Source organism: Petromyzon marinus, chromosome 2 (genome assembly GCF_048934315.1).
Source record: "Petromyzon marinus isolate PM22_M1 ecotype Great Lakes invasive population chromosome 2, UKy_Petmar_22M1.pri1.0, whole genome shotgun sequence".
Taxonomy (NCBI): Eukaryota; Metazoa; Chordata; class Hyperoartia; order Petromyzontiformes; family Petromyzontidae; genus Petromyzon; species Petromyzon marinus.
The window spans coordinates 28,288,579-28,360,667 of NC_133668.1; the positions used below are offsets into that span (position 1 = coordinate 28,288,579).

Consider the following 72,089-nt stretch of genomic DNA (forward strand, 5'->3'; position numbering starts at 1 on the left):
GGAAAAAACCGCCACCCATTATTTCGCCATATGGCATTGTAATGCATAATGACTTATTGTTAGTAGCTCAGCTGATTGGAGAGTATATAGAGTTTATTAATAACATTGATGTAGTTTATATTTTAGTTTTATTAATTCCTTTACTATATGGTATTCATTATATAGTGTAGTGTATACCCATTTACTTTATGTTTATAGCTCAACATATTGAAGAACATATTGAGTACATTTATTATATTGATGAAGTTTCTAGTTAGTTTTTTTTTCACATCGGTTAATTGTATAATAGTTGGGTAGTTGCAGTCCTTTAGCATCCATATACTAAATGCCTCTGTTGAGATGGAAACTTTGACTTTAACATAGCTATTTCCGTGACCAGTCGCATGCTAATCCCTCACATTAACATCATGCTAATCTCCCAGTTACATGCTAATTTCTGACTTTAACACCCTGCTGATCCAACACTTTAACACAGCTATTTCAATGCTAAATTATCCTGTTTGATATGTAAACGCCTTTGTCAAGGCGCTTTACCTCTCCCACCTAGCCTAAAAGACGCTGCGAATCTTAGCAGCGTTCATTGAAGCACTCTGCTGATTGGAGAGCATATAGAGTTTATTGATAACATTGATGTAGTTTATACTTAGTTTTTTCACATCGGTTTATTGTATGATAGTTGGGTAGTTGCAGTCCTTTAGCGTCCATATACTAAACGCCTGTGTTGAGATGTAAACTTTGACTTTAACATAGCTATTTCCGTGACCAGTCACATGCTAATCCCTCACATTAACATCATGCTAATCTCCCAGTTACATGCTTATTTCTGACTTTAACACGCTGCTGATCCAACACTTTAACACAGCGATTGCAATGCTAAATTCTCCTGTTTGATATGTAAACTCCTTTGTCAAGGCGCTTTACCTCTCCCACCTAGCTTAAAAGACGCTGGGAATCTTAGCAGCAGTTATTGAAGCGCTGTCGTCCCGACAGTTCTGTTCCTTCACCTGAAGAAGGCTACTTGTGTTTTGGCAGAAACGTCGTGAGAATTTTATTTTTTATTATGTTTTATTTTTATTATTTTATTTCCATTCTACGTGACTTTACCAAAATAACCAAGAAGTTGCATAAAGTTGTTGCATGCTTGGGCTCCAGATGCCGAAATTACCTTTTAAAAAACGGCCAGTCTCATCAGATCTCAGAAGCTAAGCTTGCAGCGCCCAGCCCTGATGGTAACCCGGGGATACAAATTCATGTGGAGAAACAAATGTTCGCTTGTGACGACCAAGACTACGCCTGTCCTCCCAAGGACAGGCCTCACTGATTCCGAAGACTTTCATTTTCAGGAGGGTCCTGCCAAGTATTTTTGCAGTAGGGAGGCGATGTTGTGCTGTGCAGTGCCGGAGAGTAAGCTCATGCAGCCGGTCCACACTGTCCTCTCTCCTCGCGTCGGGACAGGACGGTCATAATAGCGATCAGAAACACCCTCCACGTCACAAAACCGTTCAATTTCTCAATCCGCAGGTCAGCTCAAATCTGTATTGTGGGCGTTCCCTTGTACTCTACTGTGTACGTGGGGCTCTGGATCCAATCCCCTGATCACCATTGCATTCACTTAAATAATAATAAATTATCCTGGCCACCCATAGAAAATTAGAGTGCACAATTATACGTGTGATTCATCACAGGCGAGCTCACACCGGCCACACTTGCAGCTTAGGGCCTCGCATTAAGAGAGGGGGGGGATCTCTAAATACGAAACAAGAAATGGACACGAGGTTTCGAGTTTTAACATAATTGCTTAATAAATAAAGATCGGTGAGAAAAAAAGACTCTCCAAAGCAGTTATTTTCATTCTGCTGACAAAAATATACAGGCATTCATAGAAGGGGCCTCTTAAACTTGACAATGGCATAGGGCCCCAGCAATGCCATCATCCGGATCTGCTGCCGAGTGTCATCCCAATGAAGTAATTTGCAGGTAACTTTAGCATTGGGATGCTTGGCCAATACCCAGTTACATTGTGATTGTGTGTTTTCTAGCTATGTGAGCAAACTGGATAACCCATACAGAACAAAGGGGAGAACGTAGAAAACTCCGCAAAGTGCCAGTCGGATAATTAACCAAGGCCCTTCTTGTTGCGAGGGTCAAAGATCACCGCTGCACCACCCTGCCACCTGAAACGATAATAGTTCGCTTATAATTTTTTCGTTATTTTAGTGTGTACATTTACACGCGATAATCACATCTCATCTCAAGCATTTGAAAAGGGCACCCTCAGTGGCAACTGTTCTCTGTGTGACACACGGTTGTTCAGCACCTAACCTGTAAGCAGGTCAAGTGCTGTTTGCTGCGAGCAATCCCAATTGAGTGATTCGGAGTGAAGTTTTTTTTTACATGCCAATTTTCGCCTGTGATGCTGACACACGATGGCCATACTTTATTTTAAATAATGTCTTGGGATCGTTTTTATTTTTTTACATTGAATTTTAGTGAGTAAATCACGAGCCCGTTACAGTGCACCACGGGACTGCACGTCATTCGAGTGGTGCATTCACAATGCAACCGGATCATTTATTAGGGGGGGCTGACGCGAAGGGGGGAGTGAGGCCCGCGGCCCCCCATAAACTGGTGGGGGGGAGAGGGGGGCATTGTGACAGGCGTAGAAGAGTTGTAGTTGTAATCTGCTCCACGTTTGTCTTGATAAAGGAGACCTGTGCAACCTGCTCGGTGTGTGACGTGCGTGCTCCTCGGTGTGTGACGTGCGTGCCGCTGGATGTGTGATGTGCGTGCTCCTTGGTGTGACGTGTGTGCCGCTCAGTGTGATGTGTGTGGGTGTAGGAGAGGCCCATTACCCTGGCGCATGGCAGTCGATGACAAGTTCTACCGCTTGATCTGCGATGGCTACTGCATCCAGCCACCCCCCTGCTGTCCACCGCAAGTGTAAGCCGCCCCCCCCCCATACCTCCCACGCCAGGTTTTATCCACTGCTGGACTGATGCGTTTCTATTGTTGATGCAGGTGGCTGACGGAGGAGAGTGCGAAGTGTTTGTTCTGGTAGATTCTTTGGTTTTAATTGTAGTGATTCAATTAATTGATTGAACAATTGCTTAAGAGTGAATTATGTGGATATGTGTTATTGGCAGTGAGTTGTGCTGGCTGGTTCAGTGTCGTTGACATTGCCATCATGAACCCTCTTAGTCTGGAATGTCCTACTTCCAGCCGTACGTGATGTTGCGACCCACAGACTTCTCACATACAGTGAGGGAAAAAAGTATTTGATCCCCTGCTGATTTTGTACGTTTGCCCACTGACGAAGAAATGATCAGTCTATAATTTTAATGGTAGGTTTATTTGAACAGTGAGAGACAGAATAAGAACAAAATCCAGAAAAACGCATGTAAAAAATGTTATAAATTGAGTTGCATTTTAATCAGGGAAATAAGTATTGATCCCTCTGCAAAACATGACTTAGTACTTGGTGGCAAAAGCCTTGTTGGCAATCACAGAGGTCAGACGTTTCTTGTAGTTGGACCACCAGGTTTGCACACATCTCAGGAGGGATTTTGTCCCACTCCTCTTTGCAGATCTTCTCCAAGTCATTAAGGTTTCGAGGCTGACGTTTGGCAACTCGAACCTTTAGCTCCCTCCACAGATTTTCTATGGGATTAAGGTCTGGAGATTGGCTAGGCCACTCCAGGACCTTAATGTGCTTCTTCTTGAGCCACTCCTTTGTTGCCTTGGCCGTGTGTTTTGGGTCATTGTCATGCTGGAATAGCCATCCACGACCCATTTTCAATGCCCTGGCTGAGGGAAGGAGGTTCTCACCCAAGATTTGATGGTACATGGCCCCGTCCATCGTCCTTTTGATGCGGTGAAGTTGTCCTGTCCCCTTGGCAGAAAAACACCCCCAAAACATAATGTTTCCACCTCCATGTTTGACGGTGGGGATGGTGTTCTTGGGGTCATAGGCAGCATTCCTCCTCCTCCTCCAAACACGGTGAGTTGAGTTGATGCCAAAGAGCTCCATTTTGGTCTCATCTGACCACAACACTTTCACCCAGTTGTCCTCTGAATCATTCGGATGTTCATTGGCAAACTTCAGGCGGGCATGTATATGAGCTTTCTTGAGCAGGGGACCTTGCGGGCGCTGCAGGATTTCAGTCCTTCACGGCGTAGTGTGTTACCAATTGTTTTCTTGGTGACTATGGTCCCAGCTGCCTTGAGATCATTGACAAGGTCCTCCCGTGTAGTTCTGGGCTGATTCCTCACCGTTCTCATGATCATTGCAACTCCACGAGGTGAGATCTTGCATGGAGCCCCAGGCCGAGGGAGATTGACAGTTCTTTTGTGTTTCTTCCATTTGCGAATAATCACACTAACTGTTGTCACCTTCGCACCAAGCTGCTTGGCAATGGTCTTGTAGCCCATTCCAGCCTTGTGTAGGTCTACAATCTTGTCCCTGACATCCTTGGAGAGCTCTTTGGTCTTGGCCATGGTGGAGAGTTTGGAATCTGATTGATTGATTGCTTCTGTGGACAGGTGTTTTTTTATACAGGTAACAAGCTGAGATTAAGAGCACTCCCTTTAAGAGTGTGCTCAAAATCTCAGCTCATTACCTGTATAAAATACATCTGGGAGCCAGAAATCTTTCTTATTGAGAGGGGGTCGAATACTTACTTCCCTCATTAAAATGCAAATCAATTTATAACATTTTTGACATGCGTTTTTCTGGATTTTGTTGTTATTCTGTCTCTCACTGTTCAAATAAACGTACCATTAAAATTATAGACTGATGATTTATTTGTCAGTGGGCAAACGTACAAATCAGCAAGGGATCAAATACTTTTTTCCCTCACTGTAGATCCCTGTCACACCCCACTGTAAACAGGAAATTGCTCTGACTCCCGGGCACGCAACTTTATCCGGGCCTGCCGACCATCGTGAAGGTCCTTAATCATTGTGAGCAGAGGGTAAGGAACTCTGAAAACACGAATAACAATCCAGAGCCCTGGCCTACTGATTGTATCATAGGCCTTGCCCAGGTCGGCGCTGCAACACTACACATGTAACGCATGGATTTGTTACACTGTTCAACTACACACACAGACACATTTTAAATAAAACAAGTCCCTTATTTGCAAAAAATAATCAGAGTACCAGTCATCAAATTGGCAATTGGCACTTGGTCCAAAGAATATGTGATACTGTAATAGAAATACATGAATAGCTAAATTCAGAATTTAGGTTAATAAGGCATAACCCAGTGCACAATATGACATTTATGAAAAGACAAAGTGCAGCATCCAACGTATAGAGGTGTCTTCACCATGAATATTATTCACAAGCTTGTTGGTTTACAGTCACGTTTTTTAAACTCATGTGATTCATGGCACGTGACCTTGCAGCACAGTTTTGAGCAATGCCTTTCCTTCTCCAAGAGGCACACATGTATCCTCTCTTTCCTCCAAGATTTTTTTAGCAACACACTCTAAGTCTTCTTTCTTTCACTTGCCATATGGATCGGCTCAATATAATTTGACAACTGCAAATCTTAAACTTTGCTTCAGAAATCTCCACTGTTTTTCCACTATACCGTCTCCACTGCTTAACCACTATACCTCTGAGTGGTTACTCAGCGTTTCAGCCAATCTCGTGCAAGGAACGACTTCTGTTGAGAGCAACCTCACATGCACGGGAGCACATGCTATCCAGCCAACATAAACATCAGGGTTGCCCCTGGCTCTCTGGCCCCTCTGGGCACTCTCTGGGCTCCGGGCACCCCGGCCCTCCTCTTCTCCTCTCCTCCCTTCATCTTCTCTAATGTAGCCCACCAATATACTAATTGTATGAATGGACCAGTGTATAAGAATTAATAGTGTATTTCTTATCCGATTCATGCTATCTCTTGTGAAACAATGGACATCTTATAAATTTAGGCAGACCTCCACAGCTTGGTCATCAATCCATCTTACTTTTTCGGAGATAACGGAAGTTTATTTATGTTTGGCCTGGAGTTTCAGACCTCGCAAACTTAATATGGCCTCCCCAACCAGCCAATACATTTAATGAAGTTCCAAAATTGTTTAAAACATCTTTCCAATGGTTCTTCATTAATTGTATTTCACGGTTACCGTCAGACCGCAGCTCTTTCGCTGATATTGCCTCTTAATACCTCTCACACCACGGTTAATGGTATGGGTTATAACATGGAGTATAACAACGCATTATGGCTGTCTCTCTCCCTCTTCCGTTCCCGAGCATGGATTGAGTCGTCCGTCTGAACGAAGCTCGTTCGTTGTCCGTGGTGCTGGTCGTTGATGGGAAGAAAAAACGCCATTTTTCGCAATATGGCATTGTGATATATAACGACTTATTGTTGGTGGCTCAGCTGATTGGAGAGTATATAGAGTTTATTGATAACATTGAGGTAGTTTATATTTGGGTTTTCATTGGTTTTACTATATGGTATTAATACTGGAAGGAACGAAGTTGTAAACTGAGTGTACCAGCCTGCAATAGACAAAATTCCAATGTTCCTACCAGCCCACCCTGCAGGGACCTGTTTATATAGTGTAGTGTATACCCAGTTGCTTTGTGATTAATAGCTCAGCTTATTGAAGAACATATCAAGTACAATAATTATACTGATGTAATATAGACTTCTTTTTTTTCTCACATTGGTTTACTGTATGATAGTTGGGTAGTTGGAGGCCCTTTAGCATCCATATACTAAATGCCTCTGTTGATATGTAAACTTTGACTTTAACACATATATTTTTTGTCACAAGCTAATCCCTAGCTATTTCAATGCTAAATTCTCCTGCTTTCTAGGTCATTCACACCTATCACCGAGTTTAAAAGACGCCACGAATCTCAGCAGCATTCATTGAAGCACTGTCGTCCCGACAGTTCTGTTCTTTCACCTGAAGAAGGCCGCTTGTGTTGTGGCCGAAACGTCGTGAGAATGTTATTGTCTTATTTTTATTTTATTATTTTATTCTCATTCTACGTGACTTTACCGATAGAACCAAATAAGATAAACAGACACTTTAAACACCTTCATTTGGAAGTGCACGCTGAAGTTTACTATTTGCAAAACATAAACCAGGATCAATCCACTGCTGGATGAAGCCCTCTCCATGCTGCGATTCCTTGCGTCCCTGTGATGTGGCAATCCATTCAGCTCCTGTAAGCGACCTATTTTTATTTGACCAGGTAAGGCCCACTGAGATATATAGCTCTTTTCCAGAAGCAGCCTGGCCACATATGGTTGCTCAACGTAGTGGCTTTTGTGAATATTTATAGCAGTAATTATCTTAACGCATGTTTTTAGATGTGGAGAAAAAAAACAGAGGACCTGGAGAAAAGGATACGTGACCATGGGGAGAACATGCACACTCCAAATACGGGAGACCCTTGAATATCACGAATTCATAGTTCGTGGTTTAGACCTATCGCCGGCAAGCTCTATGTATATCAATTTACCTATCATGGGGATTAGTTTTGGTCTTTAGCGGGTATACTGTACAAGGAGATACTGTATCATTGTGTGATATCGTTGTGGGGAGCGGGCGAGGGGATTATTTGTTTACTAGCCTTTTGCCCGTCCAAGGATGGGTGTATTGCAGTAAATCTATTGCAGTAAATCAGACCGCGAAGTGATATTCATTGCATCCATTTGTGTGCAATTTGTAAGGCCGCGGTGACAGACCTATTTCATTTAAAGGTTATAATCCCTTGTTCATCATGACGTCCTTTTTACTTCGATGTCTCAATAGCGTTAGAGAGATCGCGTGACGTGAGGGTTCTGCCTTTGTAGTGAGTTTCTAAGTTGACGCTGAGGAGGGGGGAGGAGGCACCTCGCCCCCCCCCCCCCATGTGGAGTGACGTCACCCGAAAGTTGCTGAGACAAGGTCTTATATAGGCCTGAGATGAGTGCATCAAGGTAGGTGGGTGGAGCTAGAGATGGTCCAACCACAGAGGCTGGGGCAGTGGCCTTTGTATTGTGAGATTAGCATGTCAATGGCTGTGGCAGTGGCCTTTGTATTGTGAGAGATTAGTCTATTCATGAGTATTAATGAGGGGGCCTGCTCGACGTGGAGTGACGTCACGCGCGGGACACAGACATTCTTGGCTCATTATAGTAGTAAATTTGGCATTCAGTACAGCACATTTCTATTGTGATGTGTCTATTTTTGGTTGCCGTGTATGTAAGCTCATTATTTAGGTCAAGCTTAAGTATTGAATATCACGCTTTTGGCTTTTGCTGCACTTTCCAAAAATGTAACCACCTCGATATCCAAGGTATTCCTTATAAAGGCATCAGAGTCGGGATCAAACCCTCGGCCTCCTCCATACCAGGTGAGGTAGTTAACATCTCCTAGCCACCGAGCTGATTCTTTCTCTGTGGCAATGATTGTCCATGCTTTGCACAAGCAAATACTGTAGAAGCTTAACTCGCTTTTTGTGTCTCCACATAAATCAGAATACGATGTTTAAATACATCAGCCTAATGGCTTTTCCCACCAACATTCCCCAGCACCACCAGGGATGCTGTTGGGAGATGCATCGACACCCCCTCCTGGGACTTCATATTCAATACCCGTTGAGAAATACAACTGAGATTCTTGCATTACGTGTAGTCATTACACTTTCGGTGTTTTGCTTTCACTGGTGTTTGTCACGCCAAAACAAAGGTCACATGTTGCTTTCGGGAGGTTATAGCTGGGAGGGAGAGGACAAGTTTGGCAGAAAAGAACCAGAGCTTTTTATGAAGTGATAGGCCATGTAACTTTTATACAGCGCTATGCAGCTGAAAAAAGGATATGCCATTGAACTAATTCAGAGTAAGACCTTCGCTCTGAAATTGGAGCTGGTCATGAACAACTGCCCAGATATGGGAATACCTCCACTCTTTCCACAACTACCTATCATGCGGAGTTGAGGGGGTGGAGTCCTTGAAGACATACAAAATATCAAGGCAGGTACTGCTTTGATTTATTTGGTAGGGCGAATGGTAACGCCCTACCTCTTATTGGCACGATCCAGGTTCACCATCAGACTCTCCCACTCCTCGAAGTAAACAGCCATTACAAGATCATCACCAACATCATCAGCACACAGATCATCCGTTGTTCTCTCCTTCCAGATTAAGAAAAACCGTGGGGCATGTTACACGTTAACATTATTGATACATTACGATTAGTAGATCAAAGTAGATTTTAATACAATCAGTCCTCGCTTAGAATGCCACCGTAGAACACTGATTCGTTACAGTGATAGGTGTGGGGCCAAATGTTCTGGACTGACTTCTACCACCAAGCCAGCTTCACAACATCTGCGCGTTTCTCCGGTTTCCTCCTACGTGCCGAACCCTGATGCTTGAAATTGTCCAAACATCTTAATGCAGCACGGAGCTAATAATGAGTCTCGAGACTCAATGTGGCTCTCCTGGGTACATAAAGGATATTTATAGATTTTATTATATTTATTCATATGATTCAGCCTAGCAGCTGCACTGCGATGTGCCAGCCTTGCCACTGTGTCATGGTGGTAGTGGTGGTAAAACCGATTCGGAATAATATGTTCAGTACACGTCGTGATTTTTGTATTTTAAAAGTGTAAATCAAACGAGTTGCAGTGACGTCATGGCCGAGTAAGCAGCAATGACCGCTCCAACCCCTACATTAGAACATTACCTTTTTCGACCCAACATAACCACTCGCTTTCCTGTTTGATAGTTTTCTTATTTTTCTACCTGGCCTCAGGCACTTTATAGGGGGCCTTGGGAAGCTGATTTTCTACTTTGGAGCTTCCTAGGACGATCCACAGCCTCCTTAGGTGTAGGGTCCTCAGTAAGCAACTCGAGCCTGACCTCATGGCTAGGCCAAGGGGACCTTCCGCCTGTATCTTTGTGCTCAATGGAAGACAGATCCCCTGGGAAAAAAGCCATAGCTTTGTCTCCCCCCCCCCCCCCCCGTTCAAGTTGACACCAGAGATCCCGGTGGGAGGAACGAGAGCTCTTACAAGCCCTTTTGTAAAAAAAAAAAACAAAGAGAATACTGCCCTTCTTCGGGTCCTCAACGAGATGTCGAGTAAGGTTTGCAGGAGGGTGAAGATTCAGGAGGCAGCCACATATGACCCTTCAGACTATGCTAGACGAGGAGAGCGGTGCAATGAAGACCTACGAAGCCCAGGCTGCTGGAACCTGAGGAGGCTTACATCAGACTGGACTCTAAGGGACGGGAGTGCCAAGTAAACCATACGGCCTCCCGGAGGGGGTCGAGGGCAACGCTCCTCAAGATGCTCTATCCTACATTCGGCTACATCTGCTCGAAGCTCCGGCATTCCTCTCTACAACTGGGCCATCACCACCTACACTAGTCGGCACTGCGCTGTGACCACGGCGTGCCTCCACGCGTGCCTGTCGACGGTCGTCCTCAAGACTGCCCGCATCGAACGCGAGCTCATCTCATTCGTATGGCAATGCTTGCTTCCCGCAGAGCAGACTCTTGTCCACAACCTCTCTCGCATAGATGTAGCGTAATAAATGCACATCCTATACCGTCGGTATACTTACCTGCAGTTGCGGGCACAAGCCCATAGGGGGTGCCACCCTGAGCTGGGGAAGGACAGAGAGAGCCAGGCCCCAGGTGAGGGGTTGGGGGGTTCTTCCAGAGCCCCCTGGAAGGTTCTAGAGAGGGGGCGGCACCGGGGGCGGAGAGCCCCCGAGAGGTGTATTAAAGGGGCACCTCTGGGACAGCTCGGGGCAGTGCTCCGAAGACGAAGAACAGAAGACCATCCTAGCTAGGACCCTGGTGTTGTATACGGCCCTTTTTCCACAATTAATATCCATAATAATATTTACGGATGCATACACCTAGATTTCTTTTTCCTTTCTTTCGTGACAAACAATATATTTTTTTTAATGAATCAAACCCGTAAGCCAGAAACACGAAAAACCAGGTGTCGGTCATAAACAGGCCATATAGAGATATAAAGAAATAATAAAACTCTCAAGGCGAGGATGTAACAGCTATCGGCGAAAATCTCCAGATGAACAAGAGTTTGATGGGCCCCTTAGGAAAGGTCCCTCCGAGGTCAGAACACCAAGAGAGCAGACACCAGACGCCAACAGGGTAAATCGTATACATATTCTTTTCCTTATTTTCCAGTAAAACAACAACAAAAAAATTAAAAGGCAACAACAAGAATAAGATAAAAGTAGCGAGCCTAACGCTCACTCCAATTAAGAACAGGCCACCAGACACATCAGTGAATTATTATCCAATGATTAATTCGCTATCAAATGATTTTCACCTTTAATACTTTTACTGTTAAAACAAAGCTTGGAGCAAGAATACCGAGTCACATCAAAGGTTATCGAGAAGGAATGAGACAACGAGCAAACTTGCGAAAGAATTTAAACAATATTCCAAGCAACCCCGACCACCTTTGTCTCTCTCACAGCGCGGAGAAGCAGGAATTACACCTTATCACAAGGGGCCATCTGGAAAAGCCAGCCGGGTTTGATGAGGAGACACACCCACCCCACACACGGCAACCAGGCAAAGAAAGTTTTAAAGAAATTGCAAAAGAATATTAATAATAACAACGTGCTAACCTTACACGACATTCCATTATAGAACCTTACAGAACCAAGGGATATGGATTCCAACAATCAAGAAATGGACCTCTTAAACTCAGGATGATAATTATTTTTCTTTTTAATAATTCCATCATAACAATTCGAACCTCGGTAAAACCGAGAGGTGTCGGGAGGACGTAGTTACAAACACGAGTCTTGGCGAACATGGGACCAAATGGTATTTGAGAAATATAAGTCGAAAGTATAAAGAGGTGCTCCCGACCACCTTTGTCTCTCCCGAAGAGCGCGAGAGAGGAATTTCACGCCAGGGCAACCAGATCGTTATCGCGGGGACCATCTGCCACACACGGAACTTAGTAATAGCCCCCACCCCACCCTGCACACGGGCAGTAAAAGAGCGAGCGAGCTTTAAGTTAAACTGTCACACATTTATAAACGCACAAAGTGACGAAAATTAATAAACTAAGTAAGAGCCAAGGTAACGGGGTGAATTAGGCTGGTAGAATGTGGAGTCGAAATGATATTTGCAAAGTATGGAGAAATGGGAAGATCCCGGCCACCTTTGTCTTTCTCTGCAGCACGTGATAAAATGCATACGCTCGGAAGAGCATCTTCACTTGGAAATAAATCAAATACTATGAATCACAAGCAGGATCATAACTGTGTATGATAAGATACCAACTGTGATGTGAAATGTTAAACTTAAAAAAAAAAATCTTAACCATTTCTTTGTGCGTCGGAACGCGAACGGAAAAGGTGGGGGGGGAACCCGCCCCTCTCTCTAGGTGGAGGGATCAGACAACCAGACGCCACCGAGATGAATCGAGGTGTCTGTTGTCTTGATGTTTATGGCTTGAGGAAAGACCCGAACAGGACCATGTCATAAATGACACACACACAAACATACACACTGACACACGAACCCCCCCCACCACCGACACACGAACCCCCCCCCACCGACATACGATCAGATCAAAGATAGCTCCACCTCGTGAGGGGGAGCCGAGAAGGGGAGAGATTTTTGGCATAAAAAGGAGCCGTTTCAGCATTGAAATCAACTCATCAGCCCTCGGAGGCAGCTCAACAGAAGAAGACTCATCTCAACTCAACTCAGCAGAAGAAAAACTTGACCTGTCGCTCGCGAGCGCAGCGTCAGATACTACAGCAGCGGAAAGAGCGCGCGCCGGCGTAGCTCATCCAGCAGTGGAGGAAACTGCTGTCAGCGAACCAGCACGGGCGCTTTCGCGCATCTTCAAGGAGAAAGAGCGCGGCCAGCAATGCCAAGCAAGAGCGTGCAGCAGCTCAGCCAGCAGTGGAGAGAAACTGCTGTCAGCGAACCAGCACGGGCGCGTTCGCGCATCTTCAAGGAGAAAGAGCGCGGCCAGCAACGCCAAGCAAGAGCGTGCAGCAGCTCAGCCAGCAGTGGAGAGAAACTGCTATCAGCGAACCAGCACGGGCGCGTTCGCGCATCTTCAAGGAGAGGGAGCGCGCGCCACCAGCGTGCCATCAGCACCAGCATCAGCACCAGCGCGTACCAACAGCGCGCCACCAGCGTGCCACCAGCACCAGCGCCACCACGAGCGAATCGTGAGCCTGCAATCTACAACCGCCGACGACGGAGCACCAGCGCGCCGCTGCGGGCGTGCTTCTAACGCCGTCTACCAGACGGTCATCTCAGCTACAACAACGCATCTACTCGTTCACCAACGTCCGTCGAGTCCGAACCAACTACTGAAAGAAGACTCAACTGATACGTATGATACACTGCCCCCCACTACACGACAAACCAGACGTCTGCTTGACGCAAAGAATCGATTCCGAACATTGGCCTACTCTTTCACCACTCATACCATTCAACACACACACACACGGGTCATTAACAAAGCCTAAAAACCTCAAGCCATTGAACCATCCGTGATTGTGGAAACATCGCAACGACCGAGTGAATAATCCATCGTTTTTAAGAGTGTTCATAATTTTTCTCTGTAATATTGTGCTGGGGCTGTACTTCTAACCGCATAAATTACCAACTGACCCATTAACAAGGATTAATTCTTGACTCCTCACCACGGAGCGCCGCTCGCGGGGATAGAGAGCTTGTTCAACCGGTTCCCTGTCAGGGGTCTGGCCACAATTAATTAAAAGATTGGCCCGAGATAAGGATATCAAAAGAAAACATCGCCACCCATTGAGTCGCGTTGAGAAGTTGATTAGAAATACTTGAGTCGTTCGTTAATATTTGTCTTTCTGCATAATCCTGCCGGTATCCACGAATGAAATAACGAATTCAAACGCATATTTGTGCCTCCAAGAATAATACTGGTTGGAGTGCCCTGTCAACGAGTAGCGTTGCATAATAATCAGTCATCCTATTGTTAACAACGTGACAATAATTGCATTAAGGGCCGCGCATGATCAATGACCGAATGCTGTGTTGTGTGACAATTCAAGTAACGAAGCATTGTGGCCATCGAGTGGTGTTGATAAGGCAATTCGAAGTATTTCAGTCGAACGCTTTAAATTCATAATCGTTATGAATCAATGAACGAACATCAACGTGGTACTGTGCTGACGATTTCAAGCATAATAACTTCGCATATCAGAATGTATTAAGGATTGGATACGAATCAAAGACCAAGTGCCGTGTTGTGTAATCATTCAAGAATACGAGTTTGCATATTATAAGGTTAAGGTTTTGATAGAATAGTTCGCATGTTTTTAATCTCTCTCTCAACAACCGATCGATTGCGTTACGCGTCGGGAATTAACCACAGGTGCCGCTATCGAGGTGAAACAACGTAATCGTGATGGTATCATGTTCACGCTGTGTTGAAATTCCAAGGTCGAGAGTTTTCATATTATCCAAAAATTAAAGTTAGCTAGAAAATAAAATTGATCAAAGCAGAAGGTTTGTGTGTGATTCTTCCTGAAATTCTGCGTAATATTGTTCTGCGTATGAGATCTGAATCCTGGGGACCTATCATAAGCACACTATCACCACACATAATCCATAACACGCATAATTCGTAATGTTCAATCGAGAGTAATCGTATCCTTATCGATAATACGGAATTAAAGAGCAGAGTCGAATCGACTCTCTCTCATTCACGATCACAACGCCTGCGTCACTGCATACGACTAATTGCGTCATTCCAATTCATAACACAATCCTAGTCACCGAGGCTCGACCTGATAATCCATAACGACCTGCATTATCCTAACCACGCCCACTCGCATAAATTAATACAATTATCTCTCGAATCAGCATAATTTATGCGCATAATTACACTAATTAACATAATTTCGGATAAATTATGCAAATCTCAAATTTCATTTGATTTTCATTATTTTCATCAATTTTCATAACACCTATATATACAACACTGGGACCCGACATCCTTATAAGGGTCGGGGCCGAGCGCGGACCAGTGGTCAGGACCCGCACCTTGGCTGGGTCGGGTCAGAGTAGCCTCCCTAGCTAGGACCCTGGGACCTCGAGCCCAACGTCCTTGTAAGGGCCGCGCCGAGCTCGGACCAGTGGTCAGGACCCGTACCTTGGCTGGGTCGGGTCAGTTAGCCTCCCCTAGGGCACAGATAGCCAGAGGGCTGAGAGCCAGGTTTGATCAGTGCGAGGGCACGCTAGCCCGGAGGCTGTACCTCCCTAGATAGTGGGAGTTAAGGGGAGTTCTGTTCATAGTTACCAATAAACTGCGTTGCCTCTAAAGACGTCTCCAGTCTCCGTGGAACCCACTACATATATGTATTTTTATATTTTGACCACTGTGTGATAAACACCTTGCCTGAGTGCGGCGACGCTGGATGCTTTTCCCTCTTCCTTTTCCTCATCCCTTACCAGAATGAACACGGTAACGCGGTCATGCACCTTGGGGGGGGGTCAGACATTTGTGACGATGTGTGACGAGGGGGAGGGGGGGGGGTTTGATAAATGTGACGTCACATCAAAATGCGCAACTTTAAGTATAGAATTGTTATAACACTAATTGTTATAACACTCCTACAACATCAGTGCAGCGCCACGCACTACAATGACAATAGTTGAAGCATGTTTTATTTTCAAAATGGAAATATGGTTTTGGGGGGGGGGGGCAGACCTGTGTGACGTCATATTTGAGGGGGGGGTCTGACTTTTTGTGACGCCGAGTGACGAGAGGTCAAAAATTGCGTGACGTCATTCATGGACGGCCCCTCAAGTGAATGGCAAAATTGGTTTCGATTTACGTTGTTTCACTTACCGTCGTGTTTTTCAATGTACTAAATCGAGAACTTCAGTGCTTGGGGGATTTTGGAGCTGGCTCACCGCCTGGGCTGCTGCTGCCTTCCCACTCGGCTGTGGTTGCTCGAACCTCCGAGTCGTTCATAGCTCGTGGCTTCTAATATCGGAAGGAAGCGGTGATCGTCTTTGTTCGATGGCCAAGAGCTGCTGCTGCGAGGATGACCGGAGTTTGCGTGATGATCGTTTATGCTCCTGGACACGAGATCAGCAAGGTGTGATGTTTCATTTGTGGGAGTTGCACCGCCTGTACGCGATCAACCGTCGACGCGCCCACCCGGGCCCCACGTTTGCCGTGAGGCACCATGAGGGCCTCCCCGACGGCCAGGGCCTCCGCACGGTCGGAGTGGGCAGAGGCCGGCGTTCGACTGGTGGTTTGAAAAGAACACGGACAAACATTCGAGCTCACGCTTTTGCTTTGGCAACAATTTTCGTTAATTGGGCTCCGAGCAGCTCAACAAGCCTGGAAGCCGGCGCATTTAATCACCTCCGAGATCGAAATGTGGCAAATCGCATGCTAATCAGGAGCAAGTTGGCCCAGGGATTGAGAATCAAATTTGCATGTGAAACGGCGGTGCAGGACTCGATTCGAAGGCAAGTGAATACTGCGCAGTGGTGCATTGCAAGTGGACATTATTATCATCCAACAGTGACCAGCATGGTGAAGTATGGTCAAACTAAACCTGACATCCAACATCACGTGGCGAGATGTTCATCCAGCAGTGGAAAACGTAACTTAAAGTAACCAAAATAACAGAAGATGCATGGAAAATAAATCGGTTTAATTTTGTATATAAACGCGTATAACTCATGTGTACCTGCTTGTAAATATACGATTCAGCTAAAAAATGTTAAACACATTTACACAAAGTCTCAAAGACATCAACTCGCTTAAATCTTTACCATTACTCCAGGAGCTCAGAATTATTGCCCAAGTACTGTATATACGTGAGCAAAGTTAAGACCATTTACGAAAAAATTGGAAAACGTGTCAATATTTTGTCAGAAATTATCTTTGCACGTCTAAAGGACAAGAGAAGCTGTAACGAAATGCGCATTTGTAAACGATTAAACCTTAAAATTTTCTGACACCGACATTTTTTCCAAAAACATTCCTTGTGTGATTGCACAGAGTCCGATGAGGGGTGGGGCAGCTGTGTAAAAAAACCTGAGGTGAAATTCTCCGTTAAACCGACGATTTAAACAGCAACACCTCGGAGAATTTTATACTCTGTTCTATGCAGCTGACCGCTGCCCCTTCATACAGTAAATGGCATCCTCACAAGAATAAGTAACCTAACATCCCTTGCAGGGAATCCTCTCGCGATAAAAAATCTTCCATTTGCCATCCATCACGAGACCCCTGCGGGTGTCACCGTGCACAATCATACTTCGAAGCTCTTGCTCGGATTCCCCTGAGCTTTGCCCTCCGAGTGGCCACCCTAATGGCCCACTGCGACAGGCCAAACCTGGCACAATTGTAGGTTTTTAACTATAATACACGTTTTATGTGTTAGATCGTTTAAATATATAAATGTGTTGTTAAACCCACCACCACCCGACAACCAATTAGTAAGGTTTGTCACGTAAACAGAACATGTCAATTCGTTACTAGTACAGTCCACCAGTGTGTTGGAGAGCAAAGCCACACCATTTACAATCTAAGTACAACATTTCGCCAGCACTAACTAGCTTCATCAGGCGACAGCCATCACTTGTGAGCACTTCTTTCGCGAATTGGGAGGGGAATCAATGAATGCATATGACTATGGGTATCCATTGCCGATTGGGTTATTTATATGTTAATCAACACACATTATGCATGCGCATTAAGGGACGAGGATTCTCCACGAATCTGGCTGTCGCCTGATGAAGCTGGTTGTAATTACTGGTGAAACATTGTACTCAGATTGTAAATGTTGTGGCTTTGCTCTCCAAGACACCGGTGTGATGTTACTAGTAACGAATTGGCATGTTCTGTTAATGTGACAAACCTTTCGAATTGGCTGTGTCGGGTGGTGGCGGGTTTACTGACACATTTAAATATTTATTACGCGATCTAACCCAAAAAACCAGTGTTATGGATATTGGTCGCGAAAGCCTACGTGTTAAACTGGTTTTCAACTGTTAGATCAGTGGTAGCCGATATGTGAATCGCGATCCATGGGTGGATGATCGCAAAAGATTTTGATTGTGGATCTCAGGACAAATAGGAATAAACACCTCTAATATAAAGCAATTCTTGTTATAGCAGATGGTAAAACAAAATCCCCGACTAAGAATTAATGGATTAATAATATATATTTTAAACCAATAGATCGCACTAGCACTTGGCATGTCTACAGTGTTCTATTAGTCGGTTAAATCCATCCGGGTAACTGTTGGTCATATATTGCTGGTAGATCACGGAACATGTTGAGATATACCAGAATGGATCACAGTGCTTTGTGGGTTGGACACTGCTGCGTTAGTCAATACACACCACCGATTCAGTAACCAATATTTTTGTGAAATCACCTTCATCACAAGGGGGTCAGTGTCTTGGCTGGCAAAGAAGTGGGGCATAAGATATCCTAAACCTTTCATACATCTTGACGCGTATACACCTTAATTGGCTGATTGTACTGGTTGGCAAGGTAAAAATTCTAAAAAAAAAAAAATGCGCTACCATTTGAACCGCTGCGCCAGGAGAACGAAGAACCGGTGAACTCTGGATTGCAAGTTCAGAGTGCAAACCGTCTGTTACTTCAGGGAAACATTTCTCATAACCGCCACTGCTTTTTTTTTCAATTGTTCACCTCTGCTTGCGAGCACAATGTACACTTAATTAACTCTGCAGATGTAAAACCCAGAGTGTGTGCCCACTCATGCACCTCCTCCGACATCTTGTTGACACCGCATCCACGATACACTAGTGCTGTCTGGGTTTCTTAGGCCAGGGAGAAGGCGAGCCCCATGGGGTGGACTCCGCAGGGTTGTAGCCTGGAATCTGTGATAGCGGACACACAAATGGCACAAACGTACAACAAAGATAGTCACCCAAATAAGCCTTTAACAGACTGTGCTGCTGTTAGGCGGCATGGCCCACGAGGGGGTAAGTGGCCAACACCTCTCCCCAGTGCTGATGTTTACACACTGCACCAGGTACTCATTTAAGAAAGAGTTGACCTTGGGTAGGCAAAACAGCAGTTCAGATAATCCTCATTGGTGTTGGCGGTGAGTGGGAATTGGGTTGCCGGGTTCATAGCGCAGCGTGCTAACCACTACACCAATGCCCTCACACACACATATGCGAGTATTTCCAACAAATGTGATACGTTATCATTACACTTATTAACACTGAAAAACTTCGCCAAGTCCGAAGACTTTTGAGGAACACGGGGAGAGAAGATGACAACTCCACACAGTAACACACTCTAGTTGGGAATCAAACCCAGTTTTCTTGCTGCAAGACACAAGGGTTTACCAATGTGCCACCCTGCCGCCCATGGCGATACGTAAACTACCTTAATACCAGTTTCAACGCATGCTTATTTTTAGATATGGGAGGAAACCAGAGAACCCGGAGGAAACCCATGCAGAACAGACTCATGGAGTTTTGTTAAGAAATCTGATATCTACCAAGGCTCCCACACCCTGACTTAGCTTGGTATCTTGAGAACTCGCATTCATCATTTAAATAGGTCACGTTTCAGATAATGGCCCTTCTTGTGCAATGAACTAGGGCCATAATAAAAATCTATTTTATACAGCACCTTGCATATCGAAATATCTCAAAAAAGCACTGGACATTAAAAAACTACTCAAGTATAGATACAAGCCAATAGAAATAAAGTAAAAGCCGATAATAACAATAATGACAGTGATACTGACACTTTACACAGCATGCAAAATGCAATAAAAGCTAATCATAATGATTCCTCTCACAGTAATAACCAATCAGAATCCAGGAAAAGCCAATTAATAACGATGTTTTCAAGCTGGATTTAAACACACGGACAGTCACAACTGATATAGGTAGGGATAGTGTCCCATAGTCTTTGGATATACAGTCTGTTCTATAATACGGTAGTTGCGTACCTCAAGAACACCGCGTTTTGGAAAAATCGTGTTATAATAAATAATATATTATATGGGGTAAAGCGCAGTCCGCAATAACGCGTGAGATGCGTAACACAGGCTGAACAAAGACTAAGGAACGTGGGTTGCATCTAGAAGCATCCAGCAGCATCCCGCCTTGTGTGATGCTACGCCGAGGCAGCCGTTACGACCGCTTATTCCTACTCGCGCGACGTAGTTCCATTCATTCAACCGAGTTATATCCAGTTTGGATCCGCGTTATAAAAAAAATGCGTTCCTTCATACATTCATCATCGCGTTATATCCAATTTGCCAGTTACAGGAGGTATAGGACAACAGACTGCAGCTCAAAATGCTAGCTATACATATATTTTTTCCATCCAAGACCGGAGTTTATATTTTATTCCTGTGTTATAAGGGTATTACGTTCAGGGGCTAAATGCCAATGTATGGGTCTGATAGCTACGGGAGAGCCTCAGGAGAGAGTTTGTGTCATCTTGCCACCCCCTCCATTCAAGGAGCGCAGACTACAATGGTGTAAAATGTAGTCCATAGTTTGGGTTGCATGGCCACAATCGTACAGGAGCTTGTTTTTAATGCACTGCTATGTATCTGTATGAGTCTCTATGAATCTCTAGGAATCATAATGGGTCTCTCTGTATCTCCTATGTATCTCTGTGTCTCTATGGGTTTACTATACGGTCCCACAGTTTGGGTTGCATGGCAACAAGCGCTATGCTGTGGCTTGTGCCATTAATTTTCGGCCCGCTGACGTTCCGATGCGGCGAGCGTTTGTTTTTTGTGCACTACTGCTGGCGCAGCAAGCAACAGCAGCATGGTCACAATACAAATCGGTGGTATTCCGAGGTTGCGCGTCGCGCCGCACGGTGAGTACCTCCGGGCGGACGAGGTGCATGCGGATCCGCTGGTGCTGCAGGTTGGACGAATCCAGCGACACGCGCACGCACACGCGGTCGAACATGTTCAGCGCGATGCCCTCCACGCACAGCGTGGGGCCCTACACAAAACACAAAGACATATCTCCAATGTAGCCTTAACAGACTGTTGGGGCAAGTGCTGTTGGCGAGGAGCACAGATGAAGGCCGGCACGGCACACAAGGGGGTGGGTTGCCAGCGCCATGCCCGGCCGCCTTTGTCTCCCCAGTGGCGATGTTTACACACCGCAGCAGGCATTCAATTGAGTTCCGAGTCAACCTAGGCGAGGCCCAGGACCGGTTCAGATAATCATCACTGGTGTTGACCGTGCGAAGGAATCGAACCCAAGTCGCCGGGATCGTAGCGCAGAGCGCTAACCGCTACACTACCGCTGACTGCTCTCTGCCAAGTGCCCTGCACACAAGCACGGATTGACGTAAACCCAACGTTATTATTCATACTATTACATGGGTCACTCAGAAAAGCCTCACTGATTCTCAAAACGTTTGCATTCAAGGTCACTGCTACGTCTTTGTAAAAGGAGGCGAACGATTGATATGTGCTCCCCAAATAAGTAATTTGCATGTAATTTGCCAACCTTGGACCATGATGCTGGCACACGAATAACGTTACAGGATCTTTTAACGTCCACTGTTAAAGCGGATAGCCTGTAAATATTTTACGCTTAATACACACCACAGTTTCGATTTAAAGATTTCGTGACTGCAAGGATTCATCTTCTTTGGTTCTTTCGGTAAAGTCACGTAGAATGAGAATAAAATAATAAATTGATAAAATAAAATAACACAATAATATTCTCACGACGTTTCGGCCACAACACAGTCTCGTCCCTTCACCTGATGAAGGCCGCTTGTGTTGTGGCCGAAACGTCGTGAGAATATTATTGTTCTATTTTATTTTATCAATTTATTATTTTATTCTCATTCTACGTGACTTTACCGAAAGAACCAAAGAAGACACACCACAGTATTAACCGGAGTGGCCACCGAGTTTGAAACACAAATCTCCACAACACACAGCGAATGCAATACCGCTTGGGCCACCTCACCGCGAGCTGAAAATCAGGCATGAGAAGCCGATGGCTGCAATGACCAAACCAACCGAGGGATCGTGATGTGCGGGCCAGCCAAGGAATTTTAAAGCCTTATTTGGCCATCATTAAGGAGTAGATGCAACCCCCCTTAGGTTATATGGAGTGCACAATTGCAGTTAAGAACATACCTAAAATATGGCTGCAAATGTTGACCCTTTTGAGCTTCTGGTCCAAATTAGGCTGTGTGCATTATCCACGCAGAGTGACAATGTAATGCGGCATGCAAGGCATGCTGGAAAGGACCGGATCCACTGATGACAAATGTGCTTTTTGCCATCTAGAGATCACTTTTTGCATCAACTACTATTTCCCTCATTTGTTTTTATTCTACAAGTACTTTTCTGCCCTTCGAGTTTCTCATTGTTTACAGAAAGCATTAGATTTTCTCTATAATTCTTCCGGATCTGAAGGATTTTACTGTATTTTTAATGTGATGTCCTCTCCGTGACAATACGGGCTCCGTCATGGCAGTTATTTCCAAAGCAAATTTAATTGTGACAGTTTTATATTTGAAACGCATTTACATCATTTAATTCAGTTTCAGTTTATTTTGGTATAGCCCTGTGAGCCATCCGGCTCTAATGTATCCACCGGTGTAACTTCCTCTGTAATAGTCCACACTGCCAAATGGCAAAAAAACGGAGCTTCGTATCTCACTGCGTTCTTCCACCTTAAACCAAGTGTCTGTGTGTCTGATAGAAACCTAATCGTAGAGAGATGGTCAGGGGGCTTGGGTCCCAGTGCATTAAGCCAGTCCTGGGTTTAAATGCAGAATTCAGCCGTTCAGGAAATGCCAATGTCTCCCGGTTAAGTGAACACATGCCCTACCTCCTCGTCGAAGGTAACGTTGAGCTTGAGATCTTTGGAGTCAAAGAAAACCGTCCCCTCCAAGCCGTACTTGGGAATGAGCACCACCACGGCGTTCTTGCGCACAAACAGCACGAAGCCCTCTTCGCTCACCACTCCCTTGCTCTTGAAGAACAACTGAGACCACAACAACAACAGCCGTTAATCACCGCTACGTGGCAAAGAGCAGACACACGCGCATCACTTACCAAGCCCATAATTATTTAACAAAATTTAAGGTAATTTTCCTGCATCCCCCCGCTAATTTATTCCAGTTGTGCTATTGGCATCATGTCATGGGGATTATTTTGAGTTCAATCGTGAAGGTACAATGTCAATTGTATTGACTATAATCCTCCATCACCTGACAGAGCCAATCAAATAAAGTTGTCACATCATGGGCAAATGTGCCAAGTGACTAGGTTTTTCAGCAAACACAGAAGAATGCTGAAAAGCAATGTCAAGTGTAGCCAACCAGTACAGCCACGGCACCACCACACGTAAGCGTGCGAATAGAAAACAATTGATTCTTACTACACGCACAATACGATGCCTGCTTTCGTGACCTTAAAAATGGTTTTCAAGAGACGAATGGACGCATTATCAGGTGCCTAAGCACACGCCGTGCAAGCTCCACGTGGCCCACACTTCCGCCTCCCACCTGCGTGTGGAAAGCTACAGACGAGCGTTGGGCGTACTGCGCCATCTTGTGGCGGTAGTTGAGGTTGTTGCAGAGCTGCTGCTGCTTCTGCTTGTCGGTGAGCGCCGGGTACGTGGGGTCGGCGCCCACGCACACGGCCAGCAGCCGGTGCACAATCACATCCGAGTATCTGTAACGGTACAGGGAGACAACAACAACAATATTCACATTTGTTGTAGCCTCTATTTAATATGAAGATTACATTTACAGTAGATACAGGCTGCGGTATGGCCACGAGATGCCAACGGAGCAGCGGTATTAATCCACCAAGCACCGCGATTCATTCTGGTGGATCTCAGCGGGTTTCACGATCCACCAGAAAGCTACGAAAACAATGACTCAGATAGATTTAACGCTGTGATAGAATACTGTACTCTGGACATACCACGTTCTAGCACCATCTGCTGGTGGAAATTATCTTTGTTAATCTTCTTTGGTTCTTTCGGTAAAGTCACGTAGAATGAGAATAAAATAATAAATTGATAAAATAAAATAACACAATAATATTCTCACGACGTTTCGGCCACAACACAAGTGACCTTCATCAGGTGAAGGAACAGAACTGTCGGGACGACAGCACTTCAATGACTGCTGCTAAGATTCGCAGTGTCGTTTAAACTAGGTGGGAGAGGTAAAGCGCCTTGACAAAGGAGTTTACATATCAAACAGGATAATTTAGCATTGAAATAGCTGCGTTAAAGTGTTGGATCAGCAGGGTGTTAAAGTCAGAAATTAGCATGTAACTGGGAGATTAGCATGATGTTAATGTGAGGGATTAGCATGTGACTGGTCACGGAAATAGCTATGTTAAAGTCAAATTTTCCATCTCAACAAAGGCATTTAGTATATGGACGCTAAAGGACTGCAACTACCCAACTATCATACAATAAACCGATGTGAAAAAAACTAAGTAGAAACTTCATCAATATAATAAATTTACTCAATATATTCTTCAATAAATTGAGCTATAAACATAAAGTAACTGGGTATACACTACACTATCTAATGAATACCATATAGTAAACTAATAAAAAAACTAAAATACAAACTACATCAATGTCATCAATAAACTCTATATACTCTCCATCAGCTGAGCTACTAACAATAAGGCATTATACATTACAATGCCCTATGGCGAAAAAAATGGGTGGCGGTTTTTTCCTTCTTTCCAACGTTAGCACCACGGAGAGCGACGAGCCTCGTTCAGACGGACGAGTCCATCCATGCTCGGAACGGAGGAGGGGGGAGAAACAGCCACGATGTGCTGCTCTGTCCTGTTGCGTTACAACCATGCCATAAACTAGACTACTATACATTGTAATGTTATACCTTCCAATCTAAACTACATTGTATAATATCGTATACACAGCCCAATGTAAGCTCTAACATTATGCATTATATTGATATGTCTCCAAATAAACTTTTTTCTACATTACACAACTATACACCGTAATATACACTACCATAGACAAACCCACCCTTGAATTATACAATGCGTTACTTTAGACTACCCTATACTTTAGATTGTAAAATATTAGACTTGTAATATTACACTATGTATTATTCTTCCAACCCTACTGTATACCACACAGCTGTATATTCACTATAAAATTACAATACTATATATTGCCTTATGAATTATGTTAAACATTACAATGTTATACTATTTATTATTATATAACATGCTATAAACCAGGGGTGTCCAAACTACGGCCCGCGGGCCAACTGCGGCCCGCCATCCATTTTTAATTGGCCCGTATCAAAGTTTAAAAATATAATGGACTATGGCCCACTGTATTGCATTTCTTAATTTAAACACTAGATAGCGCTATTGTCTTGAACAAGGCAGCGTCTCCACAAAGCAAGCAATCGTAGAAAACATTTGCTCAGGGTCACCAGAAATGCCGGAACCGAAGAGACGCAAGATTGCAAGCGAGTGCAGAAAATTTCAGACTCGGTGGAAAAATGAATTTTTTTTCATAGAAACCAAGGGGAAGTGTGTTTGTTTGATTTGTAATGAGAGTGTTGCCGTGATGAAAGAGTACAATGTACGACGGCATTATGAAACGAAACATCAGACCTTCACGTCCTACACTGGCGCCGAGCGGAGAGAGAAGGTAAAGCAAATGGCAAGCTAGCCTGCTAACGCAGCAGCAGGGGTTTTTTTTCCGTGCTAACAAAGCTCAAGAAAATGTAACAATAGCCAGCAATGAAGTAACTCAACTCATTGCCCTACACGGGAAACCTTTCTCAGACGGTGACTTCATCAAACAGTGCCTCACTAAAGTCGTGGGAATGTGCCTGGAGAAATTGCAGGATTTTAACGATGTTAGTGTTGTCCAGAAATAAGGTTGTGCGGCGAATTGAAGACTTGTCGGCTAACTTAAAACAGCAAGTGTCAGATAAAGCTTGTGCTTTCGATTTTTACTCGATTGCATGTGATGAGAGCACAGATGCCACGGACACTGCACGGCTGTTAATTTTTTTGCGGGGAGTTGATGAGAATTTTTGCATTATGGAGGAACTGCTTGATCTTCAGAGTCTAAAGGGGACAACAACTGGGAAGGACATGTTTGAAGCTGTGTCAGATTCAATTAACCAGGCTGGACTTAAATGGGACAAGCTGTGTGGAATTACAACGGATGGGGCTCCAGCAATGACAGGCGAGCGCAAAGGAATGGCTTCTATGGTGAGTGCCAAGGTGCAGGAGAGCGGAGGTGAGACTGTTAAAATGCACTGTATCATCTACCAAGAAGCCCTCTGTGCCAAGATAATCCAGCTTGGCGATGTGATGAACACAGTTGTGAAAAATGTCAAAAAAAATATGGCCCAAGGGCTTTACCACAGAGAATTGCAAGCGTTCCTCTCTGATGTCGATGCTGAATACGGGGACCTACTCTACCATTCTCAAGTGCGCTGGCTCAGTCGCGGCTCCGTGCTGCAGTGGTTTTATTCCCTGAGATCAAATATCGACAAGTTTTTGAAAGAAAAGGGCAGACCTCTCCATGAGATCAGTGACCCTTTATGGTTGGCAGGCCTGGCTTTTTTAGTTGATCTCACTGATCATCTCAACACCCCGAACAAGAGACTACAAGGCAAAGAGCAGCTGGTACCACAGCTGTATGTGCACATGAAAGCATTCCGTGCGAAGCTCCGTCTCTTCGAGTCACAACTGCGCAACTTCAATGTAGCGCACTTCCCCACGCTGACCGAAATCAATGCGCATTTCCAAATGCCAAGCTCTCTGCAAAAATGGGAGAATATGTGTCTGTGATCACATCTTTCATGACAGAATTCAGTCAGCGCTTCCAAGATTTTTCTGTCATTGAGAAGGAAATCACACTGTTTGCGGCTCCGTTTTCAATGGATGCAAAAGAAGTGGAGGAGAGTCTGCAATTAGAACTGATCGAAATTCAGTGTGATGATTCTCTGAAGAATCAGCATCAGCTTCTCTCCCTACATGACTTCTACCAGAGTTTGGAAAAGGCCAAGTTTCCTCTGACGAGACGCCATGCAAAACGAATGATGAGTCTGTTCGGCTCAACATACATATGTGAGCAGACATTCTCTCTGTTAACGCTGAACAAAAGCAGGCTGAGAACCAGAACGACCGACAGCCATCTCCGTGACGTCCTTCGCATCTCAACCACCAAACTTACTCCTGACCTGCCAGCTATCCTTCAGACCAAAGCGCAGCATCACTGCTCCCACTGAGCGTAACATTATTCCCATTACAGGTGAGTTAAAAATATACACACCGTTTTCATTTGTTAATAAGCCCAATTACTTCATAAATTCAGTCAATTAAAGTTGATGACAATTTTTTTAACAAACGTTAGTTGATGTGTTAACAAGCCCAATAATTTATTTGTGTAATAAGCTTGAAATATCCACATCCCCTATTTGTCTTCTTGTCTCTCCCTTCATATGGACAATGAAGGGGGATCAGCACCCTAAGAACCAATCTGAGGCTGTCACTGAGAGAATTACCTGCCAACCTTTTTGTAAAAAATAAAATTAAAATCTACTAATGAAGAGCTATGATGGAGGCTTTTTTTCTTCAAACATGTTCAATAATCAAACGTAATTTACCTGCATTTGATTGATTTTGACAATATTAGTGCATGAGAAGTGAGGCAGTATACCTCACGTCTAGTGAGTGGCCCAATCCTTCGTATATTTTTCTGTATGTGGCCCTCGGGAAACAAAAGTTTGGACACCCCTGCTATAAACCATACCATTGACCGTCGTGTGAAAGGTATTAAGAGGCAGTGGCAGCGAATGGGCTGCGATCTGAAAGTCACCATAAAATACAATCAATTAAGTACCAAAATGGTTTATAACATCTTTCCAATGGTTACTAAGCCAGAATCCATCTTCTCGGTTGAAATTGTTTCTGTTTGTATATGTGGATGGCCTCATGAACGAATCTCTCATGGTAGCCGGATGGCTTGCAGAGAACGTCCGTCTTGGAGAAGTCAATGTCATGTGAGCCCACTGAATTATAACAGTGATCTTCCACGGCTGAGGTGCTCGTCCTACCGTGTTTCAAGTCTGCTTTATGTTCACGGATGTGGTCCCAGATATGTCGTTTGGTTTCTCCAATGTAACTGCTACCACAGAGGCAACTTAGTTTGTAGACGCCTGGGTACTGTATGTCTGGAGCCACATCTTTTACAGACGGAACCAGATCACGGATTTTATGTACTGTGTTGAATCGGACTTGGATCTTGTGTTTATTCAGGATTTTGGAGATCTTTTTTGTGACCCCCGCAATGTAGGGTAAGGTGATGGTTTTGAATGGCTCCTCAAGAGGATCCTTCTTCATGGCTGGAGTGATGGCTTTGCGGATTGTGTAGTCGGAGTAACCATTAGCCTTGAGAGCTTGGTGTACGTGCTTAAGTTCACTGGCAATGTGTTCCTGGTCGGAAATGCATTGGGCTCTATGGTATAGAGTCTTGATGAGGGAGTTCTTCTGGCATGGATGGTGGTGGGAATCCGGTTTTAAGTAAGCATTCGTATGCGTAGCTTTCCTGTCGACAGAGTGGCTCATTGAACCATCAGGTCTCCTTTTAATTAGGACATCCAAAAAGGGTAGCTTGCCATCTTTTTCGACCTCCATGGTGAATCTGATGGCTGGGTGTATGGAATTGATGTGGTCGAGGAATTGGTTTGTGTTATGGTCGAAACGTCGTGAGAATTTTTATTGTTTTATATATATTTTATTATTTTGTTGTTTCCCTTCAACGTGACTTTACCGAAAGAACTAAGAATATGAATTACTGCAGTCACGAAAGCTTTAAAAGAAATTTCATTGGAAAGACGTTATAAGCAATTTCAGTTCTTAATTGATTGTATTTTATGGTGACATTCAGACTGCAGTCCATTCGCTGGCACTGCCTCTTCACACGACGGTCAATGGTATGGTTTATAGCATGTTATAATAATAAATAGTATAACATTGTAATGTTTAACATAATTCATAAGGCAATATATTGTATCGTAATTGTATTGTGAATATACAGCAGTGTGGTATACAGTAGGGTTGGTAGAATAATACATAGTGTAATATTACAAGTCTAACATTTTACAGTCTAAAGTATAGGGTAGTATAAAGTAACGCATTGTGTAATTCAAGGGTGGGTTTGTCTATGGTAGTGTATATTACGGTGTATAGTCGTGTAATGTATGAAAAAGTTTAGTTGAAGACATATAAATATACTGCATAATGTTCGATCTTACATTGGGCTGTGTATACGATATTATACAATGCAGTTTAGATTGGAAGGTATAACGTTACAATGTATAGTAGTCTAGTTTATGGCATGGTGGTAACGCAACACAGGACAGAGCAGCACATCGTGGCTGTTTCTCCCCCCTCCTCCGTTCCGAGCATGGATGGACTCGTCCGTCTGAACGAGGCTCGTCGCTCTCCGTGGTGCTAACGTTGGAAAGAAGGAAAAAACCGCCACCGATGTTTTCGCCATATGGCATTGTAATGTATAATGAGTTATTGTTAGTAGCTCAGCTGATTGGAGAGTATATAGAGTTTATTAATAACATTGATGTAGTTTATATTTTAGTTTTATTAATTCGTTTACTATATGGTATTCATTATATAGTGTAGTGTATACACAGTTACTTTATGTTTATAGCTCAACATATTGAAGAACATATTGAGTACATTTATTATATTGATGTAGTTTATACTTAGTTTTTTTTCACATCGGTTAATTGTATAATAGTTGGGTAGTTGCAGTCCTTTAGCGTCCATATACTAAATGCCTCTGTTGAGATGGAAACTTTAACATAGCTATTTCCGTGACCAGTCGCATGCTAATCCCTCACATTAACATCATGCTAATCTCCCAGTTACATGCTAATTTCTGACTTTAACACCCTGCTGATCCAACACTTTAACACAGCTATTTCAATGCTAAATTATCCTGTTTGATATGTAAACTCCTTTGTCAAGGCGCTTTACCTCTCCCACCTAGCCTAAAAGACGCTGCGAATCTTAGCAGCGTTCATTGAAGCGCTCTGCTGATTGGAGAGCATATAGAGTTTATTGATAACATTGATGTAGTTTATACTTAGTTTTTTTCACATCGGTTTATTGTATGATAGTTGGGTAGTTGCAGTCCTTTAGCGTCCATATACTAAACGCCTCTGTTGAGATGTAAACTTTGACTTTAACATAGCTATTTCCGTGACCAGTCACATGCTAATCCCTCACATTAACATCATGCTAATCTCCCAGTTACATGCTTATTTCTGACTTTAACACCCTGCTGATCCAACACTTTAACACAGCGATTTCAATGCTAAATTCTCCTGTTTGATATGTAAACTCCTTTGTCAAGGCACTTTACCTCTCCCACCTAGCTTAAAAGGCGCTGCGAATCTTAGCAGCAGTTATTGAAGCGCTGTCGTCCCGACAGTTCTGTTCCTTCACCTGAAGAAGGCTACTTGTGTTTTGGCAGAATTGTCGTGAGAATTTTATTTTTTATTATGTTTTATTATTTTATTTCCATTCTACGTGACTTTACCAAAATAACCAAGAAGTTGCATAAAGTTGTTGCATACTTGGGCTCCAGATGCCGAAATTACCTTTTAAAAAACGGCCAGTCTCATCAGATCTCAGAAGCTAAGCTTGCAGCGCCCAGCCCTGATGGTAACCCGGGGATACAAATTAATGTGGAGAAACAAATGTTCGCTTGTGACGACCAAGACTACGCCTGTCCTCCCAAGGACAGGCCTCACTGATTCCGAAGACTTTCATTTTCAGGAGGGTCCTGCCGAGTATTTTTGCAGTAGGGAGGCGATGTTGTGCTGTGCAGTGCCGGAGAGTAAGCTCATGCAGCCCGTCCACCCTGTCCCCTCTCCTCCCGTCGGGACGGGTCGGTCACAATAGCATTCAGAAACACCCTCCACATCACAAAACAGTTCAATTTCTCAATCCGCAGGTCAGCTCAAATCTGTATTGTGGGCGTTCCCTTGTACTCTACTGTGTACGAGGGGCTCTGGATCCAATCCCCTGATCTCCATTGCATTCACTTAAATAATAATAAATTCTCCTGGCCACCCATAGAAAATTAGAGTGCACAATTATACGTGTGATTCATCACAGGCGCGCTCACACCGGCCACGCTTCCAGCTTAGGGCCTCGCATTAAGAGAGGGGGGGGGATCTCTAAATACGAAACAAGAAATGGACATGAGGTTTCGAGTTTTAACATAATTGCTTAATAAATAAAGATCGGTGAGAAAAAAAAGACTCTCCAAAGCAGTTATTTTCATTCTGCTGACAAAAATATACAGGCATTCATAGAAGGGGCCTCTTAAGCTTGACAATGGCATAGGGCGCCAGCAATGCCATCATCCGGCTCTGCTGCCGAGTGTCATCCCAATGAAGTAATTTGCAGGTAACGTTAGCATTGGGATGCTTGGCCAATACCCAGTTACATTGTGATTGTGTGTTTTCTAGCTATGTGAGCAAACTGGATAATTAATTAACCAAGGCCCTTCTTGTTGCGAGGGTCAAAGATCACCGGTGCACCACCCTGCCACCTGAAACGATAATAGTTCGCTTATAATTTTTTGGTTATTTTAGTGTGCACATTTACACGCGATAATCACATCTCATCTCAAGCATTTGAAAAGGGCACCCTCAGTGGCAACTGTTCTCTGTGTGACACACGGTTATTCAGCACCTAACCTGTAAGGAGGTCAAGTGCTGTTTGCTGCGAGCAATCCCAATTGAGTGATTCGCAGTGAAGTTTTTTTTTTACATGACAATTGTCGCCTGTGATGCTGACACACGATGGCCATACTTTATTTTAAATAATGTCTTGGGCTCGTTTTTATTTTTTTACGTTGAATTTTATTGAGTAAATCACGAGCCCGTTACAGTGCGCCACGGGACTGCACGTCATTCAAGTGATGCATTCACAATGCAACCGGACCATTTATTAGGGGGGGCTGACGGGAAGGGGGGAGTGAGGCCTGCGCCCCCCCATAAACTGGGGGGGTGGGGGGGAGAGGGGGGCATTGTGACAGGCGTATTGTAGTAGGTGTAATCTGCTCCACGTTTGTCTTGATAAAGGAGCCCTGTGCAACCTGCTCGGTGTGTGACGTGCGTGCTCATCGGTGTGTGACGTGCGTGCTGCTCGGTGTGTGATGTGCGTGCTCCTTGGTGTGATGTGCGTGCTCCTTGGTGTGACGTGTGTACCGCTCGGTGTGTGATGTGTGTGGGTGTAGGAGAGGCCCCTTACCCTGGCCCATGGCAGTCGATGACAAGTTCTACCGCTTGATCTGCGATGGCTACTGCATGCAGCCACCCCCCTGCTGTCCACCGCAAGTGTAAGCCGCCCCCCCATACCTCCCACACCAGGTTTTATCCACTGCTGGACTGATGCGTTTCTATTGTGGATGCAGGTGGCTGACGGAGGAGAGTGCGAAGTGTTTGTTCTGGGATATTCTTTGATTTTAATTGTAGTGATTCAATTAATTGATTGAACAATTGCTTAAGGGTGAATTACGTGATGTGTTATTGGCAGTGAGTTGTGCTGGCTGGTTCAGTCTCGTTGACACGGCCATTATGAACCCTCTTAGTCTGGAATGTCCTACTTCCAGCCGTACGTGCTGTTGCGACCCACAGACTCCTCACATACAATGAGGGAAAAAAAGTATTCGATCCCCTGCTGATTTTGTACGTTTGCCCACTGACAAAGAAATGATCAGTCTATAATTTTAATGGTATGTTTATTTGAACAGTGAGAAACAGAATAACAACAAAAAAATCCAGAAAAATGCATGTCAAAAATGTTATGAATTGATTTGCATTATAATGAGGGAAATAAGTATTTGACCCCCTCTCAATCAGAAAGATTTCAGTGGGCAAACGTACAAAATCAGCAGGGGATCAAATACTTTTTTCCCTGCCAATGAACATCTGAATGATTCAGAGGACAACTGGGTGAAAGTGTTGTGGTCAGATGAGACCAAAATGGAGCTCTTTGGCATCAATTCAACTCGCCGTGTTTGGAGGAGGAGGAATGCTGCCTATGACCCCAAAAACACCATCCCCACCGTCAAGCATGGAGGTGGAAACATTATGCTTTGGGGGTGTTTTTCTGCTAAGGGGACAGGACAACTTCACCGCATCAAAGGGACGATGGACGGGGCCATGTACCGTCAAATCTTGGGTGAGAACCTCCTTTCCTCAGCCAGGGCATTGCAAATGGGTCGTGGATGGGTATTCCAGCATGACAATAACCAAAAACACACGGCCAAGGCAACAAAGGAGTGGCTCAAGCAGAAGCACATTAAGGTCCTGGAGTGGCCTAGCCAGTCTCCAGACCTTAATCCCATAGAAAATCTGTGGAGGGAGCTGAAGGTTCGAGTTGCCAAACGTCAGCCTCGAAACCTTAATGACTTGGAGAAGATCTGCAAAGAGGAGTGGGACAAAATCCCTCCTGAGATGTGTGCAAACCTGGTGGCCAACTACAAGAAACGTCTGACCTCTGTGATTGCCAACAAGGGTTTTGCCACCAAGTGCAGAGGGGTCAAATACTTATTTCCCTCATTAAATGCAAATAAATTTACAACATTTTTGACATGCGTTTTTCTGAATTTTTTTGTTGTTATTCTGTCTCTCACTGTTCAAATAAACCTACCACTAAAATTATAGACTGATCATTTCTTTGTCAGTGGGCAAACGTCCAAAATCAGCAGGGGATCAAATACTTTTTTCCCTCACTGTAGAGACCCACATACTTCTTCTCTCTCTACAAGATAAACATGACCAGTGTTTCTGCACTACGTATGGAGATGCAGTGGCATTTAGACGCCGCTGTGTGAATCCATACTGTAGATATTTTATGCCTTCATGACCCTCTACCTACTCACACCCCCCCTCACCCCCCTCGCCACCTGACCCCCTTCATCCCCCTCCGTGACGTCATTAACATCATCGGCACTCATTCAACCATTCTGAGAACGAACGCGCACTGGAAGAGGTGAAAGCGCAGTCCGAGCTTGTGCGCGATTCGCCTTCCTCGCACCCTTACCGCACCTTCCCCTCACCCCACAGCCGCAAGGTGATGCACCACTGCTGGAGCCACGCGCCGTTAGAGCGCCCCACGTTTGAGGCGATCCTCGCAGAGCTGAGACCGGCCTCTAACGATGACAAGATCGACAAAGGCGAAGAGGTCGGCTGGGAGCCGTCGTCCGTTCCGTCCGAGTACACCTCCCTCAGTTGCGAGGATCGCCCTCGTTACCCTGTCCACTCTAGGGGTGAATAGTTTATATTATTATTTCAAAGATTACCGTGCTACACTTGTTTATTCAGGGAAGTCTCACTCTTTTGCAGGAGGGTCCTGTCCAGCTTTCACAGAAGGGGGCGATGTTGCCACGGTGTGTAATCCCTGTTTAAGTAATTTGCAAGTAAAATCTCACTGTTAGTATTGGTTGTTCTTTTTTGAAAGCTGAGAACCCTGAGAAAACGCGTGCACAACAGGGGAAGAACATGCAAAGTCCACAAACTCTCACTTACACGCCAAGACTAAGATCCCCCCATGTAACAGACTGTTGGGTAAGTGCCGTTATGAGCACTTATGCAGGCCAGCACAGCATATGGGGTTTGTCTCTGCCAGTGCTGATGTTTTCACAATGCACCAAGTACTCATTTGAGGCCAAGGGTAGGTCCAGGAATGGTTCAGATAATTGCCACTGGTGTTGGCCATGAGCAGGAATTATACCAGGATTAATGGATTCATAGTACAGCTCGCTAACCCGCTGCACTAACGCTCCCCATAAACATCAGTAACATAAACAAACAACAGCTCGTACAAATACAAGAACAAATACAAGAACCCCCCCCCCCCCCCCCCATAAGGTACATCGTGTTGTTTTGATTTCACGACTCGGCGCGACTCGCGAATACTCAAAGCGAGATGCTCGTGGTTAGTAAACAGGTGTCCAGTAGTCAATCCGTGTTTACTAAAATCTCGTGGTTGGTAAATTAGTGGTTGGCAATGGATTCCTGTACATGTATGCCTCTACTTACGAAAGGGATGCGTTCTTCGAAAAACGCACGTAAAACAAAATATCGTAAATCGGAATGGCTTTTCCCATTAATTGAATACGAAAAACTTGCGATGTGTTTCAGACAGTCATTTCTACTATAAACCCAAAATAAACACCAACATTTCACAATGCAAAAAATAATAAAGAACAAATATTACAACGGTTGAATAATAATCAATTTAAAACAAAAATAATTAACATCTTCAAGGAACTCACCAAAAGATCTGCATGTTGGAATGACTGGAGAGGTGACGAGGCGTTACTTTTGCACTATGGGGATACCGTGACACTGTCGTGGATGGATGACAGCTTTTTACTTGATGATCTCATGGTGCGTGCCATGTGATATATTGTTTCCGCTGAAATCCTATTTCGTAAGTCGAAAAGTATCCTTAATTTGTCAATTTCGTTTTCACTAAATTTCGTGAATGGAACATTCATGAATCAAAACACAAAGATTTCCTGTACAACCAATATAGACTGTTGGGCCAAGTGCTGTCGTCAAGCACCTAATACAGAAAATAAAAAACACGTGCATTCATGCACAACCACGTACAAATACACGTCACAATTATAAGCACATGATTTCAACAGAAATTACAAATGTTATATATTGTGCTTTAATGATTACATTTTATATTAGTGTGTCTTAATATTACACAGTAAATATCTTCAAGGACGACTCTTACAGTCCCATCATCACCACCATCATCACCAAATGTATCATTATCATCATCCTAACCATCTGTATAATAAATCACCATCTGTATCATCACCACCAAAGCAAAGACTCCCTGTATAGCCCGAATAGACTGTTGGGGCAAGTGCTGTTAGCGAGTACCTGTGAAGGTCAGCATGGCACACGAGGGGTGGGTGGCCAACACCACGCCCGGCCGCCTTTGTCTCCCCAGTAGTGATGTTTACACCACACCAGGTACTCATTTGAGGCTGAGTCGACCTAGGGGAGGTCCATGACCGGTTCAGAGAGTCGTTACCAGCGTTGGGCATGAGCGAGAATTTAACTCGGGTCGCCGGGTTCGTAGTGCAGCGTGCTAAACGCTCCACTACCGCTACCCACCACCTGTATCACCATCATCTTCCAGAGTTAATACATTTCATGTCAATAGCTGGAAATGCTTGTATTTGTAATAAAAAAAATGCATAAGTAGTTGTCACTCACTCACCCACACTCAAACGGTCAGAAAGGACTGAAAGATGAAATATCTTCAGAACCCTACATCCTGAAACTAAACTAATTATTTCAATTTAACCAAGAAAGGCCCAATGAGCTATATCGCACACTCAGGAGTCCTGATTCCACTTCTGGGAGTCTCAAGTCCAACGCCATGGAATTGTATATGTTTAAACATGTGCGTGCATGTGTGATTGTGTGCACGTATGTGTGCATGCATGCCTTCATAAGCGCATGCGTGTATGCACGTGCGTGTGTATGCACGTGCGTGTGTAAAATAACTTTAGCCATGACATTTGGGATATGTTAGGTTTAGGGTTAAGAGCTTTGCGCACGTAAACAGGTGGGTGTGTTAACTCACCAGTGTGTAGCTCACCTCACCGGTGAGCTGGTGTGTACGCTATCTAATCTGTAAGCTTACGACTGTGTGTGTGCACACTAGTGTGTAAGCTCACTGATGTCTAAACCTGCTGGTGTGTGGCCTCACTAATGTGCAGCACATTTTGTGGAAGCTCACTAGTGTGCTTGCACACGAGTGTGCCGGTGAGTGTGATTGTGTGTGAGTGTGCGGTGAGTGTGTGTAAATTTGTGTGAGTGCGTGTGTGAGTGTGTGTGAGTGAATGAGTGCGGTGTGAGTGTGTGTGAGTGTGTGTGAATGCGGTGTGAGTGCGGTGTGTGTGAGTGTGCAGTCAGAGTGTTGGTAAGTGAGTGTGCGGTGAGTGTGTGTGAATGTGCAGTAAGTGTGCCGGTGAGTGCGTGGTGAGTGTGCAGTGAGGGTCCAGTGAGTGTGTGAATGTGCAGTCAGTGTGCCGGTAAGTGAGTGTGCGGTGAATGTGGTGTGTGTGAGTGTGCCGGTGAGTGTGTGGTGAGTATGTGGCTTGACGTGTCTCCGTATCAGTCTTACTCAGCCACCCCCTTACTTGCCCACGCGTAGATCCGTCCTGCCCACCAGACAGCTACATGCGATTCAAATGTCCACGTACACATGACATCACGTTGCGATGCGCATGTGTGACATACATGTGCCACGTGTTGCACACACTACGCACGTCCCATGCACAAAGGGCATGCCTTACAAGTGATGACCACGCGATGCAGGTGCTTGCCTTGTAGATGTCACGTACCCGTGACGCACGTGGCCCGTGCGCGTGACGCGCGTGCTCCGCGCTGCCGTGTGCTTTGACCAGGGCCGTCCATAGAGGGTGCGTGGGGCCCCCCCCGATGCCTTCAAACTAAACCGGAAGCATTACATGTGACACTGATGTCTACACGTGGGGCCTCCCCCGAAGCGCGGGGCCCGGGATAGTCGGTCCAATTTGCCGGACACTCGGGGACGACTCTTGATTTGGCATACGCGACGCGCACGTTGTGTGCGCTGTGCGTGGGGTGACTGGCCCGATGTGCGTGCCAGGCAGGGCAAGGGGGACTGCCATTGATTGTGTCGAGACCTTTTGTATGGGTGACGAGATGAACGCCAAAATTCAACGCAGGCCGCCACACAAGGGCTGCACATTTCAATGTTGAGCAGGCCCCTGTGTGTCCGTGTGTGTGGGTCCCTGTGTGTTGTTTCTGTGTGCGTTATGTGAGGGTAGCAGTGACGCAGTGGATAGTATGCTACGCTCCGAACCCCGCAAACATGCGAGTTGGAGTCCCGCTCATGGCCAACACGAATAACGATTATTTATCTGAACTGGTCCTGGGTCGATTCAACCTCAAATGAATACCTGGAGCGGTGTGTGTAATACGTCACCACTTGGGAGACAAAGGCGGCCGGGTTTGGTGTTGGCCACCTACCCCCTGGTATACCATGCCGACCTTCATTGGTGCTTGCGAACAGCACTTGCCACAACAGTCTGTTAAGGCTATATGGGGGATCTTCGTCTCTGTAGTGGGAAACTTGTAGGTGTGTGCATGTGTGGAGGGAAACCTGTACTGCTGTCGTACGTTGTGACCGGGCGAGGCCAATTTCCGTCCTCATGGTCGGCCACGGCGTCCTGGTCTTCGTACTGCTGCTTGTTTTTGGCTGTAATGACACCCAACATGGACAACCCCATCACCTGCGTTCAAACAAGTGTTACACAGTATGAACAACATGCGCAATAAAGCAACCACAAAGCAAATACACTTTTAAATATAAAAGCACTGGGGGTCTAGTACTGTAGTCACCAATCCGTGTGTATTATTTATTCATTTGTTGGTCATTCTGATGGCAGCACAAACAGAAGCTGCATCCATAACTTCTCAATCCGCACAGTCCCAGGCCAAGGTCCATTCCTGGAATTAATACAAATATTTACTTATTAGAGGGTGTTTTTGTTTGTTTGGGTTAGATCGCGTAAATCTTAGTCAAGTTTGTCACGTAAACAAAACATGCCAATTAGTGACTATTTCAGCACATCGGTGTGTTGGAGAGTAAACCCAAAACATTTACAATTCAAGTACCGTGACGTTTCGCCTGTAACTACAACAACAACCCGCCTCGTCAGGTGACAGCCAGAGTTGTGGTGAAATCCTTCCCCTGTTTCGGTCTTTAATAGACGTAGACGGGGGATAAATGTGACGTCGTCGCTTGTAAGCAGATCCGATACGAAGACGGGGGGGGGGGGTAATGTATTGATGTAAATTACAATGGATATCTGTTATTGATTGGGTTATTCGCAGTTAATCAACATCCATAATTGTTACTCCTGCTATTATGGATTGACTCAAACAGCTAGCGAAGGATGCTAGGTTTAGTAATATATGTTATATATGTCGCTATTGTTAACTTTCAATCACATTTCTTATGATCACTGTTGCATTGTTTTATAGCATTATTTTAGTAACTTCTAGAAAGGTTTAGTTTAGCCTGATTTTTACATAGTGGACACTGTGTGTGTGTGTGCTGCGAGCTGAGTGGTGGAGGTACCTGGCAACAGTCGAACCGAGCCCGCTCGGCCTCTTCATCCGTGGCGACCAGGGTACAATCCTTACTATATTCTTGGTTCTTTCAGGTAAAGTCACGTAGATAGAAAATAATAACAATAAAAATAAATTAAAATAAAAGAAAAAAACCCACGACGTTTCGATCGCAACACGTGATGAAGACCGCTTGTGTTGCCACCGAAACCTCGTGGGTTTTTTGCCTTCACTTAAAATGTTATTTTCTATCTACGTGACTTTACCGAAAGAACCAAAAATATGAATTCCTGCAAGTTACGAAAGTTTAAAGTAAAAATTTGACAGTCGTGTAACTAATCAGGCCTGGAGGATACAGTGGACCACGTGGTTTCCGGGGTTCGTTACCTTAACAAGTGACGTCACTTCCCTAGCAACGGTCGATCATTACAGACGGAGGTGGACGCGCGCTCTGTGTGCTTAAAGATCGCATTCGGGAGCACACTTCGACAACGTCGTCAGTGAACATCGATAACGCGGTTAAATTACTTGGTAAACCTCATTGACAAACATCCGTGAGGTTGAACACTTCATTAACACAGTTAACGAAATCTATTGACAAAACGTGACCATCCGTGACTTCTCGTTCTGCCTTCAAGGCGATGTCTTCCGTGAGTACATCCACACGCGCGCTGTATCAGGATAACATTAATCTGAAGAACATCTATATGTGAATGTGTGTCTGTTCGAAATGTTTAATGATGAGGACGGTAATGATGATGGTGGTGGTGGTTGTAAGCTGTGATATGATTAGAGTCTCACGTGCGCTGCTGTGATTTTGTTGCAGGGTGGAGAGATGAGCAAGCCGACGGGAAGTGAGTACTGTAATTCCACACACAGACATACACACAGACACATGCACCTGTATACAAAGACAGATCCCCGTATAGCCTTAACAGACTATTGAGTCAAGTGCTGTTAGCGAGTTAGCACCTATGATGGGGTGGGTGGTCAGCACCGCATCCGGATGCCTTTGTCTCCCCACATTTGATGTTTATACGTTGCACGAGGTACTATTTTAAGTTTGAGTAGATGTAGGGGACGCACACGACCGGTTTTATTTATTAGTCACTGATGGTTGTGAATGGGAATCGAACTCAGGTCGATCCCCACAGACACAACTGCTCCCAACCACTCATACAGACACTGCACATAGACACAAACAAAGACAGAAATCTTGTGTATAGCCTTGAAACACTGTAGGAGCAAGTGCTGTTAGTGAGCACCTATGACGGCCGGCACCGCACACGAGGGGTGGGTTGCCAGCACCACACTTATCCGTCTTTGTCTCCCAAGTGGCGATGTTTACACACCGTATCAGATACTTATTTGAGGCTGAGTGGACGTAGGGGAGGCCCCTAACCGACTCAGATAACAACAACAGCCCTCATTCGCCACTAAGTGATGGAGACGTCACCATGGCGCTTGTGCCAGGCCTGGTGCATTCCGAGGCCACTTGAAGTGTCGAAGGCTTGCCGACAGGAGATCAGGGGACAGACCCCAGTGCGATGGGTTGACTGACTGAGATGACTGGCAGACGCACCACCTTTGCATCCTACTGTGCCAACTTGCTGCGTTTTAGTCATCCAGTGCACCGTCTGTTGTTGTGAGCGTCGCTCCTCTCACCCTCCTTTTTTGCTTGAGGGCAACTGCCACCAACTTCCCATAAGCATCCTTCACGAGCTTCCTCCATAGAGGCAGATCTTGACACCAGTGGTACCAGTCTTTGGCAAGTCCACTTAGTTCCGTATCCTCCTGTACTGCATCAGTCCATCTCTTCTCCAGGCCGTGCCACGCCCATTTAGCCCCCTCTATCTGGAAAAACAGAGGCTGCTTGGGGATGCGGTGGCTGAGCAAGCAGGCTACATGACCCAGGCAATGCAGCCCTGCCCACCAGTGGAGCTCACTGTGAGCTGTTCACACATTCCAGCCTAGTTAAACCCAGGGTGGATCGTAGGCAGGCCAGTCTGAAAGTGTAAAGCTGGTTCAGATTTTTCATTTATTCTATCATTGGCCAAGAAGACCCAGCGTTTTGTGTCGAGTGACAGACCAGGTAGATACCCCAAAGTGTTACGAAGCTGATGAAAATATGCCACTTGACCGATTCGGAGTGAGACCTCTGCTGCCAAACCAGAATTTTTGCATAAGCACACTATCCAGGTACGTAAACTTCTCTCTACAATTACCCCATCACTCAAGAGTAGTTGAGGGGGCGGAGTATTAAATTACACAAAATACTCAGGCGGGTGCTTAGTTTTGGTGGGGCTGATGGTAAGGCACCACCTCTTTGTCACACGCTCCAGGCTTAGCAGCAGAACCTCCAACTATTTTTCAGTGTGAGCATCAACTTCCAAATGATAAGTGTACATAACATGGTTGACCAGTAGGGAGCCATCCCTTGACCTCACCCAGGCATCAATCAGCCTCCCATTGTATCTGTAGCAAATATTAAAAAATCCACCGGTACAGCCATAAAAAAACTTCTCGAACTATGTGGTGACATGGCAGGCGTTTAGAAACCCGCAGTGCCGGCAGATGTAAAGTCGTTACACACAGTGTCTTTCGAACAATACAACAGTCAGGTGCTTGATGCAGCTGGTGACTTTCCAGATGTGGTGGGGTATTGACGATGTGTAGAACGATGCAATTGTACTTCTTTCTCGAATGTCAGGTGTTGTCGGGCTTTGACGATGTGTAGCACGATGGATTTCCTTCAGTATCCAACGTATAGAGGTGTCTTCACCATGATAATTATTCACAGGCTTGTTGGTTTACAGTCACGTTTTTTCTAAACTCATGTGATTCATGGCACGTGACCTTGCAGCACAGTTTTGAGCAATGCCTTTCCTTCTCCAAGAGACACACATGTATCCTCTCTTTCTGTAAAACTCACTTTAAGTCTTCTTAATTTCACTTGCCATATGTATCGGCTCAATATAAAGTGACAAATGCAAATCTTAAACTTTGCTTTTAAAATCTCCACTGTTTTACCACTATACCGTCTCCACTGCTTAACCACTATACCTCTGAGTGGTTACTCAGCGTTTCAGCCATTCTCGTGCAAGGAATGACTTCTGTTGAGAGCAACCTCACATGCACGGGAGCACATGCTATCCAGCCAACATAAACATTAGGGTTGCCCCTGGCTCTCTGGCCCCTTTGGGCACCCTCCTCTTCTCCTCCCTTTATCTTTTCTAACGTAGCCCACTAATATACTAATTGTATGAATGGACCAGTGTATAAGAATTAATAGTGTATTTCTTATCCAATTCATGTTCTCTCTTGTGAAACAATGGACATCTTTTAAATTTAGCCAGACCTCCACAGCTTGCCCATAAATCCATCTTACTTTTTCTGAGATAACGGAAGTTTTTCTATGTTTGGCCTGGAGTTTCCAGACCTCGCAAACTTAATATGGCCTCCCCAACCAGCCCATAATCCTAATGAAGTTATTTGGAGGAGGAGGTGTCTCCGGCACATGAGTCAACCTCCAGACCTCCCTACAGTGTTATCATTGTTACATCGGTCTCAAGTTAAGTTAGATTCCTGTCAATGGTGCCAAGTTTCTTTACCAAAATAACATACAGGAAATACGCCTTTTGGCGTCCTCTGGTCTAACACCGTTTGAGACGAGGCTCAAAAGAAAGCTGTCCCTGGTGTGGACCAATCAGTTTCAAGGACAATGCATATATTATCAGAGTATGTTTTTTGTTTGCATTCTGACCACAAGCATCATGGTTAATGCAGACATGATTCCTTGTAAAAGGTTTCAGTTTGGTGTTTTAACATCTTAACACCTGTTTTGTTGCCAGTAAAAACGGGAAAAACCTATTATCGTACAGGAAATACTCAAATACCCATTAACGAATCAATTGTGGTGCTGCTCTCTCCTCCCCATGTGACTCCCCAGACCGTCGCTCGAAGGGGCAGCGAAAGAGGTTCCTCGTTGACACAAGACTAGAAGCTAAGCGCCAGATTCTGGAGCTTGAGATGATCCTGCTGGATCATTGTGCACAGCAGCAGGCCAAATATCAGCGGGAGCTGCTGCAATTCCAGAACAGCACCGAGCTGAAGAGCTTCATCATCCACCACCAGCAGCAGCAGCAGCAGCAAAAGGCAGAAGAGCAGCAGCAGGCAGGAGTCAGCACCAATAATGAGGATGTGAAGCAGACTATGCAGAATAGCAACAAGGTTGAGAACGAGATCGAAGAGATGGAGAAAGTGGGGGAGAGAAATGGTATGAAGAAAAAACGTGGGAGTAGGAAGAAACATAAGAACAAGAAGAAAGTTCTGGAGGAGACAGTGAAAGAAGAGGTGGCTGAGAGAGAGGGGAGTGAGGGAGAGCCCATGCAGGAAGTGGTGGAGGTTGGGACGATTGAGGTAGAGATGATTGAGGCAGTGGCTTTGGAGGATGTGATGAATGAGGTAGAGTTGAATAAGGTAGAGGTGTTAGAAGGAGATGGCAAGCGAGAATTAGCGAAGGAGGCAGAGGTAGCGGTGATTGAGGTAGAAGCAGTGGCCAAGCAGGAAGTGGTGAAATATATAGCGGCCAATGTCATAGAGGGGATTGAGAGAGATGCAAAACAGGTATTAGCAGAAGAGGTAGAGCCAAATGCGGTCGATCGGAATGAGGGAATGGCCAAACAGGAAGTGGCTAAGAAAGTTGATAATGTTGTGGAGACAAAGAAAGAGGGAGAGGATGGTCTTCAGAGGAAACGTAGGAATAGGAAGCTACGAAGGACTGATATGAAAGTGCGGGAAGTAGAAGAGATGAAGGAAAACGAGATTGAGGGAGAGGGGAATGATGGAGAGCCCAAGAAGGAAGTGGCGAGTGAGGTAGAGGTAGTGGTGATTGAGGTAGATGCAGTGGCCACACAGGAATTTGTGAAAGAGGTAGTGGCCATTGTCGTAGAAAGGATTGAGAGAGATGCCAAGGAGAACTTAGGGAAAGAGGTAGAGGAAAGTGAGGTAAATGGGAATGAGGGAATAGCCAAACAGGAAGTGGCTAAGAAAGTTGATAATGTTGTGGAGACAAAGAAAGAGGGAGAGGATGGTGTTCAGAGGAAACGTAGGAATAGGAAGAAACACAAGAACAAGAAGAAAGTTCTGGAGACAGTGAAAGAAGAGGTGGCTGAGAGAGAGGGGAGTGAGGGAGAGCCCATGCAGGAAGTGGTGGAGGTTGGGACGATTGAGGTAGAGATGATTGAGGCAGTGGCTTTGGAGGATGTGATGAATGAGGTAGAGTTGAATAAGGTAGAGGTGTTAGAAGGAGATGGCAAGCGGGAATTAGCGAATGAGGCAGAGGTAGCGGTGAATGAGGTAGAAGCAGTGGCCAAGCAGGAAGTGGTGAAAGATATAGCGGCCAATGTCATAGAGGGGATTGAGAGAGATGCAAAACAGGTATTAGCAGAAGAGGTAGAGCCAAATGAGGTCGATGGGAATGAGGGAATGGCCAAACAGGAAGTGGCGGAGAAAGTTGAGAATGTTTTGGAAACAAAGAAAGAGGGAGAGGATTGTGTTCAGAGGAAACATAGGAATAGGAAGCTACAAAGGATTGAGATGAAAGTTCGGGAAGTAGGAGAGATGAAGGTAAACGAGATTGAGAGAGAGCAGAATGATGTAGAGCTCAAGAAGGAAGTGGCGAGTGAGGTAGAGGCGAATGAGGTAGAGGTAGCGGTGATTGAGGTAGATGCAGTAGCCACACAGGAATTTGTGAAAGAGGTAGTGGCCAATGTCATAGAAGGGATTGAGAGAGATGCCAAGGAGGACTTAGGGAAAGAGGTAGAAGCAAATGAGGTAGATGGGAATGAGGGAATAGCCAAACAGGAAGTGGCTAAGAAAGTTGATAATGTTGTGGAGACAAAGAAAGAGGGAGAGGATGGTGTTCAGAGGAAACGTAGGAATAGGAAGCTACGAAGGACTGAGACGAAAGTGCGGGAAGTAGAAGAGATGAAGGAAAACGAGATTGAGGGAGAGGGGAATGATGGAGAGCCCAAGAAGGAAGTGGCGAGTGAGGTAGAGGTAGCGGTGATTGAGGTAGATGCAGTGGCCACACAGGAATTTGTGAAAGAGGTAGTGGCCAATGTCGTAGAAAGGATTGAGAGAGATGCCAAGGAGAACTTAGGGAAAGAGGTAGAGGCAAGTGAGGTAAATGGGAATGAGGGAATAGCCAAACAGGAAGTGGCTAAGAAAGTTGATAATGTTGTGGAGACAAAGATAGAGGGAGAGGATGGTGTTCAGAGGAAACGTAGGAATAGGAAGAAACACAAGAACAAGAAGAAAGTTCTGGAGACATTGAAAGAAGAGGTGGCTGAGAGAGAGGGGAGTGAGGGAGAGCCCATGCAGGAAGTGGTGGAGGTTGGGACGATTGAGGTAGAGATGATTGAGGCAGTGGCTTTGGAGGATGTGATGAATGAGGTAGAGTTGAATAAGGTAGAGGTGTTAGAAGGAGATGGCAAGTGGGAATTAGCGAATGAGGCAGAGGTAGCGGTGATTGAGGTAGAAGCAGTGGCCAAGCAGGAAGTGGTGAAAGATATAGCGGCCAATGTCATAGAGGGGATTGAGAGAGATGCAAAACAGGTATTAGCAGAAGAGGTAGAGCCAAATGAGGTCGATGGGAATGAGGGAATGGCCAAACAGGAAGTGGCGGAGAAAGTTGAGAATGTTTTGGAAACAAAGAAAGAGGGAGAGGATTGTGTTCAGAGGAAACATAGGAATAGGAAGCTACGAAGGATTGAGATGACAGTTCGGGAAGTAGGAGAGATGAAGGTAAACGAGATTGAGAGAGAGCAGAATGATGTGGAGCTCAAGAAGGAAGTGGCGAGTGAGGTAGAGGCAAAAGATGTAGAGGTAGCGGTGATTGAGGTAGATGCAGTAGCCACACAGGAATTTGTGAAAGAGGTAGTGGCCAATGTCGTAGAAGTGATTGAGAGAGATGCCAAGGAGAACTTAGGGAAAGAGGTAGAGTCAAGTGAGGTAAATGGGAATAAGGGAATAGCCAAACAGGAAGTGGCTAACAAAGTTGATAATGTTGTGGAGACAAAGAAAGAGGGAGAGGATGGTGTTCAGAGGAAACGTAGGAATAGGAATAAACACAAGAACAAGAAGAAAGTTCTGGAGACAGTGAAAGAAGAGGTGGCTGAGAGAGAGGGGAGTGAGGGAGAGCCCATGCAGGAAGTGGTGGAGGTTGGGACGATTGAGGTAGAGATGATTGAGGCAGTGGCTTTGGAGGATGTGATGAATGAGGTAGAGTTGAATAAGGTAGAGGTGTTAGAAGGAGATGGCAAGCGGGAATTAGCGAATGAGGCAGAGGTAGCGGTGATTGAGGTAGAAGCAGTGGCCAAGCAGGAAGTGGTGAAAGATATATCAACCAATGTCATAGAGGGGATTGAGAGAGATGCAAAACAGGTATTAGCAGAAGAGGTAGAGCCAAATGAGGTCGATCGGAATGAGGGAATGGCCAAACAGGAAGTGGCTAAGAAAGTTGATAATGTTGTGGAGACAAAGAAAGAGGGAGAGGATGGTCTTCAGAGGAAACGTAGGAATAGGAAGCTACGAAGGACTGATATGAAAGTTCGGGAAGTAGAAGAGATGAAGGAAAACGAGATTGAGGGAGAGGGGAATGATGGAGAGCCCAAGAAGGAAGTGGCGAGTGAGGTAGAGGTAGCGGTGATTGAGGTAGATGCAGTGGCCACACAGGAATTTGTGAAAGAGGTAGTGGCCAATGTCGTAGAAAGGATTGAGAGAGATGCCAAGGAGAACTTAGGGAAAGAGGTAGAGGCAAGTGAGGTAAATGGGAATGAGGGAATAGCCAAACAGGAAGTGGCTAAGAAAGTTGATAATGTTGTGGAGACAAAAATAGAGGGAGAGGATGGTGTTCAGAGGAAACGTAGGAATAGGAATAAACACAAGAACAAGAAGAAAGTTCTGGAGACAGTGAAAGAAGAGGTGGCTGAGAGAGAGGGGAGTGAGGGAGAGCCCATGCAGGAAGTGGTGGAGGTTGGGACGATTGAGGTAGAGATGATTGAGGCAGTGGCTTTGGAGGATGTGATGAATGAGGTAGAGTTGAATAAGGTAGAGGTGTTATAAGGAGATGGCAAGCGGGAATTAGCGAATGAGGCAGAGGTAGCGGTGATTGAGGGAGAAGCAGTGGCCAAGCAGGAAGTGGTGAAAGATATATCAGCCAATGTCATAGAGGGGATTGAGAGAGATGCAAAACAGGTATTAGCAGAAGAGGTAGAGCCAAATGAGGTCGATCGGAATGAGGGAATGGCCAAACAGGAAGTGGCTAAGAAAGTTGATAATGTTGTGGAGACAAAGAAAGAGGGAGAGGATGGTGTTCAGAGGAAACGTAGGAATAGGAATAAACACAAGAACAAGAAGAAAGTTCTGGAGACAGTGAAAGAAGAGGTGGCTGAGAGAGAGGGGAGTGAGGGAGAGCCCATGCAGGAAGTGGTGGAGGTTGGGACAATTGAGGTAGAGATGATTGAGGCAGTGGCTTTGGAGGATGTGATGAATGAGGTAGAGTTGAATAAGGTAGAGGTATTAGAAGGAGATGACAAGCAGGAATTAGCGAATGAGGCAGAGGTAGCAGTGATTGAGGTAGAAGCAGTGGCCAAGCAGGAAGTGGTGAAAGATATAGCAGCCAATGTCATAGAGGGGATTGAGAGAGATGCAAAACAGGTATTAGCAGAAGAGGTAGAGCCAAATGAGGTCGATCGGAATGAGGGAATGGCCAAACAGGAAGTGGCGGAGAAAGTTGAGAATATTGTGGAGACAAAGAAAGAGGGAGAGGATTGTGTTCAGAGGAAACGTAGGAATAGGAAGCTACGAAGGATTGAGATGAAAGTTCGGGAAGTAGAAGAGATGAAGGAAAACGAGATTGAGAGAGAGGGGAATGATGGAGAACCCAAGAAGGAAGTGGCGAGTGAGGTAGAGGCAAATGAGGTAGAGGTAGCGGTGATTGAGGTAGATGCAGTGGCCACACAGGAATTTGTGAAAGAGGTAGTGGCCAATGTCGTAGAAGGGATTGAGAGAGATGCCAAGGAGGACTTAGGGAAAGAGGTAGAGGCAAGTGAGGTAGATGGGAATGAGGGAATAGCCAAACAGGAAGTGGCTAAGAAAGTTGATGATGTTGTGGAGACAAAGAAAGAAGGAGAGGATGGTGTTCAGAGGAAACGTAGGAATAGGAAGCTACGAAGGACTGAGATGAAATTTCGCGAAGTAGAAGAGATGAAGGAAAACGAGATTGAGGGAGAGGGGAATGATGTAGAGCCCAAGAAGGAAGTGGCGAGTGAGGTAGAGGTAGCGGTGATTGAGGTAGATGCAGTGGCCAAGCAGGAAGTGGTGAAAGAGGTTGTGGCCAATGTCGTAGAAGGGATTGCGAGACATACAAAGCAGGAATTGGTGAAACATGTCGAGGCAATTCAGGTCGACACGATCGAAGAAAAGGCCATGCAGGTCTTGATCAATGAGGTAGACAAGAATGAGCTAAAGGCCAAACAGGAAATGGCAACAAAAGTTGAGAACGTGGTGGAGGAAATAAAGCAGGAAGGGGCAAATGAGGTTGAGGCATATGAAGTAGATGCCATCCAGGAAGTGGCAAAAGAGGTAGAGGAGATTGAGGGAGAGGCCAAGCAGGAGGTGGTTATGGAGGTAGAGCCGAATGAGTTAGAGGCGAATGACGTAGAGGTGATTGAGGTAGAAGTGAAGGTAGGGGATATTGAGGTGGAGGAGAGTGAGGCGATTTTGGTAGAGGCGAATGATGTAGAGGCAATAGAGGTAGACGCAAAAGAAGTAGGAGCTATTGAGTTAGAGGCAAATGAGGTAGAGCTGAAGGAGGTCGACACGATTGAAGACGATACAAAGCAGGAAGTGGTGAATGAGGAAGGAAGATGTGAGCAACCTTGGAGGGCAGAGAGTGTTCAGGAAGAGAAGAAAGAGATTAAGCACATCCCATCTTCTAAGGGAGAGAGAAAGAACAGTTTCTGGCGTTGGGCAATTTGGAGCTTCATGTGCTGCACACGGCAGCTGGAGAAAGATGAAGAGGAGAATGAACGAGGAGGAGACAGAGGGAAGGAGCACCAAGACGAGGAGCTGGGAAACAAGAAGAAAGAAAAGTGGTGGAGACTCCACAGAGGGAGAAACTAGCGTGTTCTCCCAGACATAGACATTGAGACGTGGTTGTATGGACATGTATATTTATATATGTATATATACATTTCAGTTGAAATAAAAACGTACTTATGTTTCTTGAACTCGACTTCTGGTATAAAATATGTATTACCTAAGCTATCAACAGAAGGTTTGTACAGGATTAACTGCACTTGTGGCAAATGTTATGTTGGGCAAACAGGACAAATGATCAGCACGAGACTAAAAGAACATCAGAGAAATATTAAATACACACGTTTCAACAAGAACACTCAATCCACTGCTGGATAAAGCCCTCTCCATGCTGCGATTCCTCACATCCCTGTGATGTGGCAATCCATTCAACTCCTGTAAGCAACCTATTTTTATTTGACCAGGTAAGGCCCACTGAGATACATAGCTCTTTTCCAGAAGCAGCCTGGCCACATATGATTGCTCAACGAGTTGGCTTATGTGAAAATTCATAGCAGTCATTATCCCAACGTGACCATGGGGAGAACATGCAAACTCCAAATACGGGAGACCCTTGAATATCACGAGTTCATAGTTCGTGGTTTAGACCTATCGCCGGCAAGCTCTATGTATATCAATTTACCTATCATGGGGATTAGATTTGGTCTTTATTGGGTATACTGTACAAGGAAGTACTATATCATTGTGTGATATTGTGGTGGGGAGCAGGCGAGGGGATTATTTGTTTACTAGCCTTTTGCCCGTCCAAGCATGGGTGTATTGCAGTAAATCTGAAACTTGCTAGCGCAAAGCAGACCGCGAAGTGATATTCATTGCATCCATTTGTGTGCAATTTGTAAACCCGCGGTGACAGACCTATTTCATTTAAAGGTTATAATCCCTTGTTCATCATGACGTTGTTTTTACTTAGATGTCTCAATAGCGTTATGGAGATCGCCTTTGTAGTGAGTTTATAAGTTGACGCTTAGGAGGGGAGAGGAGGCACCTCGCCCCCCCCCCCATGTGGAGTGATGTCACCCGCTAATTATTATCAATGGAGGGGGGTGTCCATTTGGAGGACGTCACCTGTTCATGATTAATAATGAGGGGGGGGGGGGTCCATGTAGAGGACGTAACCTGTTTATGATTATATTCTATGGGTCCTTTGGTAAAGCCACGTCTTATATAGGCCTGAGATAGGTGCATCAAGGTAGGTTGGTGGAGCTAGAGATGGTCCAACCACAGAGGCTGGGACAGTGGTCTTTGTATTGTGAGTTTAGCAAACTCCTCCGCCATCTCAGTTGAGTACTCTCTATTAACTTATTAAATATTTAAACTTGTTATATACAATAGAACCCCTCTTAACGACCACCCCATGTTAACGAGTAATCCCTTAACGACAGGCCTCCATAGAGCCCAATGTTTACTGTATAGTAGTGGTGTATAATAGTGGAGTGCCTCTGTAGAGCCCAATGTGTTCCCTTACCGATCATTCCCATTGCTAGTGATGGGCTGCTGGTTTATTCTCCTTGACACGAGATCAGCAAGGTATCATGGTTCATGTGTGGCAGTTTCACCACCTGTACGCGATCACGACAGTCGACGCGGCTGACCGGGCCCCACGTTTGTGGTGAGGCACCACGGGGGCCAACGTTTTCATGGAGAAATTTGAAACTGATGCCATCCAGACTGCCACTCTACGCCCGACGTTATGGAAGAGGTACGTGGATGACACTTTTATCATCTGGCCACATGGCCGGCCTGCTCTAGACCAATTCCTCGACCACATCAATTCCATACACGCAGCCATCAGATTTACCATGGAAGTCGAAAAAGATGGCAAGCTACCCTTTGTGTATGTCCTTATTAAAAGGAGACCTGATGGTTCAATGAGCCACTCTGTCTACAGGAAAGCTACCCATACGGATGCTTACTTAAAACCGGATTCCCACCACCATCCATCCCAGAAGAACTCCCTCATCAAGACTCTATACCATAGTGCCCAATGCATTTCCGACCAGGAACACATTTTCTTTGGTTCTTTCGGTAAAGTCACGTAGAATGAGAATAAAATAATAAATTGATAAAATAAAATAACACAATAATATTCTCAGAGAATATTATAAAATAAAATAACACAATAATATTCTCAGAGAATATTATTGTGTTATTTTATTTTATCAATTTATTATTTTATAATAAATTGATATTATTGTGTTATTTTATAAATTTATTATTTTATTCTCATTCTACGTGACTTTACCGAAAGAACCAAAGAAGATGAATCATTGCAGTCACGAGAGCTTTAAATCGAAATTTAACAGGAACACATTGCCAGTGAACTCAAGCACGTACACCAAGCTCTCAAGGCTAATGGTTACTCCGACTACACAATCCGCAAAGCCATCACTCCAGCAATGAAGAAGAATCCTCTTGAGGAGCCATTCAAAACCATCACCTTACCCTACATTGCGGGGGTCGCAAAAAAGATCTCCAAAATCCTGAATAAACACTAGATCCAGGTCCGATTCAACACAGTACATAAAATCCGTGATCTGGTTCCGTCTGTAAAAGATGTGGTTCCAGACATACAGTACCCGGGCGTCTACAAACTAAGTTGCCTCTGTGGTAGCAGTTACATTGGAGAAAACAAACGACATATCTCGGACCGCATCCGTGAACATAAAGCAGACTTGAAACATGGTAGGACGAACACCTCAGCCATGGCAGATCACTGTTATAATTCAGTGGGCTCACATGACATTGACTTCTCCAAGACGGACGTTCTCTGCAAGCCATCCGGCTACCATGAGAGATTCGTTCATGAGGCCATCCACATATACAAACACAGAGACAATTTCAACCGAGAAGATGGATTCTGGCTTAGTAACCATTGGAAAGATGTTATAAACCATTTCGGTTCTTAATTGATTGTATTTTATGGTGACTTTCAGACCGCAGTCCATTCGCTGGCACTGCCTCTTAATAGCTTTCACACGACGGTCAATGGTATGGTTTATAGCATGTTATATAATAATAAATAGTATAACATTGTAATGTTTAACATAATTCATAAGGCAATATATAGTATCGTAATTGTATAGTGAATATACAGCAGTGTGGTATACAGTAGGGTTGGTAGAATAATACATAGTGTAATATTACAAGTCTAACATTTTACAGTCTAAAGTATAGGGTAGTGTAAAGTAACGCATTGTATAATTCAAGGGTGGGTTTGTCTATGGTAGTGTATATTATGGTGAATAGTCGTGTAATGTTGGAAAATTTTAGTTGGAGACATATCAATATCATGCATAATGTTCGAGCTTACATTGGGCTGTGTATACGATATTATACAATGTAGTTTAGATTGGAAGGTATAACATTACAATGTATAGTAGTCTAGTTTATGGCATGGTTGTAACGCAACACAGGACAGAGCAGCGCATCGTGGCTGTTTCTCCCCCCTCCTCCGTTCCGAGCATGGATGGACTCGTCCGTCTGAACGAGGCTCGTCGCTCTCCATGGTGCTAACGTTTGAAAGAAGGAAAAAACCGCCACCCATTTTTTCGCCATAGGGCATTGTAATGTATAATGACTTATTGTTAGTAGCTCAGCTGATGGGAGAGTATATAGAGTTTATTGATAACATTGATGTAGTTTGTATTTTAGTTGTATTAATTCGTTTACTATATGGTATTCATTATATAGTGTAGTGTATACCTAGTTACTTTATGTTTATAGCTCAACTTTTTGAAAAATATATTGAGTACATTTATTATATTGATGTAGTTTATACTTAGTTTTTTTTTCACATCGGTTTATTGTATGATAGTTGGGTAGTTGCAGTCCTTTAGCGTCCATATACTAAATGCCTCGCTTGATATGTAAATTTTGACTTTAATATAGCTATTTCCGTGACCAGTCGCATGCTAATCTCTCACATTAACATCATGCTAATCTCCCAGTTACATGCTAATTTCTGACTTTAACACCCTGCTGATCCAACACTTTAACACAGCTATTTCAATGCTAAATTATCCTGTTTGATATGTAAACTCCTTTGTCAAGGCGCTTTACCTCTCACACCTAGCCTAAAAGGCGCTGCGAATCTTAGCAGCGTTCAATGAAGCGCTCTGCTGATTGGAGAGTATATAGAGTTTATTGATGACATTGATGTAGTTTATACTTAGTTTTTTTTCCACATCGGTTTATTGTATGATAGTTGGGTAGTTGCAGTCCTTTAGCGTCCATATACAAAATGCCTCTGTTGAGATGTAAACTTTGACTTTAACATAGCTATTTCCGTGACCAGTCACATGCTAAACCCTCACATTAACATCATGCTAATATCCCAGTTACATGCTAATTTCTGAATTTAACACCCTGCTGATCCAACACTTTAACACAGCTATTTCAATGCTAAATTCTCCTGTTTGATATGTAAACTCCTTTGTCAAGGCGCTTTACCTCTCACACCTAGCCTAAAAGACGCTGTGAATCTTAGCAGCAGTTATTGAAGCGCTGTCGTCCCGACAGTTCTGTTCCTTCACCTGAAGAAGGCTACTTGTGATGTGGCCGAAACGTCGTGAGAATTTTTTTATGTTTTATTTTTTATTATTTTATTTCCATTCTACGTGACTTTACCGAAAGAACCAAGAAGTTGCATAAAGTTGTTGCATGCTTGGGCTCCACGTGCCGAAATTACCTTTTAAAAAACGGCTACCAGTCTCATCAGATCTCAGAAGCTAAGCTAGCAGCGCCCAGCCCTGATGGTAACCCGGAGATACAAATTAATATGGAGAAACAAATGTTCGCTTGTGACGACCAAGACTACGCCTGTCCTCCCAAGGACAGGCCTCACTGATTCCGAAGACTTTTATTTTCAGGAGGGTCCTGCCGAGTTTTTTTGCAGTAGGGAGGCGATGTTGTGCTGTGCAGTGCCGGAGAGTAAGCTCATGCAGCCGGTCCACCCTGTCCTCTCTCCTCCCGTCGGGACGGGTCGGTCACAATAGCGTTCAGAAACACCCTCCACGTCACAACACAGTTCAATTTCTCAATCCGGGAGTCAGCTCAAATCTGTACTGTGGGCGTTCCCTTGTATTCTACTGTGTACGTGGGGCTCTGGGTCCAATCCCCTGATCACCATTGCATTCACTTAAATAATAATACATTCTCCTGGCCACCCATAGAAAATAAGAGTGCGCAATTATACGTGTTATTCATCACAGGCGAGCTCACACCGGCTACACTTACAGCTTAGGGCCTCGCATTAAGAGAGGGGGGGGGGGCTCTAAATACGAAACAAGAAATGGACACGAGGTTTCGAGTTTTAACATAATTGTTTAAAAAAATTAAGATCGGTGAGAAAAAAAGACTCTCCAAAGCAGTTATTTTCATTCTGCTGACAAAAATATACAGGCATTCATAGAAGGGGCCTCTTAAGCTTGACAATGGCATAGGGCCCCAGCAATGTCATCATCCGGCTCTGCTGCCGAGTGTCATCCCAGTGAAGTAATTTGCAGGTAACTTTAGCATTGGGATGCTTGGCCAATACCCAGTTACATTGTGATTGTGTGTTTTCTAGCTACGTGAGCAAAGTGGATAACCCATACATCCGCAAAGTGCCAGTCGGATGATTAACCAAGGCCCTTCTTGTTGCGAGGGTCAAAGATCACCGCTGCAACACCCTGCCACCTGAAACGATAATAGTTCGCTTATAATTATGATTTTTTTTTTATTTTAGTGTGCACATTTACACGCGATAATCACATCTCATCTCAAGCATTTTAAAAGGGCACCCTCAGTGGCAACTGTTCTCTGTGTGACACACGGTTATTCAGCACCTAACCTGCAAGCAGGTCAAGTGCTCTTTGCTGCGAGCAATCCCAATTGAGTGATTCTGAGTGAAGTTTTTTTTTACATGCCAATTTTCGCCTGTGATGCTGACACACGATGGCCATACTTTATTTTAAATAATGTCTTGGGATCGTTTTTATTTTTTTACATTGAATTTTAGTGAGTAAATCACGAGCCCGTTACAGTGCGCCACGGGACTGCACGTCATTCGAGTGGTGCATTCACAATGCAACCGGACCATTTATTAGGGGGGGCTGACGCGAAGGGGTGGAGTGAGGCCCGCGGCCCCCCATAAACTGGGGGGGGGGGGGGAGAGGGGGGCATTGTGACAGGCGTAGACGAGTTGTAGTTGTAATCTGCTCCACGTTTGTCTTGATAAAGGAGACCTGTGCAACCTGCTCGGTGTGTGATGTGCGTGCTCCTCGGTGTGTGACGTGCGTGCTCCTCGGTGTGACGTGTGTGCCGCTCAGTGTGATGTGTGTGGGTGTAGGAGAGGCCCATTACCCTGGCGCATGGCAGTCGATGACAAGTTCTACCGCTTGATCTGCGATGGCTACTGCATCCAGCCACCCCCCTGCTGTCCACCGCAAGTGTAAGCCGCCGCCCCCCCCATACCTCCGACGCCAGGTTTTATCCACTGCTGGACTGATGCGTTTCTATTGTCGATGCAGGTGGCTGACGGAGGAGAGTGCGAAGTGTTTGTTCTGGGAGATTCTTTGGTTTTAATTGTAGTGATTCAATTAATTGATTGAACAATTGCTTAAGGGTGAATTATGTGATATGTGTTATTGGCAGTGAGTTGTGCTGGCTGGTTCAGTATCGTTGACATTGCCATCATTAACCCTCTTAGTCTGGAATGTCCTACTTCCAGCCGTACGTGATGTTGCGACCCACAGACTCCTCACATACATTGAGGTGAAAAAGTATTTGATCCCCTGCTGATTTAGTACGTTTGCCCACTGACGAAGAAATGATCAGTCTATAATTTTAATGGTAGGTTTATTTGAACAGTGAGAGACAGAATAACAACAAAATCCAGAAAAACGCATGTAAAAAATGTTATAAATTGATTTGCATTTTAATCAGGGAAATAAGCATTTGACCCGTGTGCAAAACATGACTTAGTGCTTGGTGGCAAAAGCCTTGTTGGCAATCACAGAGGTTCGACGTTTCTTGTAGTTGGACCACCAGGTTTGTACACATCTCAGGAGGGATTTTGTCCCACTGCTCTTTGCAGATCATCTCCAAGTCATTAAGGTTTCGAGGCTGACGTTTGGCAACTCGAAACTTCAGCTCCCTCCACAGATTTTCTATGGGATTAAGGTCTGGAGACTGGCTAGGGCACTCCAGGACCTTAATGTGCTTCTTCTTGAGCCACTACTTTGTTGCCTTGGCCGTGTGTTTTGGGTCATTGTCATGCTGGAATACCCATCCATGACCCATTTTCAATGCCCTGGCTGAGGGAAGGAGGTTATCACCCAAGATTTGACTATACATGGCCCCGTCCATCGTCCCTTTGATGCGGTGAAGTTGTCCTGTCCCCTTGGCATAAAAACACCCCCAAAGCATAATGTTTCCACCTCCATGTTTGACGGTGGCGATGGTGTTCTTAGGGTCATAGGCAGCATTCCTCCTCCTCCAAACACGGTGAGTTGAGTTGATGCCAAAGAGCTCCATTTTGGTCTCATCTGACCACAACACTTTCACCCAGTTGTCCTCTGAATCATTCAGATGTTCATTGGCAAACTTCAGACGGGCATGTATATGAGTTTTCTTGAGCAGGGGGGCCTTGCGGGCGCTGCAGGATTTGAGTCCTTCACGGCGTAGTGTGTTGCCAATTGTTTTCTTGGTGACTATGGTCCCAGCTGCCTTGAGATCATTGACAAGGTCCTCCCGTGTAGTTCTGGGCTGATTCCCCACCGTTCTCATGATCATTGCAACTCCACGAGGTGAGATCTTGCATGGAGCCCCAGGCCGAGGGAGATTTACAGTTCTTTTGTGTTTCTTCCATTTGCGAATAATCACACCAACTGTTGTCACCTTCGCACCAAGCTGCTTGGCAATGGTCTTGTAGCCCATTCCAGCCTTGTGTAGGTCTACAATCTTGTCCCTGACATCCTTGGAGAGCTCTTTGGTCTTGGCCATGGTGGAGAGTTTGGAATCTGATTGATTGATTGCTTCTGTGGACAGGTGTTTTTTATACAGGTAACAAGCTGAGATTAGGAGCACTCCCTTTAAGAGTGTGCTCCTAATCTCAGCTCATTACCTGTATAAAATACATCTGATAGCCAGAAATATTTCTGATTGAGAGGGGGTCGAATACTCACTTCCCTCATTAAAATGCAAATCAATTTATAACATCTTTGACATGCGTTTTACTGGATTTTGTTGTTGTTATTCTGTCTCTCACTGTTCAAATAAACCTAATATTAAAATTATAGACTGATGATGTATTTGTCAGTGGGCAAACGTACAAATCAGCAGGGGATCAAATACTTTTTTCCCTCACTGTAGATCCCTGTCACACCCCACTCTAAACAGGCAATTGATCTGACTCCCGGGCACGCAACTTTATCCGGGCCTGCCCACCATCGTGAAGGTCCTTACTCATTGTGAGCAGATGGTAAGGGACTCTGAAAACACGAATAACAATCCAGAGCCCTGGCCTACTGATTGTATCATAGGCCTTGCCCAGGTCGGCGCTGCAACACTACACATGTAACGCATGGATTTGTTACACTGTTCAACCACACACACATACACATTTTAAATAAAACAAGTTCCTTATTTGTAAAAAAATAATCAGAGTACCAGTCATCAAATAGGCAATTGACACTTGGTCCAAAGAATATGTGATACTGTAATAGAAATACATGAATAGCTAAATTCCGAATTTAGGTTAATAAGGCATAACCCAGTGCACAATATGACATTCATGAAAAGACAAACAGTGCAACAAAGGAAATCAGCTTTCAGTCTGTATCAGACGGTCTTTGACACTAGTGTTGAGAAGGTGACATGGCAGGCGTTTAGAAATCCGCTGTGCCGGTGGATGTAAAGTCGTTACACACAGTGTCTTTCGAACAATACAACAGTCAGATGCTTGATGCAGCTGGTGACTTTCCAGGTGTTGTAGGGTATTGACGATGTGTAGAACGATGAAATTGTACTTCTCAAATGTCAGGTGTTGTTGTGCTTTGACGATGCGTAGCACGATGGTTTTCCTTCAGTATCCAACGTATAGAGGTGTCTTCACCATGATAATTATTCACAAGCTTGTTGGTTTACAGTCACGTTTTTTCTAAACTCATGTGATTCATGGCACGTGACCTTGCAGCACAGTTTTGAGCAATGCCTTTCCTTCTCCAAGAGGCACACATGTATCCTCTCTTTCCTCCAAGATTTTTTTAGCAACACACTTTAAGTCTTCTATATTTCAGAAATCTCCACTGTTTTTCCACTATATCGTCTCCACTGCTTAACCACTATACCTCTGAGTGGTTACTCAGCGTTTCAGCCATTCTCGTGCAAGGAACGACTTCTGTTGAGAGCAACCTCACATGCACGGGAGCACATGCTATCCAGCCAACATAAACATGAGGGTTGCCCCTGGCTCTCTGGCCCCTCTGGGCACTCTCTGGGCTCCGGGCACCCCGGCCCTCCTCTTCTCCTCTACTCCCTTGATCTTCTCCTTCTCTAACGTAGTCCACTAATATACTAATTGTATGCATGGACCAGTGTATAAGAATTAATAGTGTATTTCTTATCCGAGTCATGCTATCTCTTGTGAAACAATGGACATCTCATGAATTTAGGCAGACCTCCACAGCTTGGTCATCAATCCATCTTACTTTTTCGGAGATAACGGAAGTTTATGTTTGGCCTGGAGTTTCAGACCTCGCAAACTTAATATAGCCTCCCCAACCAGCCAATAAATCTAATGAAGTTCCGAAATGGTTTAAAACATCTTTACAATGGTTCTTAATTAATTGTATTTTACGGTTACCGTCAGACCGCAGCTCTTTCGCTGATATTGCCTCTTAATACCTCTCACACCACGGTTAATGGTATGGTTTATAACATGGAGTATAACAACGCATTATGGCTGTCTCTCTCCCTCTTCCGTTCCCGAGCATGGATTGAGTCGTCCGTCTGAACGAAGCTCGTTCGTTGTCCGTGGTGCTGGTCGTTGATGGGAAGAAAAACCGTCATTTTTTGCAATATGGCATTGTGATATATAACGACTTATTGTTGGTGGCTCAGCTGATTGGAGAGTATATAGAGTTTATTGATAACATTGAGGTATTCTTAGTTTTTTCGGTAAAGTCACGTTGAAGGGAAACAACAAAATAATAAAATATATATAAAACAGGAAATCAGCGCGAAAAGGGTTATACCATTATATATGGGGATGACTTCTCAACAGCGTTATCTCTTATGAACAATAAATTAGGGCTTCATTGGAGTATCAGCGCTATTTTATAAGAGTAATAAAACAGATGGTAAACATTCCATCAAAACGAATTTTTTTTTTTAATAGCATCAGGAAGTATTATGTACTGTACTCACCAGTGTAACCGCCATATGCTCACTCACCTCGACCGGCCTTATCACTGGCATGTTGACATTCCCAGACATTTTGGGGCTAAGGCAGAGAGACCAAGGAGGAGCAAACACGTCGGCGGACGAGTTTGTCTTTTAAAAATTGGCGAGCGCTGTGTGGCTCAGAGCGTACTGTGATAAAACTGAATATCAAATTAACCTTATGGCGGGACCCTGAGGTCCCGAATAAACATAAGTCAAAATCGTAATGAATAAATTTTTGGTGACTCCGTCACACCGCGCACATAAACGGCGCGACCTACCTGGCGCGGATCATTCTGTTGTCATGCCGTCCAAGCGCAGCGAGGACGAATGCGCAGAAGAAACCAAACTTTGAAACTTTGATTAGCGCATCGTGTAGAGCTCGTCGAGAGGAATAGATTGCCGTTTCATTCGCCTTCAACAGACAAAATGACGTCGCAACGCAGTTTATGCGAGAGCCGGGGGCTTATGGGACCCCATAAGGTTCAAATATTGTATTAACATTGACGAAATTATTGATTTTTTTTAAGTACTCATGGCCATGAATGCTGGTTGTCTTGGAGCGTTTGTCACTCTCATTGGCTGAGCGAATGTAAATGAAGATGGTGTGGGTGCGTTTCCTAGGCCAGCGCTGCTGCGCATTCTACCACTCTGTTTAGGCTGTGCGGGGAATCGTGGTGTTGCCTTTGCTTGGGTGTGTGGGTGTCAGCCCATCTGTCCTATGTGTGTCTACCTGTGTATTAGGCACCTCACTTGCCATGTGCCATGGTGTTGTCTCCACCATCCGATGGCGAATGGCATGTCACGATGCGATTGAAGGCAGGATTTACGCTGGGAGGAGCTAACGTGCCCGTGCCATGTGCCCTTGCTCCCGTCGCAGTTGGAAATGCCGGAAAAGGAAATGCACCACCTGTCCCGGGAGGTGTCGACCCTGCGGGACAATCTGAGCAGGGCAAGAGCGCAGTTCGCCACCCTGCGTGGCGCACTGCGCCAGACAGAGAAGAGTCTCCTCGAGATGCTGCACCAACTCAAGAAAAACCATGCTGAGGAGGTACTGTGGCCACCACCAACCCCCCTGTCCCCTTGTTACACGGAGCACGGCTAAAGTGAAACTTCGTTTGTCAAGATTTCGCCGATCTTACATTTACATGCAAATTTCATCAAGCCCTGCCCACTGACCCTTGAGCTACACCCATCTCAAACCTTTTTAACTCCCTACCTTAGCAGCGCTCCCGCCATATATTTTTTTCCTGCCTCGGCAGCTCTCCTGCCATATCCTTCACTTGATGACGATTGCTTGTGTTGCGATCGAAACGTCGTGATATTGTTATTATTATTATTTTATTATTTTTGTATCTACATGGCCTTACCGAAAGACCCAAATAATGTGTTCACGTTGTGAAGCTGCGTGGCACACAAGCAGAGATAACAAAACCTCAACATATTCGTCAATAACGCTGCAATGGATATTGCTTTGACTTCTCTGATGTGATGAAGGCCCATTGCCTGAAACATCACCTTTTAGAAGCTCTGCCCTATTAAGTGCATCATTATTGATTCATGCGTTGAGTTTTTATTCAGAGTTACGATCTGAACGTCAAGGAAATGGCACATTAAATGAGTGCATTCTGGGAGGTAGCTAGGTGCCCCAGGGGTCAGACATGCTGTGCCAGCATGGCTGAGATGCCAGGATTGAATGTGGATTACAGCTGCCCAACCACAGTGATTAAACCGGATTCTCAAGCATAGTTGTCTCAGCCTAGTTGCAAATGAGTGCACAAAAAACCCATCGAATTATATTTTGGTTCCGTAATAAATTTTGCTAAATTCACTGTAGCGAGTGGTCCATGGTTTTATTCCCAATAATGTTGAAAATGAAAGATAAAAGCAGATCAAACTAAATTTTTGTATCATAGCATCTCCCCACATAATGTGCATGTATTATGTTTGATTGATTAATACATCTGTACGGTGCTGACCAGCATGGGGAAGTATAGTCAAACACATTCCCATGACCGACATGGTGTGAGGAGGCGTTGTGAGTTATTTGTTTTGAATATTGACTCAATTTGAAGATGAACATTTGGGTGCAACGAGTTTCTTCATTATCTTATGATGAAGAACGTTGCCATGTTGTATGCACGCTTACCAATCGTTGATTGATGTATACAATGTATCATGGTTCTATTTTTTGACTTTCTATTATCATTCTAAATATTTTAAACGTGATTGCGGTATGTTCAATAAGACCACGGGTGTTTACCTTGCATATTTTTGTAGTTCTTGATTTGTTTACAATAGAATCTCAATTTCTTATTTTCATCTTGAAAAGCATCCACTGCACGTGTGCGCCCGTCTGCATGCGAGGCGCCTGTATGTGCGTCTCTGTAGTCAATGCCCGTGTCTCCGCATTCTTATCTTGTCTCCCTCTGCATGTTCTGCCTTTGGCTATGTACATCTCTCTCCACATGCACTGTCTTTCCATAATGTGTCCAAATTTGTATGACTTGCTTGTGTCTTTGTGTGTATGTCTCTGCATCTGTAATTTATTTTCTTGTGCCTCCTGCCCATGTCTCAAGTCTCTTATCTCTCTGTACAACTACATGCTCCGTGTGTCTGTATGTCTGTACCTGTCCTCATCTGCACGCTGCATGTGTCTGTGATGAAGGGCTGCCCACCTATGCATACACGTGCCTGTGACACTGTGCCCTTCTGCCCGTAAGCAGCTAAGGGCACACTCGCAGGCCATCAACAGCCTGCAGGTGGAGTTGGAGGCAGTGCGGTGGGGCGAGCGCGAGGAGCAGTTGAGGCGTGAGCACGATGCGACTCTGCATCTGGCATGCATGGAGCTGGCCGAATATCGTGCCTCACACATGCACGACGATTCAGAGTACGACGCTCACGTTGTGCACATCACGGTCCTCCAGAAGGTGAGGCCTCCACTCTCGCAACAGCCACCCCCCTTCTTGCAACAGCAATGTGTCCTGCCCAAGCCCACTTATTTTCTCAATATTTTGGATGAATGCTAAACAATTTATTAATATATTCAAATTACATGTTGTAATTACGTGTAATTTAGATGCTGCCCGTCTCCACCCGCAGGCGCTGAAGGAGCGTGACGAGCTGCTGCGGCGCTCAGAGGCAGACCTGGTGGCGGCGCGGGAAGAGGCGCGAGAGCGCGGGACTGAAACCGAGCGGCTGGGCACCGAGGCCGCGGAGCTGAGAGCGAACATGCGCGACCTCTTTACCAACCAAGAGGTGCAGCAGACCGAGGTGGACAACCTGCGGCATGAAGTACTGGAGCTGCAGCAACGACTGCAGGAGGCTAACGCTTGCTGCGAGGAGACCGGTGGGTAGGGGCCTGTGCTCCAAAATCTTTCTGAATCCACGGACCCATTGAACACTAATTTTTGTCGAGCACTGTGCACCAATAACTTCTTTTTACGAGTTAAAACGAGTAATTCCTCGTTTTTACTTCATTTCCCACGTGGACCACTTCCGCTGTCTAACATAGGACTGCACTGGGTTTACTAACTGCTCTCTCACTAGGCCCTTCCTGTGCATATATTATTATTCTGGACCCTGTGTTTGCATGCAAGCTGGTGAATAGGTCTGAGGGACCTCAGACCTATTCTGTCTGCTACTACTCCTGCTGCTGGTACTCTTCCTCCTGAGCTACTGCTCCTTCTCTGTCTGCTGCCACTGGTGGCTGTACTGTCTTCATCGCCATGGTTTTGTGTCCCTTCCGACAGGCAATTCTCTGGAGCAACAGACGGACTTTCTCAAGGCCGAGCTGGGAGTCTCCAGGGCAGAGGAGGCCGCGAGGGCACAGGAGGTGGTGCAGCTGCAGCACACACTTCAGCACACGGATGCTGAGATGGAGTGCATGCACGGCCAGATCGCCGGGCTGCAGCACCAGGTAACCAGAGCCTTATGCGGCAGCCCCCCCACCTCCATGTGTGTGCATGAGGCCTGTCCTCATCGCCTGAGCAGTGCACCATCACATGTTAGAGAATGTTTTTTTAGGTAAAGTCACGTAGAAATAAGAAATAATAAAATTAATAATAAAAAAACAAAGAATAATTCCTGCAGTCACGAAAGCTCCAAATTCAAGTTTCATTTCGATTTAAAGCTTTCGTGACTGCAATGATTCATCTTCTTTGGTTCTTTCGGTAAAGTCACGTAGAATGAGAATAAAATAATAAATTGATAAAATAAAATAACACAATAATATTCTCACGATGTTTCGGCCACAACAACCTGATGAAGGCCGCTTGTGTTGTGGCCGAAACGTCGTGAGAATATTATTGTGTTATTTTATTTTATCAATTTATTATTTTATTCTCATTCTACGTGACTTTACCAAAAGAACCAAAGAAGATGGTTCAAGTTTCATGTTAGAGAATGGTTTGCAGAAGCATAAATCACATAACTACTTCTGAGAAATATTTAAGTGCCCTCTGGTACCCACACAATAGGAGGAAATACTTTGATATCTGCCCTGCTATGGAGAGTAATGAGTAATGTTCATCACAAAACAGTCTGATCTTTGGTTTTCAGAGCTGGAACTTAGCTCGATTTAGTGTAAAGCCGACATTGTTTTCATGGGCTTTTCTGTGAAGTCATTGATGATCAGGCTGAGATCATTAACTCACTGCACATGTGAACCTGGCTTAATCACAGGTGGCTGAAACCTGAAGTGGTTATATAAGTAATATGGATGCAGCCAGGAAGGCAGACAGCCAGAATGTTTTTTTTTTCGAATGTAGTATGATAATGCATTTCTATATGGCAAAAGGTATAATTGTGACCACAGGATCGGTCCTCCCCTCATGGCTCTTAATTTTGTCTGCAGATAGGTGAATGTTGGATGAGGTAATTACACTAGACAAGGCAATCCCTGACTAGGCCTTTAACTAATTCACTCCCTCTCATAATTTGTCATGATTCAGAGTTGCGAATGTATTTTCTCACATTTTAATACTTTCAGTTAGAATAAATACAATTTAATAATAAAGTCAGCTGCAGTTTACAGGACTTTTTCTAAAATGTGATTGGCTTGCATTTGTTAGAGAAACAATATAGGCTTGCAGACACACAGCTATATGCACACCACAGAGTTTAAATGACTTAAGTGGTAATTATTTATCTGTTTGCAAGCCGGGCTTAATTACAGCTGGGTCTTTTCCAACCCAGAAAATATTTCCACATTCTGCACACCATATTCAGTATACTTCCCCAGACATGAATCCAACATTGTGGAACGTGTGCGTGCCTGTAGCTGAAGGAGTCGGAGAGGCACGTCCAGGCACTTGGGATGGAGAAGGCGCAGCAGCAGGACGCGCATCGGAAAGAGGCCTGCGAGCTGGCGACAGGGCTGGAGGAGGTCCGGCTCACCCTCACCGATGCTTTTAAGCAGTTCGAGCGCAACTCCAAGAAGGTATCGGCTCGCAAGGGCACGCGTGGTGAAGCCGCGATTGGCACTGAAGAGGGGCGCCACGGTGGCGAGATGTTAACTACCTCGCCTGTATGCAGGAGGTTGTGGGTTTGATCCCAACCCCGACACCTGTATATTTGGAGTTTGCATGTTCTCCCTGTGGTCACGTGGATTTTTTCCGGGTCCTCCGGTTCTTCCTCCACATTTAGAAACGTGCGTTTAGATTCTATAGCTGCAATACATTTCCACATGATAAGCCACTTCGTTGAACTTTCATTTGTGGGCAGGTCGCTTCTGAAAAAGAGCTATATAGTTCAGTAGGCCTTAGCTGGTAAAATAAAGATAATTAAAGTTTGAGTTTTAAGACATTTGTGGCAGCGTTCACAAGAGGAGGAGACCCTTGTGCGGCGAAATATTTATGATGATATACAACGTATTAATTTACTGTGATGAGCCTTCTGCACTCTGAACCAAGCTGTCCGAGTTTGATTACCAACCATGGCTAGCATTGGTGGCCAGTGAAATCTGACCCAGTCTTGGGTGTACCACTTCGTGCTGACCAGTGTGATGAAGTATGATCAATTAATTCCCATGACCGGTATGGCTCAGGGAAACTTTCATCCAGCAGTATCACAAAAACACATTCAGCGGTGGACGGATCATGGCTGTTCATGATGATGATGGTGATGATTACGATGGTAAAACGAACGTTGCCTGTATTAAGGCTCAGGAGGACGAGGACACAATCACTCGGCTGAGGGAGGAGCTCAAGGCGAGCAAGGAGGAGCTCGCAGCGAGTGAGGCGGAGCGCGCCAGTGCCCAGCCGGAGCTCTCCACCCCCCAACAGGGACTGTCGGCGCTGCAGGATCAGCTGACCACGTCCCAAGCTGAGAATGAGGACACTCTGCGTCAGGTAATGCTCCCAGCCTCGTTCCCACGGCCGCTGAGAACCCAGGCTCTCCTGGCCCCGGAACGGCCCAGGTCTGACCGTGACACAGCACTTGAGTCGTCAGGCTGTGTAGGGTCTGACCATCTGCTCCCCTCTGCTACGTGCATGTCCATGCCCTCCCTGTCCTGGTTTGGGAAGCGATTTTAATCTGACCTTTTACTGCAGATTTTGGGTTACTTAATCCATATATGTGGGCTTTTATAGGCATAATCATGGGTTGTGTGCATGATGGTCTGACAAGATTGGGTGCATCCTGGGTGATTTGGTCAAACATGGGGTATGGACATCTGTGAAAAATATTTTCACAGCTCATCAGACTCCTCCAATATGAATAAAGATTCTGGTTCTAAATGTGTCCGTTGTTGCATCTGTATGTTCTACAATAACCGCACACAGTCGTTAAAATGCTTTTCTCTGTCCCTCTGCCTGTGGCCCAAGCAGCTGTTCGAGAGGAGCCAGGAGCTGGGATCCCTGCATGCGGGGATTCTTTGGTATCAGCGTATGCTGGCCGAGCTGCACACAGAGCTGGAGCAGTACCGCGAAAACGCACAGATCGGACGCTCACAGCTGCAGCATTTGGACATGCTGCGCCAGCAGAGCGAGGCGGAGGTGAGTACACTGCATTCGCACGTCGCAGACAAAGACTCCCCGTATAGCCTTAATAGACTGTTGGGGAAAGTACTGTTAGTGAGCAGCACCTATGAAGGCCGGCATGGCACACAAGGGGGTGATTGGCCAGCACCATGCCTCGCTGCCTTTGTCTCTCCAGTGGTGGTGTTTACACATCGCACCAGGTACTCATTTGAGGCTGGGTCGATCTAGGGGACGCCCAGGACCGGTTCACATAATCGTCACTGGTGTTGGCCATGAACGGGAATCGAACTCGGGTCGCCGCTTTCGAAGGCTAATCGCTACACTACCGCTCCCCACACATTCACTTTCATACACATAGACACGTGCGCGTGCATACACACACACACTTATAGGCAAACACTTGCTCCAAGCGCCATCCTGAATTATTACATGTCGCGGAGGATTGCTCCACTGAACAAAATAGTGACGCGGTTCAATTTTCAAGTGCGAGTTCGCGTTTAAAGTCAATGTTATAAAATATATATTTGATGGAAGCAGGTTCGTAAGTGCAGGTGTTTGTAAGTTGAGGACTGCCTATATATACACTTATTTTTCACACAGATGTGTATATGCGCACTGGGTTACTGAGCATCCTCTGTTTAGGGACTGTACCACATTACAATCCACCATCCCACCTCTAGTAAAAGTACCTACTACTACTAGAACATCTGCTCCCCTCTGCTACGTGCATCTCCATCCCCTCCCTATTTTTGGTTGGGAGGCAATTATAATCGGACATTTTAAAGTAGCTTTTGGGTTAATTAATCCATATATCTGGGCTTTTATAGGTGTTATCTTGGGTTGTATGGATGGTGGTCACCCATCCAAGTACCATAAAAGTTCAACCCTGCTTTTCTTCCAAGATCTTATAATATTGGGTGCATTCCGGGTCATTTGGTCATAGGTGGTGTGGTGTATGGACATCTGTGAAAAAGAGTTTCATAGCTTATCAGATTCCTTCATTTAAAATAAAGATACTGGTTCTGTATGTGTTTGTTGGATTTGTATGTTCTTTAACAACTGCACGCAGTCGTTAAAATGCTTAGCCATGTCCTTCTGCTGCCGTTTGTCCGTGGCCCATGCAGCTCATCGAAAAGAATGAGCACCTGGGATCCCTGCAGGTGGGGATTTTGGGTTACCAGCGTGTGGTGGCAGAGCTGCACGCTGAGCTGGCGCCATGCCAAGAAAACCTGCAGAGCATTCACTTTCAGCTCCAGGATCTGCAAGTGCTGCACCAGCAGAGTGAGGCGAAGGTGAGCAAGTGCTGTTAGCGAGCACCTACGAAGTCCGGCATGGCACAAACGCAGATATATACAGTAATACCATTATTTACGCCCTCCCGTTGTACGTACTTTCACTATTAACGTACTCAAGTCATTGATAGCCAATCGCATGTTATGTACTGTGGTACCTTGCCATAGCGTACTTGAGATTTACGAACTTTACTATAAAGACCCAAATAGTTTACGCTGGATGGCGACAGTAAGGCACCAGATGACGCCCAAGCGTTTGCATCTCTGACTACAGTAGTCACTTTCATGTGTACATGTGTAGTGACTAACTCAGAGACAGTAAGACTTTTAGGCGCTTCTTTTATTTAACGAGCACCATTGGGATAATACAGACACCCTACGTGGGTACACACTATTACCGTTGCTTGCCTATACAAAACACTAACCATCTAACACTGACAGCACTGAACGGAGACAGCGAACACCTATCTAGCAGCGTAATATCGAGTGAAGACGGCAGCGACGATGGCGACAAGACGACAGCGACGAGACGATAACGACGATGACGAGATGGTGACGACGACTATCTTATATATACGAACAGCACGACGAGGATCCCACTTCCAGCAACAGCCACAAGGTCCCTCACAGGGGCCCTTCTTATACTCTCAGCGTGGCCTCGCTCCGCCACGGCCACGCCCCCTCTCTGGAACCTACTAGCGGGTTCCCGATGGCCCCCCCTCTGTGACCTTTCCCCTAGATGTCCCCCTCTCGTGTCTATCGTGGCCTGCTGACGTGGGTACTACCATACACCGCAGTTACCCTTTTTTACCAGCAGCCAGCGCTATGCCACTACACATACTCTATCAATATTTTTTCCCCACATACCGGATTTATGGTGAATATTTTTCAAGTGTAAACTAATTTTACATGATAAACAACTAATAATACACACAGTATAATAGACAAATATATCAATAATATGGCAGTCCTCGACTTACGAACGCATTTAGTTCCTGAGGCCCATTCATAAGTCGGAACGGTTCGTAAGTCGGAATACAATAATGTGCGATATTTAAATTCCCATATTGTCAGTGTTATAAAATGTGTTAAGGTTCAACAAAAGAGTTAAACTCGTAAATAAGAAATCATGTACATTTGCATTAACACTAAAAATATAGTGTATCGTAAGTAATACATAAAATGTAGTAAAAATATATTTTTTTCACTCACCGCTTTTAAATCACAAGCGTGCTCACCTCTACACTTCCGATCCGCACAAAGATCCACCGTGTAGCTGTAATAGGCTGTTGGGGCACGTGCTGTTAGCGATAGCCTATGAAAGCCAGCACGGCATGCGAGGGGTTGTGTGCCAGCACCACACCCAGCTGCATTTGTGTCCCGAGTGGTGATGTTTATAAAGCGCGCTAGGTGCTCATTTGAGGCCGAGTTGACCTACGGGAGGCCCAGGAATGGTTCAGATAATCGTCACTGGTGTTGGCCGTGAGTTGGAATTGAACTTGGGTCGGTGGGTTTGTAGCGCAGCGCGTGAACTGCAACACTACCGCTCCCCACACAATCACTTTCACATATACGCACATGTGCGCGTGCACGAGGCTGACTCATGACATCTTGTGGAGGATCGCAGCACTGAACAAAATAGTTCTGTGGTTCAGTTTGGAAGTGCAAGTTCGCGTTTTAAAGTCAATGGTATCCAAAAATTAATACATTTCATAGAAACAGATTCGGAACTCGGGTATCCGTAAGTCGGGTCTCCGTAAGTATGGTGTTCCTAAGTCGAGGACTGTATGTATACACTTATTTTTCACACTGATGGTTTTACAGAATGGATGCGCACTAGGTTACTGAGCATTCTCTGTTTAAGGACTGTACCACGTTACGATCCACCATCCCACCTCTAGTAGAAGTACCTACGACTACTAGACCATCTGCTCCCCTCTGCTACATGCATCTCCATCCCCTCCCTCTTTTTGGTTGGGAAGCGATCTTAATCTATTATTTTAATCCAGATTTTGAGTTAATTAATTCCTAAAAAATGTTTAACATAAAACTTTCGTGACTGCAGGAATTCATATTCTTGATTCTTTCGGTAAAGTCACGTACTTTTTTTTAATAATATAAAAAAAACCCACGACGTTTCGATTGCAACACAAGCGGTCTTCATCATGCTTTTATAGGTGTTATCTTGGTTTGTATTGATGGTGGTTGCCCATCCAAGCATTTGAAGTTCAACCATGCTTTTCTTCCAAGATCTGAGATGATTGGATGCATTTCGGTTTATTTGGTCAAAGGTGGTCTATGGACATCTGTGTAAAAGAGCTTCGTAGGTCATTACATTACTCAATTATAAATAAAGATCCTGGTTGTGTGTGTTATTATACCTGTATGTTCTGCAATAACTTCACGCAGTCGTTAAAATGCTTTCCTGTGTCCCTCTGCCGCCATTTGCCCGTGGCCCACGCAGCTCATTGACAGGAATTGGAAACTGGAATCTCTGCAGGCAGAGATTCAGTGGTATCAACGTGTAGTGGCGGAGCTGCACGCTGAGCTGGCGCCCTACCGCGACAACGAGCAGAGTGCACACTCGGAGCAGCAGCATCTGCAGAGCGAGGTGGAGGTGAGTGCACAGCACTCGCGCATCGCACACACACACACACGTATATAATTTGCGTTTAACGTAAATAATAGATTCATGCACACACGATTCAGTGTATTATGATAATGATGAGCTGGTCTAACCATCACGTTAAGCCGTCATGGTCCCCGTTTACAAATACAGACAATTTCATTATTGCTGGACACAGTGATAACGATGAGAATGATTTAGCACCTTTCTGTACACCGGGGCATCTCAGAGCGCTTTACATCACATCTCATCTCAACACGTGTGAAAGGGCACGCCCAATGACAGATGTCCTGTGGGCACAAGGTGACTCAGCACCTGGTGTGCAATTGGCATTTGTCTGCCAGTAGGGGGTGCTGATTGTTGTGTGTAATCCCAGTTGAGCTGGTAGAAGTACTGAGTTGTGTGTAGTGTCTAATGGGTCAGTATGTCCACAGCTTGTCACGGTTGAGGAGGAAGAGGACATCTCTGGCTGCTCACTGGAGCCCGGCATTCAAGAAGCCTCCCAAGACCTGCCCCCCCAGGCCTCGAACACCCTCTGAGCATCTCACAGCCCCCCACACTTCCAGCACCACCCACCCCCACCAGCACCTCCCCTTCTTTACAAGGCATCGCGTTTTAATAATAAATATTTGTATCTAATACTATCGCCTCGTCTCAATTCTTTTGAGTGTTTGGGACACGCGAGTGGCTCACATTTATAATGCTAAGGGCTGTCTACATCCACAGTGTGGCTGTTGCGGAGCTTCTAGAAACCAAATGTGAGGCAGAGTTCTGTGTCCCTTGGGTAATGCCAGCCCTCCAAGGGGTTTGCACTGAGTTTGAGTTGGGGGCGACAAGCACAAGGTTGTGGAGGTGGTGATGGTGGTGGAAATTTAGGAGGATGGCAAGGAGGAGATGCCCATCAATAAACTAGTTGGCCACGGTGAAGCCAGCAACCATAGTCGTTCCTACGTCCCCTGATGTGAGCGGCAGTGCTGGAGGGCAGTTCCACGGTCTCAGACGGACGTGGATACTCATTACCATAATCGCACAGTTATCTTACCTTGGGCAAAGTATTTCAACCAAGAGATTCAGATAGAAATCATCTGTGTGAATAATGTAATTTCTAAAGCAATAATTACCTTCTATATTATATCCCATATAAATATATAAAATTAAGATGATGCTGAAATTGTGATGTTTGCCTAATATGTGAAACTGCCCTACATGTAGTGCCAAACACTGACGCTCTGAAACATATTTCTGCAGCAAATCTGTAGCCCTATCCCTAACTCCAAGCCTGAATAGACTATGGAATATATGAAAACTCAATGTCCAATTCACAAATTCGGAGGCATCATCACAGCGATGCA

The 72,089-nt window shown here is 45.0% G+C and overlaps 1 protein-coding gene and 1 long non-coding RNA gene across 2 annotated transcripts; one reads left to right on the plus strand and one right to left on the minus strand.

Annotated features, from left to right (window-relative positions):
• Nucleotides 1-16,660: 16,660 nt before the first annotated feature.
• LOC142925592 (exosome complex exonuclease RRP44-like) lies at nt 16,661-23,707 on the minus strand. The gene is made up of 4 exons (XM_076068639.1): nt 23,537-23,707; nt 22,858-23,013; nt 20,875-20,997; nt 16,661-18,888 (listed from the first exon to the last, which is right to left on the minus strand). Exons 1-4 carry the CDS (start codon nt 23,579-23,581, stop codon nt 18,811-18,813), a joined length of 402 nt encoding a protein of 133 aa, XP_075924754.1. The 5' UTR covers nt 23,582-23,707; the 3' UTR covers nt 16,661-18,810.
• A 46,541-nt stretch (nt 23,708-70,248) lies between these two features.
• Nucleotides 70,249-71,376, plus strand: LOC142929818 (uncharacterized). The gene is made up of 2 exons (XR_012945965.1): nt 70,249-70,728; nt 71,172-71,376. It is a non-coding gene; the product is annotated as an uncharacterized LOC142929818 (long non-coding RNA).
• The last annotated feature ends 713 nt before the right edge of the window (nt 71,377-72,089 follow it).

Excerpts from the sequence above, each read along its gene's own strand:
- LOC142925592 (XM_076068639.1), bottom strand. The coding sequence starts at position 23,581 with ATGGCGCAGTACGCCCAACGCTCGTCTGTAGCTTTCCACACGCAG. Across the intron at positions 23,014-23,536 it reads CTGTAGCTTTCCACACGCAG|TTGTTCTTCAAGAGCAAGGG; the intron begins GTGGGAGGCGGA and ends TTGTGGTCTCAG. Across the intron at positions 18,889-20,874 it reads TGCACCTCGTCCGCCCGGAG|ATTCCAGGCTACAACCCTGC; the intron begins GTACTCACCGTG and ends CCGCTATCACAG.